The sequence below is a fragment of the Thalia democratica genome, chromosome 4 (genome assembly GCF_965202585.1).
Source record: "Thalia democratica chromosome 4, ktThaDemo2.hap1.1, whole genome shotgun sequence".
In the NCBI taxonomy this organism is placed as follows: domain Eukaryota; kingdom Metazoa; phylum Chordata; class Thaliacea; order Salpida; family Salpidae; genus Thalia; species Thalia democratica.
Genome location: NC_139168.1, coordinates 42622548 through 42694636, shown reverse-complemented (window position 1 = coordinate 42694636; position 72089 = coordinate 42622548). Strand labels below are relative to the sequence as shown.

The 72089-nt window shown below is 24.6% G+C and overlaps 3 protein-coding genes across 5 annotated transcripts; 1 reads left to right on the top strand and 2 right to left on the bottom strand.

The window, feature by feature from the left end:
* The first annotated feature begins 5163 nt into the window (after positions 1-5163).
* On the top strand, positions 5164-11320 carry LOC145834752 (metalloprotease TIKI2-like). Of its 2 annotated transcripts, none has more exons than XM_082942260.1 (8): positions 5164-5284; positions 5743-5883; positions 6740-6950; positions 8495-8727; positions 9310-9450; positions 9969-10140; positions 10279-10372; positions 10971-11320. In XM_082942260.1, the coding sequence occupies exons 1-8, from the start codon at positions 5171-5173 to the stop codon at positions 11170-11172; spliced, it is 1308 nt and encodes a 435-aa protein (XP_082798386.1). In that variant the 5' UTR covers positions 5164-5170; the 3' UTR covers positions 11173-11320. The 2 variants fall into 2 exon arrangements, with proteins under 2 accessions (XP_082798386.1, XP_082798385.1); XM_082942259.1 differs by having other exon boundaries at positions 9969-10172; positions 10248-10372.
* Positions 11321-38514: 27194 nt separating this feature from the next.
* On the bottom strand, positions 38515-58882 carry LOC145835089 (tyrosine-protein kinase HTK16-like). Of its 2 annotated transcripts, XR_014369822.1 has the most exons (18): positions 58740-58882; positions 58396-58467; positions 57513-57685; positions 54431-54610; positions 51539-51665; positions 50840-51015; positions 50482-50620; positions 49857-49997; positions 49461-49618; positions 48652-48889; positions 48298-48447; positions 45026-45156; positions 42907-43062; positions 42021-42147; positions 41513-41592; positions 40771-40954; positions 38745-38895; positions 38515-38684 (listed from the first exon to the last, which is right to left on the bottom strand). XR_014369822.1 is itself a non-coding variant. In XM_082942633.1 (16 exons), exons 1-16 carry the CDS (start codon positions 58851-58853, stop codon positions 40831-40833), a joined length of 2286 nt encoding a protein of 761 aa, XP_082798759.1. In that variant the 5' UTR covers positions 58854-58882; the 3' UTR covers positions 40174-40830. The 2 variants fall into 2 exon arrangements, 1 of the variants encoding a protein (XP_082798759.1); XM_082942633.1 differs by lacking the exons at positions 38515-38684; positions 38745-38895 and having other exon boundaries at positions 40174-40954.
* On the bottom strand, positions 58883-61361 carry LOC145835090 (delta-1-pyrroline-5-carboxylate dehydrogenase, mitochondrial-like). The gene has a single exon (XM_082942634.1). The coding sequence runs from the start codon at positions 61332-61334 to the stop codon at positions 59661-59663; it is 1674 nt and encodes a 557-aa protein (XP_082798760.1). The 5' UTR covers positions 61335-61361; the 3' UTR covers positions 58883-59660.
* Positions 61362-72089: the final 10728 nt, after the last annotated feature.

Here is a 72089-nt window from a genome sequence, read left to right as displayed (position 1 = left end):
ATAAATTAAATAAAAAAATTAAGTTTAGCAATTTGATTAGTAATTTTGGTTTATTAAACTAAAAACATCTAGTTTAGCAACTATGCGAGGTATGAAACGAAACAAGGTCTAGTTTAGAAACTATTATTAGTTTTGTGCTTATTTATTTAATAAAAATATGCTTTGAAATACAATAAAGTAGTTTATGTAAAAATTATTGATATAGATTATAAAACAAAGATATTTTTTAATTCTATAACTTCTAATTTTAAAGATATGTATTGTATGATATGGATCCTAATTAAAAATAACTTATTTAAAGTTTACATTTCATAAAACTCTTTGTACTAAATGCGTAAAAATGCACTGACTTTATATATACAAGTTATTTTTTAAAGCATGAACTTAAATTAATTTTAAACATAGCTTTTTGTTTAACTAAATCTGGCTATATTTAAACAATAAACATTTGAATTTGTTAATCAAACAACAAATTTACGTAACAAAACACAAGAAAATTACTCCTTTGAAATATCTTATTATTATCTTAGATATTTTGAAAGAAGCTTTTTTAGTTTTATGTCCAGTAGTAGATGTATTCTTTTAATCAAATAATGTGATCTCAATTATTATGGCAATTACAAAAACAGTTTTGATCTTAAACAAAGTATTCAACCTTTTGTACAATTATTAAAATGGTTTAGAATAGGTTTTATTAGTCTGATTTTTTTTTGATAACTTATTTTATTATATTTTAATACTTGTATAAACACTATTAGGTACCTTTTCTTTATAGTCCAAATAAGTGTAGATATTAACATGATTGATAATGTTTTGTCAGCATTTTATTTCAGATGTTTTTATTTTTAGGTATACTTTTCTATAGAATAAATGCTTCTTTGAAAATTATTTATTTGGATAAAATATTACAGCTGTTTATGAAAATACTTCGACACCTGCTTCTTATTTAAATTAGTTGAAACTTTTATCAAACCCGCATTCACTTCTTTAAATAAAAAAATATTTCAAATAATTGTATTTTAAATAGAATGATGCTATTTTAAATCTAATTCTGTATTGAAATCTTTAAAAACTTTAGTTTTAAGCTTCTAGTTTAATTCAATATTTATTAACAAAAATTACAAACCTATGTTAAAACTAAAGCAGCTAAGTTAAAATTTATTAATTTAAGCGATTAGAATTATTGTACACTAAAAAATATATTATACTTATAATTAGAATAAGTTAATAAAGCGACAAAAAAATTTGAAAAATTTCTCAAAATTTAGTTTTGTAACTACATGCTTTTAAAATATCAGAAATTATACATTAATTATCCAAATTTTCTTGTTAATTAAATTCGACTCTTAGAGAATGGCTGGTAAATAATTAAACAGTAGTTTTGGTTTTTTTGTTCAATACAAAAACAAGATAATAAACATTAAAACATTGTTTAAAACTAATATATTAGTATTTTACAAAGTATTCAAAAAGTGTTTAATTTTTTTTTTAATACTGAAATAAGGTGACGTTTTATAAGTTATTATAAAAAAATTTTTTGTACGTTTTGAAAAGTTTTTATTTTGTTTCTGCTATTATTATGGCTAAAAAACATAATTTAGTTTCTTGTAAAATTATTTTTAGCGTTTTAAATAGTAACATAATCGAATGTGTAGAAATTATTGATCTAGCCTGAAGATTCATACCGACTTTCTACACTTGAAAAAAAACTTATTTTCAAAATGCTTTATAATTATTAAGATATTTACTCAATAAGCTAAATAAATAGTTTTAAGATGTTTACTTAACAAATAAATAAAATAAACTTTAATAAATTTAAGTTGTATAAATATTTTTTTTGCTGTCAAGCAATGTTATTTTCTTTAAATACTTTGTATAAGAGTTTAACATATAAAAATTTAACAAATAGTAACTAAAGACAATACAAATAGCTCATAAGCAGTACTAACATTTTTTTGATATAACAAATGTATTTATTTTAGTGAAATATTTAAGGTCTTTAAAAAAAATGTTTTTTATACATAAAATTAAATATCTTACAAAATGAGCAAAATATATAAAAACAAAGCATGAACTAAGCTTAAAAAATAATATTATAAAAGTGTTTAATAATAAATGACCGCTAAGAATCTTAAAAGTAAAAATTAAAACTACTAGTTACTTTTAATTGAATTTAGTTAAAAAATAAGAAGATGAAAACAATAAAAAATCTTAAACATTATATTTATTATGAAAAAAAAAAAGCTTTTATCTAGATAACTAATTTAATCAGTACCTCTTAAACTTTTAAAACTATGCACAATAGATAAATAAAAAATACTTTTGATGTAAATTAAACTTTGAAGTTTTTGATAATTTTAAGAAAAACAATTCTTTAATTTTATGATATAATTTAATATTACTAATTATACAATACATTGTATTACTTTTTAAACATAACAAAAAAAATATTTTAAATAAAGTTATGATAGAAATTATACCTGTTTTAAAAACATTTTATAGACAAGTTAATTTTCTTTACTATTAAAAAACTAATCAACATTAAATGAAACACATACACACTTAAAAAAAAAAGAGAACAAAATCGTTTTTTGTCTATATCTAATTTAAACAAAACATTTTTTAAGTTCTTTTTTAATTCTGATTAATAAAAACTTTAAATTATAAATTACCCCAAAAACTAATAGTTTGCTTAAAGTAAAACAACGATTAGTATAGTTTTAAATTATTTAATACGTTTTAGAGTGTAAGTGTTTTTTATAACAACAAAGCAAGCATGATAAGTTCTCAAAACTATTTATTATATTTTTATAAGCGTTTTGTTTGACATCATGTTTTTGTTGACTAATGAAGCTTTTTAGTATCTTTGTTTAATTATAAAAAGAAAATAATGTCAAAATTTTAATGCAAACAAATACCCAGACCTAGTTTGCATTTTTGACTTATAAAAATATTACCCGGATAAGAAGCAAAAAACTACTGTAGTAGCGTAGAATTATGATAAATTAAATGTAATGTCGATTGAGTATGCATTTTGTATAGTTTTCTAATAAAATACTTAAGTAAACTAATTTAGACAAAAATAAATTCATACTTACTCACCAAGAAAATATTCAATATCTAATACACCAAAATCTACTAATTGAAACTTTTTTACTTTTTTCGTCTTAAACTTATTATTCTTATTAAGTTTATACATATTTGTTCTCTATTGTACGCAGTTAAAAAAACATAAAAAACATAAAACTAAACTATCATTTTCACACTAAAAAAACGTCTTTTACTCGATTTTAAATTTGACTTTTTTGTCCAGTGTAAAGTTTTAAAAGTACCTAAACTCAACAAACTATCGTCGTATCAGATGTTGAAAAAGTTTAATTATTTTCTTAGCTACTTTTTTACAGCTATATCAATAGTTACCATTAATTAGACTTGAATTAATATAGTGTAACAATTTTAACCTATAAAAGTACAATACAGAGTAGCTCGATGACCGAAAGGTCTTTTTATAGACAAATTCCTTTGATCAAAACTTTTGAGCGTTGACATTAATTGTGTTTTCTAAACTATTATTACAACTTTTTATTAAAAAATGCATTTTTCTAAAGAGATTTTAGCTCCACATTATTCCACTACTGAGTGTAACTTCTTAAAACAAGACTTTATTATTAATTATCAATCAATACTGTAGTTAAAAAAATATATTTACAAATAACTCATATTTTTAATAGTTTATTTTAAATCCAAACAAAAAACACCATAACCGATTGTTATTCAAAATAGTACTTCAATATTTCTTTTAAAACTCAATAGAACATATTAAGTCGTAATTTGAAAGAATAATGTTATACAATACAAATAATTAAGTGTTTAAAATTTTTTAAATTTCACTGTTGGATACAACTTGTAAATAAGTGTTATTTAAAAACATAAGATTAAAATAACTGTCTTTGTGACTCAAAACTGATAATACTATTTATTTTATTTTTTCTCAGACTCAATTAAGATGTAACTTATAAAGAAGTACTAAAAACTAAGTTGTAAAGTTATCTTGGTACCTGTAAAACATAAAACGAAAACATGTGCTTAAAAACTTTACGTTAAACAAGGATGAAATTGATTTCAAAGTTTTAAGTCAGAAATGGATTAAGTTTATTTTACGGTTGGTTAATTTGTAAAATAAACAAATTTTGATAAAAGCAGGTTTCCCGCATTTTGTTACGCTATAATGACAAAAAACTCGAGTAGGCAAGCCATAAAAACACAAGTTTAACTTTTTTAAACAAGTTCTAGAATATTAGTTTAAAGGCAAACGATTTTTCTAAGTATAAAGAAAAAAGTATGTAGACTTGTAGTTTATATCTAATAACTTAAGTGTATTAGTGTCATTTTTAAAAATCATTTATTACTTATTTTATAGATATATTAAAAAGAATAAAAACCAAAGGTAAAAGTATATTCAAAAAGTAACTATGTTTTATTCGATCCTTAATGAATATTAGTTTTGATAGTTATTCTTACAATTAAAACTTTTATTTTCCAATGAACTACAAAAAAAATGTAAATTTAGATTTTAAACCATCAAAAATAGCTTATATCTATCAAAGGTTTTTTTTTTATCACAAAAACTGTTACTTTTATTATGAAAATACACTTAAAGTTCTATTTGCATAAAACAAGTTGTTTAATTAATAATCATAGGCTATAAACAAAAAATCACTTATGATAATCGACATGTCTGTTTTTAAATATATTCAGAAAAACTTAAATATTTTTAATCGTCAGTATTTATCACTTGTTCTATTTATAAATTTAAAACAGCTGATTTAAGTTAATTCCGTTAGAAGTATAGTAGTTAAACTATTAGAACTTCTTAAAATAGTTTTCGTTTTTTATATAAAAACATGAAAACATTTTTATATGGCAGCATTATTACATTGAGTTGATTAAATTAGTTATCTAATTAGTGTTGTTCTGCGTATATTTAAAAATAAAGTAAATTTAAAGTATAAAGCTTTTGAAACGAGAGTCTGCGAAAAAAGCAAATTGTAAACAAAACTAAAATCGCTTAAAAAAGGAATGTACTTAAACTTTACCAAAGTTTCTATAGGCATTATAATTTAGCGTTATTAAAAGTAAAAATCTTTTTGAGATATGTAACAATTTAAATATGCAAGCCTTATGTTTCTGTTTTTTTAATTTCTTTTTTGTCATAATGAGCTGTTATACCACATTTTGTAAAGGAAAAAGAAACATTTTGTTATCAGACCAAAATAAAAATCACGTAAGTTACATTAATTTATTAATAAGATATGTCATTTTGTGTAGTTCCATTAAATTAAATGAAAACTATTAAGTGTAGAGAATTTTTTTGTAAATTGAAGCTAATAACTTGATAGTATGAAACACTTAAGGAATTCTTAGTTTATTTTAATAATTCAAAGACTAAAAAAAAAAGATTTTATTGTAAATTTAATAGCTAAAATTGAACTTTTAATTTAATATTCTGTTCTGATGATCGAATTAGTATTATCAAATCTGTATAATAACTTGAGTTAATCTTGATAAGTAATATGGAATAGTTTTATATTATTTGAAATTAAATCTTTAAACATGTTTATAAATCGCTGAAAGAAATAAAAACAAAGTTAAAATTTTTAAAAAGTTTCAAAAGCGCATAAGTTATTTTACTTGAATTTTGTTTTTTATAAAGTAATTTAAGCATTTTTAACTGCTTTTAAGAAAACAAAACATCACAACAATGAGCTGGAAGGAAAGCAATCATACTTGTGGAAGATTGAAAAAAATCCACCGGCATATTTGTTCGGCACAATTCACGTTCCTTATACCAAAGTATGGAAGAATATTCCAAGAAACTCAAAGGTTCAGCATAAAAAATTAAAATGCGTAATTAATTATATATTTCTCAATTTCTCAACACATTTTTACTTCAAAGTTACCTAAGGCTATTAAATATTTTTACAAAACAAACTTGTTTAGCTAAGACAGGAGAAAACTTTTTCTAACAAGATTTTTAACAAACTCTTTTTGAACTATTAAGTCTGATATCAGTTAAAACAAGATTTTAAATTGTAAAACGTTTTAAAATCTTTTTTGTAATCTAAAAAAAAAACAAAGAGTGTTGAATTTATTGTTTAATTTTTTAACTTGAATTTTTTAAGCTCTATAACTTTAACACTATAAATAATGTTAAACGTAATCCAAATACATTTTGTTGTTAAAACTTTTTATTTAGGTATATAAGTTAAACAATTTTTTAAATTAAGACAATGAACAATGTATAAAATCAATAAATAAATAACTAACTTTCAAAATTTTTCTAAACAATTAGCTACTATTTTGAAACCAAACTAATTTAATTTATACTTTGACCTTAGTTCAAATTTAAAATAAAGAAAGTTTCGAAAAAAAGTTTTAGTTGAAACGTGTTAATTTAAAATTTTAAAGCACAGTTACTTTAAGTAAACTTTACTTTTTTTTTGCAAAATAATAGTTTACTTAACTTATATATAAGTAAATAAAACTTGAAATGCCTGCGATACTAATATTAAATTTGTTGTTAGGGTTATGTTTTCTACTTTTAAATTTTAAGTTGTTTTGTATACAAATATAACTAGCAAAAAATATTAAGCAAAAAAATAGAAAGTAGAAAAGTAAAAAAGTAAAAAAGTATTAAAGCTAAACATTAAAAGCGTTCTTAAATTATCTATTTTTACAGAAAGTACTCAAATCATCGCAGTTAGTAGTTTTTGAACTAGATTTAAACAAAAAAGAAACAATAAAATCAGTTGAGCGTTGCCAAATGTTGGAAGGGAATAAAACTTTGGAACAAGTGATTCCCTCCGAAATAATGAACAGACTACGAAATCGAATAAAAACTATTAAAAATCAAATATCCGAATGGCTTACTGAAGAGCAGTTGTTTTTAGGTTCTATTTATTAATTTTTTAAATGTCTACATATATCATGTATAAAATTTATATTTGTATTAAGTTAATAATGTTATACATAAAATTATGTTTTTAAATATCATTATTTTGTCATTTAGAACTGAGGTTGGTAAACTATTGGTTTGGTCTGTTAAGAAAATATAAAAACATTAAATACAGTTAAAAACTTAAAGTACTTTATTTTAGCTAATTTAATTAAATGGACAGTAGGAATTGATTCAACTTTGAATATTTTTATATACTTTTTTATATAACCAATTATTTATTCAGTATAGCTTTAAAATTTACGCATACCCACGATAGTATTTTTTAAAAAAATCTTGTCTGTTACTTTCAAAAGGCTGTCAACTTCTTATCTAAAAAAACTTCTTTTGAAATATAATGCTTGCTATACTTAGACATCATATTAGAGAAAGTTAGGTGACAAAGTCTATCAAAAGATAATTGAAACTATAAAAATAGTTTAATGTTATAGAGTAAGGGTGAGCAACTTTTTGCTTGCAAACAGAAGTATCTGGTTCGTGACGTACGTTTTAGCTTCAAAACTTATGTAAATCAAACGAAATTGACCTTTAAAAAAAAAGCTTAGCTTTAAACATAACTTAATGTTTTTAACTAAAAGACTTATTTTTTTAACATAAATGGTAAAAATTTTCGAAATTACGCAACCCTCTTTGAAATATTTTTTAACAAATATGGCCCGTAAAAGGCTTTTTATGGTAACTTTTACTCGCTGAATATAAAAATTACCTACCACTATTATAGAGTAATAAGTTCTATTTACGTAGTTTAACTTTTACAACTTTTATCAACTCAAGAATTTTTCAAAGGTAAAAGTTTTATTTTTTATATTTTTAAACAAACATGCTGAGATTAAAATTGTTTTCATTTAACTTGTATAGATTTACTTACACGAGAAAAAAGCATAAAAAATGTACTTGTGTTGTAGAAAAACCTGCTATAAATGCGTTTTTATAATTACAAATAAGGTAATAATTGTTATCCAAAGTAAAAACTATTTTTAAACATTAAAAAGTTTAAATTGAAATTAGGAACCTCAGTTTAACTTTACTTTATCAACTTAACCAAAAAACAGATGATCATCAATGTAACTATGTACTAAGAATTTAGCCATTAAACTACAAATAATATCATAAAAATAAGTTTAAAATTTAAAAACCATCAAACCTACACTTCTCAAATATAGACAAAAAATAGACTAATACAAGATTTAGGTTAAAAGTTTCGTAACCATATTAGGTAGGCATCTTTTTAAACTTTAGATTTGTGTTTTAAATTTTTTTTACAAACTAAAATTAAAAAAACGTTTCATGAACTACCTCTAGACATGAAAAAAGCTATTCTAATGTCGAAAAAAAAAATTGTTTTTAAAATTGAACTTCTAAGGTTATAATGAAGCAAGTATTTTTCTGACAAGCAAAAATGTTGTATTAATTAAACTGTAGCTAACGAATGTAAATTTAAGCAACTACATAATAACTTAAGCAGTTCTACAATTTTAGGTTACTCTGCGGACAGTGTTTTTGAAACAAAAATAGGAAATTGGATGAAAAAAAGACCAGTTTGGATAAAAATGATGCTCCAATCCGTAAATAAGGAAGACATTCAAAGAAGTTATGCGCCATACTTAGATTTATACTTGACGAAATTAGCTTCAAAAAACTATAAACAGATTTCATCAATTGAGACTGTAGAAGAGCAATGTCAAATAATCAACAAGTTAGATAACAATTTAGTGAGTAAAGCTCGAACATATAATAAATTGTCTTAAATAACGAACTTGAAAATTATCTCTGCAAAAATACTCTATAAAATATCAACTTGTTATTTAATAACTTTTTTTTTAATTTACTTAGATTACTTCTTTAAAGTATGTAAAATGGTTTATAAAAGTTAAGAAATGGTTTGGTTTTTAAATTGTTTTATTTTTATTTAGCTTGACTAACTTAAGCTCGCATTGAAAACTTAAAAAACATGATTATCTGTTTATTTTGAAAGTTTTTTAATGATTTCATCATGTTTATTAAATTATTTGGAGTGGTAAAGTATTTTGTTAACGTACTTAACTAATAAAAATCTAACAAATAAATAAAAATTTCCCCGTATATTAAAACAAATTTCAAATAAATAATTACTTTTACTAAACTATGTTATACTTACAACAAAACCTACTACTATATAACAATAATGATAATTTGAAGTTTTTATTTATTTTGTTAGTACGTTTTCACTTAAAAGTTTTTAATATCTTTTTGATTTTCATAACAACTTTCGTTTTCTTTTGTTTACCTATTTTGATTCGAATGTTATTTTACAGGCTATATTTTCTTTAAATTCTACGTTAACTCAATTGGAAAAAAACCAAGATCTTAACAAGAGAGCGACGAAAATAATAACAAAACTGTACAATTCACTAAAACTAAGTGATATCGATTTGAAGGCCAATTCACAAAGCTTAGTAAGTAGTTTAGAATAACATTTTCAAAACAAATTTCTCAATTGAAGGTTTTTTTTTCCAAACTACAAAATTTAATACAAGTTTTATTCGGTTTTTCAAATTCACAGAAAATCGATGTCGACAATTAAATTGTTTATTTTACTTAAAAAAATGTTTAATAAAAATATAGTAGTTACAAATAGATCACAGTAACCTAGCAAGTTTTACTATTTTTCATACTTATAAAGTATATCATAGTTTCTTAAATCAAACTTTTTTCTTGACTTTATGGTCAAACACGAAAAAATTTTTGTTTTAAGTTTATAAAAATTAGTTTGTAGTAGTAAAAGTGCTTTTACCAAACAATTAATTCATTTTATTTAGTTAGACTTTAAAAAAATACGGGTTGAAATGCCGTCTGTTTATAATTTGATTTGAACACAAACAAAGTGTTTTTTTTTGAACTGCACGAATTTATACCAATAGTAATAAATAAAAACTAATTAAATGTTACTAGCTAATAACAGCGTATTTTTAAGTTGTTTAGAGGAAAGATGAATTTCACTGTGAACGAGTCAACAAAAAACAAAAAAATTGACGAATATTTTAACAAAAACATGAATATTCAAAGAAATAAGAAGATTTTAAATCGACTTCTTAAAATTATCGATGACAACAAAAACAAACAAATAGTTTTCGTGTTTGGAGTAGGTAAAACTTGTTTTACTATCAGTCAACTACAGGTTCATCATTTTATCTTAAAATTTTTAAAAATTAAACCCAGAATACTTTTTGCTTTAATTTAAATAAAGAACTAGTTAATAATATTTCAATCACAACACTCTCGAGGTCATTTTTTGGGCGAGGGATCAATTGTGGAGCTGATTCAATCTTCGGGTTTTAACATTTCGAGACAGCCAGCTGAGTATCACGTAAATTCAAGGTAATTGCTTGATGAGATATAAGAGTTAAATTTTTAGGGATTAGTGTCAATCAGCTTAAACACGAGCTTCTTAAAGTTATCTGGCAAACTAAATACGAGCTTATATACTTGAGAAGAATTTTTATAGCGTTATTTTAAGTACATACTCATTTAGAGAGTTTTCATGTTTTTTTTTAATTTAAACTTTAGTTTTTCAAATGTTTTTTAATTGTCGGCTAAAATATTTATAAAAAAATTAAGAGAAATTTTTTTATATGCAATATAAAAACATCCAGTATTATAAACACACCACTACAAATTATAAAATTAAAAAACCTATTTAATTTGTTGAATTAATCATACACACAGTGATTAATGGTTTGTAAATAAATAATTTTAAAGTAGACTTTAAACTTTTACTTAAATTAAGAAAACTATTCCTGTTCAAAAGATTGTAAAAGTTAAAATGAGTATATTTTAAAAACATATGAACAAAACGATACAACCGAATACAATTTATATCACTAAAAAAGTAATATCTGTTGAAAAAATTTAATTAGTTTAGTTATTAAATTTAAGTTCAAATAATATATTAATTTTTTTTTCTATATATTTACAGTAAAAGAGTTTGTAAGAGTAAAAAAGCTGCAAAACGTCAGCATATATCAGAAAATACGTACCGAACACAAGAAGATTGGTATAAATATTTGTTTCACGAAAACAAGCCAACGTCTTCAGTAGCGAGCAATAATAATTCAAAGTTTTCTATTTCAACACTGTTTATGTATTTACTTTTAAAGTTTACTGTACACAGTTTTTGACGGTATTTGTTTTAACACATTTTTATTTATTTTTTGATTCTATGTTTTTTAAACAAAACTTCAAATAAAACAAACTATTTTTTTTATAGACTTTGTAAAAAACTACGTATAAATTAATTTTTTTTATACTATTTTTTTACAAAATGCATTTCAAAATATTAGCTTATAAAAACTATTTTTTGTTTATTGTTTTTTATTATATATATAAAGTAAATTTAAAATGTTTGTGAGCGTTTACAGATGTCGTTGTTATAATATAAAAGCAATTGACATACAATAGTTTTATTATACCAGAGCTCTTTAGTTAAGAAAATTTAGTAAACTCAAATTTTTGCTAGTTTAATTTCTGCTTTTCAGTATATTTACTCTAATTCTAATCAAGAACGCAATTATTATGATGAAAACTTTTATAGATGTTTTAGAAGTATTTTTCATATATAGTTTTTATTTAAGAATGTTTACTTCTAATTCGTAAACAAGGTTTTAACTTGCAAACTTTTTTAATTATATACAATTTAGCAATCGCTTCAAGAAAAATCCTAACATGTAAAAATTTTTACACACTTAAAACTTTAATTTGTTGTAAGCCTCTTAGCAAATAAATCTTCAGAAAACGCTAATGTGTTTAATTTAAACTTTATTAAAATTTTATTATTTATTTTTTTTGAAACACATAGTCGTAAATTATAGCAAAACAAGTTAGTAATAATTAATTTTTTTCGTGTATATAAAAGCTTTATTATAATTGAAATTATTTTTTATAAATGATACGTCATATCAGTACAAATGTTTGATAATTTAATATTTGAATAGCTTTGATAGGATATTTTGCTCCTGTGTCTTTTGGTAGGAGTCTAATTTGCACGAAGGGACACTTTTGCACGAAGACACTTTTGTACAGCGTCAGTTTTGCACGAGGGTCACTTTTTCACAGGTTTAAAAAATTTTGAATTTATTTTATAATGTTAATTTTTTATTATATTTTCAACTATCACTATTACCCCTAAACCTTACCCTCGGTCGATAATGTTTTTTTTAATTATTATTTAACTTTATTAAGTACATTTTTTATATATATTTTTTTCTATCACTGTTACCCCTAACCCTTTCCCTCGATCGGTAACTTTTTTTTTTCTTTTATATTTTTTATTTGGTTTTTTTTTCTATTTTTTTTTCTTTTACTTTTACTGTAACTGTTACCCCTAACCCTTACCAAAAAAAAAATGTTGTTTTTATTAACTAAACCTTTTTTTTAATTTTTTTTTTTGTTTTTATTAATTAAACTTTTTTTGTTAATTAATTTAACTCTCGAGCAAAAAATGACCATTCGTGCAAAAGTTACTCTCCGTCCAAAAGTGTCTTCGTGCAAAAGTGATTTTTATTTTCCTCCTGAGTCTTTATATGTTTTTGTGAAGCCAAAAAAAATTAAATAAATTAACCAAGCTCTAAAAAATTATAAGCTCATAATTAAACTACTCTTTTTATTGGGTTTATATATACAAAATTAAAACTAAAAAAGTTTAACTAAAAAAATTATTTTACAACATAAAAACTTAAATGTGATAAAATATCTCATATTTAATCAGCAAGATAAGTTGTAAAGATTTCAAACAAGATTGTTTTTATAACTGTAAAAAAATACTATAAAATAGATTTAAACTTTTTAGAAATACATATAAGAAAGCTGTATTTATTTTTTAATGGTTTAAAAACTATTAAAAAAATATCTTTTATCTATGTAAGTATTTTAAACTTTTAGTATTAGTAAATGTTGAAAAATTATAAGGTAGGTATATTTTTTACCAAATAAATAGCTAAACCGAAAGAAAAAACTATCTAAGACCTTCTTACAAAACCAAATCTTAATATTACTGTTTGCTTTTTAGAATACTTGTCCACATAAAATTATTATTTTTAAAAGTTGAATTTAAATTTAATTAATCAAAAGTTAACACCTTAAATCAATACAGTTAAACTACTAAAGTAAAAATACTGATGTATAGCATGTGTGAGTAGTCAAAACAACAAAAGGAACAAATAATCATAAGAGGTTAAATATCACGCTTGCAGAACAAAAGGTGTAGAAACAAAGACCAAAAATGTGATAAAATTATATTTCTAAAACATATGCTATGTATAAACGAGATATTTTAATTTTAATTTGAGTTTACAAATCCACTTTGATTTACATTGTAAAAAAACTTCGAAGTCTAACTAAAAACCTTTTTTGGTATTATTTAAGTAAGGTTTTAGAACAACATACAAAAGTTGTTATTTTTAATACTTAATTCAAACAATATTATAAATGTTTTCATTGTAACAAATGAAGTATTTTTTAAACTTCAAACATATCTTTTGATCAAAATGATAAGACTACAAAAACTTTCAAAAGTTATTATGTACTTGTATTACAAACAAACTTATCACAAAAAACTTTAAATAAAACTATTGAAAAAAAGATATAAAAATCTTAGCATCAAAAGCTACTTTCAAACTTTATACAAGAAGGTTATTTAGCTTATAAAATCTCAAAGTGTTCACAAACAAAGTCAAATTACTAAATAACGTAAAATTGACTAATTACAAGACAAACTTTTTTTAAATACGTTATAATAAAACTTATTCTATTTTTATTCGCTTACTTATAATACAAGTAGCAAAATTCATTCTGATGACCTTTGTCTTAAACACATTTGAAATTTCATTAAGAAAAACTAATCGTAAGGTATTCATTAATTAATAAAAAGTCAAAATTGAACAAAAAACATTAACATTTTTGAAACGTTTTTAACAGATTATAGTTTTATTTTGAGTTAGAACATTATAAAATTACTTTTGTTCTTGCCGTTTTTTAAAGTTTTTGCTACAATAGTAATACTGTAGTTTGTTAAGTTAACAAAGTTTGAACTGATAACTATTAAAAAAACACTTAAGAAAAAAAAACAGTAGTTGGTAGTATAAATCAACTACAAAAGTTTTTTACTAATTTTACTAATTAAGTGATTCAGCATCCTGCTAAATAAATACGTATTTAAAAACAGCGCAAAAATTCGTACCCAACCGGCAGTGCATACCTAGCAAATATTGGTGCTTAATTACTTACATTAAGGCTAATAAAAATATGTTAAAAGCCACTAAAGTTTGCAAACGACTACTAAAGTAAAATAATTTTTAGTTTTTATTTTAATCATAAGTTATAAAAATGTCAATTGCAATGTTCTTTGTTTTCGCTAATTTTGCTTACTTATAATCATTTTACATTTATGTTGCAATCATGGGTATGTAAAAGTTAATTGCACTGTTCATTGTTTTTGTTTATCTAAATTTTATTTTAGGTTGTATTTTGATAAGCTTTTTAGATTTATGTTTCCATCATTGGGTATGTAATTGTTATTGCAGTGTTCATTACTTTCGTTTATCTAAATATTTTTTGTTTCTATATTTTAATCATGGCATAAAAAATCTAAATTGCAAAGTTCTTTGTTGTCATCAAATAAATTAATTGTAGTTTGTTTTTTTCTAAATTTTGGATTTGGTATACAGTTTAAAAGTACATAAATTGGTACCTTTAGTATTAATTTATCTAATTTAAATAAAATACAAACAATGTTATAATATGATAATTTTGTATTAGTACTTTTAGGTTTATTTATAAAGTTTCATAGTAAAAAAGCATTTTGTACATAGTTTTATTTCGGCTAAAAAGTGCGTACCTAGTTGGCAGGTTTTTGTATACATGGGTTGTTTTGTTTTTGTAAATCTTAATTTAAATTATTACAAAACTTTAGTAATGTAAGTTTCGTGAAAAAAACTTTATACGAAATTTTTGGTATAACGATAAGTTTCTATAATTAGAATAGTTTTATACTTTAACAATTAAAAAAAAAATATTTATCATGATAGTCTCACTAATTTTTAAACTGCGTTTTATAACAATTGATACAACTGTATAACATGTAAAAACTAGTACCTATTATTTCACAATTTTTTTGTAGTTAGTTAAGGTATCCGTGTTGTGCGACTCGATAATCGATAACCGAAAGGTTCTTCGTGCTCCTGTCCTAGGACCAAATATTTTGAGCGTCTTTTTTTGTTTTTCAATAAACTATAATAGTATTAAATCTAGCATATTTTTTATTAACAAACAAAAAGTTTATTAAAAAACTTTTATGTTACGTATACTACAAATAGTTTTTTAATAAATCTTTTTTATTAGTTATAGAAATTGAATATTTTTAGTTAGCTAATCAAACAAATCTGAAAATATATAACCAGGTAAAAACTACCAATTGGTAGAAAACTTATCTAAGCTAAATGAGTATATTTTTTTTATTACAAATGTTATATACCTTTGAGGTTACAATTCGTCGCGTAAAGAATGTTAAACAATTGCGTAAATTATGTGGATCAAAAACTTCGAATCTTGCTTTGTTAATCTTTTCGAAGTACTTAATGGTGTATTACACTAGAAATACAATTTTTCAAACTGTTTTTTATTAGGTTATAGCTAATAACTAAATGAACTCAGATAAACAGTTTATTATTTAATTACCATTAGTTTAGTTAATACTTTTGTAGAACATTGAGTAATCTACTGTGCACGGCTTTTGGAATGATGAAGACCATTTCATTACACAGTACGGTACTGATTCTTATAACGAAATCGTAACTTTTCTCATTAAAAACATTGCAATTATCAAGTTACTTTTTTAACAGTACATACAGTTTGAGATATTTTAATATTTAAAACACAGTTATAATCTTTGGATAGTAGATTTCTTTGTAATTTTTTTATGTTAATGTATTCTTCTAACTAACTATAAATTTTTAGCTAGTATTTAATTCGGCCATCATCAACAAAGTTGAGATGTTTTTCGCTATCAATAACAAACAATTAACTTCACCGCACGACCAACAACAACAGTATCCGAGACAACCTACGACCAGTTTCGTCCTTTTTAGGACTCATCAGGCAGGCATAGTCGCAAGAAACCGCTGCTGTGATCTTAACAAAGTAGGCTAAAGTGCAAACTTTTCCGACTTTAAACACAAACGGTCGCTTCAGTGCAGATGGACTTAAGCCCGCCTGGTTAAGTTCACAGCAGCGGTTTCTCGCGACTACTCCTGCCTGATGAGTCCTAAAAAGGACGAAACCGGTTGTAGGTTGTCTCGGATGCTGTTGTTGTTGGTCGTGCGGTGAAGTTCATTGTTTAATATCGATGGCGAAAAACATCTCACTTTTGTTGATGATGGCCGAAATAAATACTGGCTAAAACTGTTAAAAACGAGCGTAGAAACTAAAATCTCAAATTAAGTTGACAATGTCGTAGACGTTGGGCTGTGAACGATTTGGCCGCTTCAATTGTTGTTGGTCGTGCGGTTAAGTTTATTAACTATAACTTATCATGTCAGCTTATCATAATGATATGATCACTTAACACTTAGAGACAAAAAAAAAAGAACTTCAACTAATGTATTTAAAACAACTATATAGTTAATAGAAAAACTAAATACTTAAAGAAGTTCAAAAATTAGCTGTAAAATTACCAGTAGATGTATTATTAAAGTCTTTAAAAAATATATAATTAAAACAAAAAAAAAAAGAGCCATGTGGCAAACATTTGATTAAATATAGTTTACTTCTCTCATCAACAAGTGTTTATTCATCGAACTAAGAATAGTGCATGTTTATTTTCGTATTTCACAATCATTAATACAGTTATTAGTACAACTAATTTAAAACTGTTAGATACATAAAAAACCCTTGAAGTTTAAAGCTTAATAAATCTTGTTCTTTAAAAGAAAAATATACAAAGTTCTAGAATCTTAAATTACTTAAAATAGCTTTCATACTATAAAGACGAAACTGAATGATAATTTTAGCCTAAATTTTTCAACTATTTTCCAGGTATTATTGCTACGCTATAATTTTTAAAAGACTTTCAGATAAACTAACTAATTACCACCTGTTTTTTAACTATTTTCTGGTTCTAATAAAAAACTACAAGTTTAAAAGAAAATTAGTTTAATAAAATGCATTATAAATAAATACTTGAAATATTTTCATGAATGTGAAAAAATAGAATCAACATTATTGACTTTTAAACACTTTTAAAATTTTTGGATCCAATTTTTTTAATCATAAACATATATCTTGAATCAATCTGTTATTTAAAGTTTAAGTTTCATTGATAAACTTTAAAATTCCTTTTAGTTAGTATAAAATACAACTTATTTTATTTAATTAACAAACGGATACCTGTATCTTTCCATCTAATTTTAATTTTTTATAGCTATGAAATTTATATATTTATTGAATTGAATTTGCAACCTTATCATCTATTTAAGTGTTATTATTTGTAATAATTTGTTTGTTTAATAACATTAGTATCTACTTAACGCGTTAAATTTATTATACATGTGTATAAGTTAAGTAAGTAAAATAACTGTTATATATACGTTTAAAATTAAGTTTAATTTTTGTCTAGACGTGTATCTAGAATTTCAGAAATAAATAGTTTTAAAAACTGAATAGAGGTTTTTTGTTTAAATTTAAAATGTTAAACTTGAGTAGTTTTTAGCAATTTGTTCACTATCAATTTAGCAACTTTGATTTCTACAACATAAATTTACATGAATCGAGGGATTTCTGGCTCAAGTGCTTTAAATTTATGTATAACTTGCATAGGTCATATAATAAATTAAAAAAGTTGGAAAAACAAATATTTCCTTGAAATATAACATAGTTAAATAAGAACATTGATAACAAAAATTATATGAAAAGTATTATGTTTTTGCTGTAAGGCCATGATAAATTTGAATATTTTGGAAAACTTTATTTGGGGATATTTGAAGATATCTTAAAATAAAAAAGTTTGAGGAAAAAAAAAATAATATTTCCATCATTAAAAACTTAGCTTATTAAGTAAGTTAAATAAAATCTTTTTTAATATGGAGAAAAGCTAAAATAAGTAAAAATGTTTTAAAAAAATATTAAATTTCTAAAGGGGCCCCACTATTAAATTTAAACCCCAATCCAATGATTTTTTTTATTTGATGCAAAAGAGCGTTCTCTAGAATAAAAAAAGTCTAAGTTAGCTTTAAAGATAAGGAAAATAATTGGATCTAAAGTTTGGACATTTGAAAAAATAGTTCTCTACAATTTATCCTAAATAATTATTTTTTTATCTTTATGTAAGCAGAAAAGGTAAAGAACTTTTTTCTTAAGTTTCCAAAAATATAGTTCACTTCATTTTAAAAGCTGTTCTACAATTAAAATTTTGCTAGTATTTTTAAAAATGGTTATTACTGTAAAAATTTTCTTTTTTAAATTTTGTCTTAAAGTTCTTTTTTTAAATGTCAAAAAATTAAAAAAATATAAAATTTAATAAAAAGATGAAGTATTTAGTTTTTAGTAAAACTAATTTTATTAACCTCAAGTCTAGTATTTTTTTAGTACTTAAATAATTGTCATTTCATCTATTTCAACACGGTTTGACTATAGTTAAACTGTAATGTTTTATTTAAACTTGACACCAGAGTCCAGACTCACAATTAATGTTGATAAATCACTAGAAAGTGCTTTAAAACTACCACGGAAAAAAATCATAAAAATATATATATTTGTATGACCCTATTTATTTCTTTTACTTAAGAAAACACTTAGATTAACGGCTAGAAAAAGTTCATTTATTAAGTTTATATAGAAATAAAGAGTCGAAAATACAATTAGAATTTTAAACTAAAATTTAAGTATGGTATGGTCTATAAATTGTTAGTAGCTAAAACTTGATATTAGACAGTTTTATGTGAACTTAAGGTATAAAATAAAGAAATTGTATTTCATACTTTTTGTATACTATTATTTGAACAATGGGCTATATGATCAGATATTTAATTCTAAAGTAAATATGACAAATAAAACTATTTTGAGCAGTTAGACTTCATTTATGTTTATCAAAAGATGATTTTGTAATTTTAGAAAACACTCCATAAAACAAAGTATGTCTTAGTTGTTCTTTATTACTAATATAGCCTTGTAGCAAATAAAATTTTATCACTCAACTTAAAATAATTTTATTATACCCACTCACTAAAAAAGTTTCGAGCCGCCTATTGTTCAGACTTAGAAAATATATAGACTCTATGTATAATAAAGGCTTGACAGATAAATTTTACTGCGACACTATAAGAAATGTAAAAAAGTCTAAATAGGTGTTTAGGTATGTTCTTCTTATACAATTAAAATAGTATTAATAAAATTTCTTAAATAGTATACGTTTTAACTTTATAAAGTACTAATAAGCTTTTTGTTTCAGATTTTTACTCAATCTAAAGCCAGTTTTTATTTAGTCTACTTTAAACTGTTTATGTCATTTTAATTATTAAGAAATTATAAACACAAATGCAGTGACGGTAAAAGTATGTTTTAACTTTATGTTTGGAATATTTAAATTGTTTAGCTTAAAGTTAAATGTTAATATGGCAGCTATACTTTGTATAGTACTACCATTGCTAAAACAAAAAATTTAAAATGTTTCAAAATGTCACTTATTTAAAAGTTAATAGTATTAGCATTCACGTAATACTAAGCATAGTTGCCACATTTAAATCAGTTAAAAGCCACATAAGTTAAAACAAACGTTTTGCATAGCAACAAAAATGTTCTGGCAAACTTGGTACTAAGTTTGTTTAATGTATAAAACATTGTTTTATACATTAATTGTTCTTTTATTTAATACATAACAACAATAAAAAAAAGTTAAAATAAGATGGTATATATATTATTGAACGAGAACTAAAAGTTGTTAATTTAATAAAATCAAATATGCAAAAAGAAAACAATATGTAAAAAAGGTGCAAGTATCTGCTTTAAAATAATCAAGTTTTGAAAAATTAATTCTGAAATTAGTTAAATTTTCTCCTTTTAAACTAATTTAAATAAAATCAACAATAATCACATGGTAGGTTTAAACAAATTGTAAAACTCAAATGGATCAACAAGTTCCTGATGATGATGACGAAGTTGTTACAACATCCAGATCAACCTCAGGGTATGGTACAACCAGTAAGACAGGATGTAGAAATTTTCAAAATAAATTAGTAGCTGCAGAAGTTTTAGCACATAGAGCTAGGAATAATCCACCATAACCGTTGCAATCTCAAGAAAGAATACGAAACAGATTGCTTCTACTAGCAAATTTAGCAAGAGAACGACAAGCAACACAAGGTCTAACACCTGAAAAAATTAAAATTTTTGAAAATTTTTCTGCAGACGAGTCACTAGTCGGCGAACAACACATTGTTTGTCTTGGAGGTTTGCAAACTGATATAGAAATGGTCCGTCTGGACAATGATATCAGCCATTATTTCTGCAAAAGTTGTACGGATACTTGGTTTAAAGGCCACAATAAACGTTTTATTTGCAATCATGTTTTTTATTAAAAATAGTAGAAACTATTTTAGTGATTTTATAGTTTTCTTATTCGTGTTACGTTTGATAAAAAAAAACTAGTTAGATTTATGTAAAAGTAGTTATTTCCTGTCTAATCTGGCATTCTAAAATATATAAACACTGTTATTAAGCCCTAATTATTTTAACTTTTATTTATTTTTGTAAAGAATTTATATGTGTAGTCATTAACACTAGATATTTCACGGGTTTATTTATTAAAAATTAACACTTGAGTGCATTTTTATATGTACAACAATACAAACCGGTTGAAATATGTACTTGTGTTCAAGAAATTTGTACGAAAACCATTCTTAAAATAATCTTATTATGTCAGACATATTAGTAGATTTTTTATTATAGTTTTTTTAAAGTAAGTATTTGTAGCTTAAAAATAAAATAAGACACCAAAGTTGTTATATAAGACTGATAACAAATTTTAACAAAGATCTCATGACACAAGAAATTTCATGCTTCCTATTTGAAGGCTTTTGCAAATTTTTTTCTTTGAAAGTGGAAAAGTGCATATAAGTATATTTTGTCCTGGACAAGACGTTAAAGTTTTTTCGTGCACCAAGTCATAGGACCAAATATATTGAGCGCTTATTTTTTGTCGTTTAATAAGCAGTATCCCCAAAGGTTGAGTACAAATAGTCAATTTAAAACTACCTCTAATTTAACAACAACAAAAACCGTAAAAAATGATGTAAAAAAATTAAGAAATCCTAAAAAGTAATCAAGTCGAGAATCGAGTGTTTGAATATTAAATTTTAAACAAAACAGGTCTACAGACAACAGTATACTTTTTTACTAATTTCAATAAAGTTAGACCTAATGTTTCATTTTAGTTTCCTGATGTGTTATTATTTATTAATAACAAACATTTTCGTTAACTAGCAAAAAAACTTTTATCATTATACCAATAAAGATGTGCGAATTAAATATTTTACTCACAACCGGGTTTCGGTGACAAAAATTGTGACCTCTTCAAGTTAAATAAAACACTAAACTGCACAAACAATTTTTATCTAAAATAGAAATACTTTCAATTTAAACAAACTGGTAGCTTCAACTACACCTAAAATTTGTGGTCTTCCAAAAATTCATAAGATAGATACACTTATTAGACTCATTTTATCATAGTAAACTTCCATCCAACTTAAGAAAACTTTTGATTAACTACTTTAAATGGTTGTAAAATATTGTTATTTATATTTTTTTAAATGACTGACTTACATTAGTCAATAAACTTAGATAGGTAAAAGCAAATAATACGTTACATTGTTTGATTGGAAGAATTTTATTTTACAAATATGAAGGCTCTAGGCTTTTTTATAAGGGGTCGCATAGATAATATTTATTGATAGAGTATTCTTTTTACTAGATTTTATCAAAACACTTTTTAAAACAAAGCATGTGATTTCTATTATGTTAAAGTTTTTTTTCTGATGTTATCAAAAGTACATAATTGTTTTTCATTATATTGTGTATTATAATATAGTTTTTCATATTTCATAGGAAGTGTTCCACTCAATAAGCTTATCAGTATAAATAAAACATAAATATTATTGATGTCATTGAGAAGCTATTATTAATAGATATTAAACATTAAGTATAGGCTAAAGTTCGAAATAAATTGACAAAATTAAAACAACTAACAAAAATTTATTGCAGTGTTATTAAAACTATACATAAGTCAGGATTTTCAATCTTTTAAGCAGATGGCTAGTTAAGTTTGTCGTTAATTTAAGGTTAAAAAATTCCTACCAGTTTCTAGTAAAAGTTTTTAAAGTTTTACTCTAACATCTACTATAACTTGTGTAAGAAACCTGTTAAGAAGTCATTTGCACTAAAAAAAATAGAGTTGTGTAAATCTGTTGAAATATGCGTAATTTTTTTTTAGAAATTTCATTTATCGATTTTAGTGTATCTATTAAATATTTACTTCAATTTATAAAAAAAAAATTGAGTGGGAGAAACATAAGATAAATTCTAAATATCTAACACTATAGTAATCACGAAACGCAAAAAAAAAATACTAACTAACATAGAATTAAAATAATAAATAAACCAAGAATATTTGTTTTTATATCCTTTAAGATTTAAAATAAAACCACTACACTAAGTAAAGTTGTCTACCTTTACACCTATCTACTATACAACATTATTAGCTAGTAGCTACTAGATATTTCTCAAAAAACTAACTTTTTTTAAAAGCTAATAAAATTGAGTATTTTTTTACTAGAGTTTAACACTTGAAAGCATTTTTTGGTTGATTTTTATTAACTTATAAAACTGTAATATGTCAGAATCATCATAATGTGATGCAATACATAAACTTGAACTACAATATATATAACTTTTTTAACGATAAAAGATAAAGTTGGCCCTAGGACCTGGTGCACGAAGAACCTTTCGGTTATCAAGCCGCCCACCACGGATACCTTTTAACGTCTTGTCCAGAACAAACGTTGAATATTAATTTAACAAACTTTATTTTATTACTGATAATATAGTATGTAACTAAAAATGTAAATAGAAATTTTTAAATATGCCACCTTGCAGTAACAACACAAATATTAGTGTTGTAGTTCATTTTTAACAAAGAGTAGAATCCTTTAAATCATATTGTTTATTGAACAACAAAAATAAAAAGGCGCTCAAAAAGTTTTGTCCAAGGATTTGGTGCAGGAAAAAACCTTAAGCTTATTTAGTCGTACACTACGGATACAGTTTTATGTCTTATCCAGGACAAAATAAACTTTTTTTTCTTTTAATTTAAGTTGTTTCTCAGAATATTTTGATTTTAACTGAATTTTTTATTTAGGAATAGTATCATTATACAAAAGTTTGATAGTAATAATAGTAAAAGTAATTTAAATTCTTTCTTAAAAACATTAGGTTTTTCTTTCTATTTTTTCTTAAAGCCTTTGTTACACTTTTTCCTAAACATTTCCCACATTCTAACCGAAAAATTACTAAACTTAGTAATTTTCCCTTGCTTAAAACTTGTAAATACCTTAGGCTTGTTTAATTTTTTGTAAAATTTACAGTCAGATATAAGCATCAAAACAAGACTTAACAAATTTATTATTTTAATAATTATAATTTTTTGTAATCTTATTTTTTTGTTTATTATACATTTATTGCCCATAAAATATTTACAAATTTTTTTCTGACTATTTAGACATTTATTGTAAACACGGATTTTAATTCTTAGTTTAATTAATATTCTTTTTTTTATAGTAATTTTCAAAGTTTAATTACAAACGGCTAATATTTTACAACTAGGCAAACTTATAGAATTAGTCTTTTTCTCAGAGCAAAGTAACTAAAAAATATGCAGGTGTTAAGTTTAAGGCAGTTCAAGTTTATTACTTTCAAAATACTAACTGCAGGTAAAAAGTTTTTAGTTACATAAATTCAAATAAAAAAGATATTTCAATTTCAGTACTCGAATAAGCCTAAATGATGAACCTTTTTTTCATGCAAATAAAATTTTATTTATTATATATTACGGTTTTTGTTTTTAAGTTTTGTATTATAGAAGTTTTATATTATATAAAAATATATAAAATGGTTTTAAAATTTATAGTTTGTCTAAATTTAGAGCTGTATACCGACTATTATACATAAGCTTAATCTTAATTTTTATTATTTAAAACTTTTTATACATTAGCTTCAACCTTAATCTTGATTATTAAAATGTTATTTTACTAATACATATCAACTTTCTAAAACTTAACACAATTGTTTATTAGTAAAATAATTTTTTCAAACGAAGTACATTACTAATATTTCATAAACAAAGATATAAACTACTAACTCCTAAAAAGTTTACTTACATTTTACTACAAAATAAACGCTGAATTTTACTTATTAATCTTATACTTTTTAAATCTTGTAACAAACTGCAATTATTTACAATATATTAAAAAACTGCTTTAAAGCTATTCCATATAGTAGTACAGCTGTTTTCGTCAATTTTGAAATCAGATTTCCAGTCACGTTTTCTGCTTTTACAAGAAACAACCAACTACCAAAATATACAAATGTTTTGTAAAAACAATGTTGCATCGTTGCGTCATCAAGTTAAGCGGGTTGAAAAAAGTTTTTTTTTGTAAGAAAAAAAAAGTATTTTAAGCGAATAAGTGTTGATTTTTAAAAAATTAAGTAATGCTGTATTTTGTTTTATTTATTACTGTTTATTATAAAAATTATAGGTTTTAGTAGTTTATAGTGTTTTATAATGTTTATTAATCAACACTAATATCCAAACGTTTTCTTGCGTTTTAAATACACTTCTAATGTGTTATTTCAATCGTAAATTTAAAATAAAATTAAACAGTATTTGTATATTTCTATATAATTATAAAGATGAGAACTTCTCTTTATTTGGAATTTTATATTTTCCTACCTTCTTTTATTGTGTTAACTTTGTTGTCTAATTTTTTACTGACGCTTTGTTTATGACATGACAATTATTAACAAACATTTTCCATTAACTATGAATTTTTCTTTGTGTTTGCAAAATCTTACATCCTTTGTTTTTTCCTTAAAATTTTTCCGGTTTTGTTCATCATGTTCAGCATAAACTACAAACATGTTCAATAAATTTAAATTTTAAAGGTTTATGTTACGGTTGTTTCAAGAAAAAGATGCGATTAATAATAAAAACTTATTTAAGTTTTTTTAACAATTTTTTTTGTAAAATATTTAATTTTTTTTTAGAGCAACGTACTTTAAACCTTGTTAGCATTTTCGTTTTACTATTCTCGGTTTATACTTTAACTTACTTCGGTAGAACTTATACATTTAAATAACATTATCAGTTCTAATTGACCTATCTTGAGATTTTAATTCCAATATAAAGATATTAGTTTGTATGAAAATTAGTTTTTCTTACTAATATTATTAAAGTCAAAAGTTCAATGTCTTAAAAGACAGTTTTTATAACATTAGACTACTAAAAAAATCGAGATGAAGTTTTATGACCACTAACGCAGCGACCAAACTTGTTATTTACAAAACTAAACTAATAATATTTTACTGTTTAAATATATATTTTCAGTATATATAGAGAAATATTAGAAAGATGTTTAAATTTTGATAAACTCTAAGTTTGTTCAATAAGACACGTACTAGAAAATAGGTTATACCTTGAAATAATAATTATAAATTTTTGTTTATTAAACGATAAAAAAAGTCGCTAAAAATCTTTGATCTTAAGACCTGGTGCACAAAAAACTTTTCGGTTATTGAGTCGCACACCATGGATACCTTTTAACGTCTTTTCCAGGACAAGTTAAAGCTTTTAGTTTAAACAAAATATAAGTTACTATAATGAGCTTAAACTAGATGTACAGTACATAACATTTTTAACGTAACTATAGCTTATAGAAAGCATTTTTCCAAAGTATCAAATAAACTAAATTTTAATTACCGTGAGAATTTTTTGTTTTTATAATCCATATAATTTTTTTTTGTGTCAGATGAATATACTATTAAAGACTAAGTTTTTAGTTTAAACTAAAAAAATTACAAAAAACAGAAGTTCCGATAATTCTCGTAATATTGCGCGAACTTATTTAAGTATAAAACTTTTATAATTACTTAAACTGTGTCATAGAGCTTATCAATTTTTTTATTTTTAGTTAAGTAGTTAGAAATAAACTTATATAAGAAGTTACTATAACAAGATTTGTTTATAAACTAACTTTAATTTCAGTTCTACGAAATTTATTATGTTTATGGTAGCTTCTTTTTCAAAACTTGTTGAGAAAAATAAAGCAAGAACTAGATTGTTATAACTATATACTAGCAGGAAAAAGTGAACACTTCAAACTCGAATGAAAAAACACAAATAACTAAATGATTTTTAGTTTCACTCAGCTTATTCAAAAAATAGAAAACTTAAATTACTCTTTATAATTTTTTTTAAATACTATTTAACTTAAAAATGCTCTTTTACCCGTTATTTTAAATAAGTAAATATTTTTATGTTATTAATTTTTTTCTTTTCCGCCAATAATATTTTGTTTGCTTTTTTATACGTAAATGTTAAATAGCTCATCCGTTTGTTTACTTACAAAAAAAATTTAGATGCGTAAAAACTACTAAATTAAAATATTAATTCATGTTTTGTATATGTTTTCGTCAACTATATCTATTAAAGTTTACAGCTGGACAAAAATAATAATTAAAAACACTAACTTCTTTTGTTAATAGCCTCCTGTGAAAGTCATAATTTGTTCTACTTGTAAAAAAATTTACTTGAATAAACTTTTTTTTTAATTTAAACATATAGTACAACATTAGTAATACTATATTAGTGATTACAAAAAAAAATATGTATCTATTTAAAATCAGCAAGGTGTCCTTTTTTGGTTGTAAATTTTCTTCCCTTATCTGGATTCATTCCTAAATGTGATGTCATAATGCCCCGCAGCTTTTTTGTTATCTTTTTTTTTCGGAAGAAAGGTTATAAAATATGAAGCCCATTTCCAAATTCAAAATTACTTTTTGTCTGTATCAAGTTTAACAAGGTTAATTATAAACGTTCTTGTTTTTTACAAAAAAAACAATAATAATAAACTTACAGAATTGAATACTGCAACAACTCGGAACCAATGATGAGATTGCTTATTGTGATGTTGTTGGTTTTAAATCTGACAATACCCTTTATCGAAGGTAAGAGAGTCGTACAGCTTGTTTGAAACTAATGTAACTCAAAACTTATTTTAAGGTCTGAGTTGTCTTACATGTACAAATGCGAAATCTGATAACGAGTGCAATGAAAACGGAAAAGTTGTTGAGTGCTTAGACAACGAGGTATTTATACTTTGTAGTAAACTTATATGAAAACGGTTTTGTCAAAACTGATTGCTGCTAGTTTAAGTTTTAGTTATGTGATAAAAGTTACTTTTACTTTTTCGAAAACTACTTCATCAAATATTTTAAATAAGTTTACGATAAATGTTGTTTTAGTTTTTGAACTCTGTTTTGTAAAAATCTGTATAAAACAAAACGTTTTTTTTCATACAAAGCTTAAGTTTATTATGTTTTTGACTAAATATTTTATAAAATACTACGTATTAAAAACACGCAAAGTTTTATAAGCTCTTGATTTTTTATATCATTGTTTATTGAACGAAAAAAAAGGACTCAAAAAGTTTGGTTTAAGAACCTTGTGTATGAAAAAGCTTTTGGTTATCGAGTCATACATCACGGATACAGTTTAATGTCTTGTCCAGGACATGTTTTATTAAAAACTAACACCTTTACAGGAAATGTGTTTTACTGAGACTAGAATGGTCTCCAACAAGTTGAAGTTTATCACTAGAGAATGCAAGCAAGCCGAAGCATGTTTAAATCAGCGTATTCAAGTAACTTTTTTTTAACGTTATGCTGCTAAAGAATAAAAATACCAACTTAAGTTTTTTTTTTATTAATCTGAGAGTTTAGATATTAAATTATGAGCTTAACTAACGTACAATAGCAATTATTGTAATCCTCTTTTTTTTGTGTATACAAAATATTTATAAAATTGACAATCAGAACCCCCGTCCTTCATGGGTAGCTGCACAATGTCATGGTTATCAGGGATCGGTGTGCAGATGTTGCTGTAATTTCCATATGTGTAATAAAAACGAAGAATCACAATGCGTTCTTGGTGGAAAGCCCTTGAGTGTTGAAAGTTTTTACTTTATTAGTTTTTTAACATTACTTAATAATTAAATATAATCATTTTCATGAAATTTCAAAGTTTTTTTTAATTTTTTTTTTGTAATCAAAATCAACTTAAGCTATTTAAATGTAAAAGATGTTATAAGTTTTCGTAAATTAATTTTTTAATTGCTATAATTTAAATTTAATTAGTCGTAAATTGTTTTAAATGAATCTAAAGTGCTTTCTAGTCGTGTTATTATAAAAATATACTTCAAAAAGTTATGCTTTCTTTGTATAAAAAGTTTTCGTCTTTCTTTAATTCAAAATTACCTACGTTGTGTGAAAAATATAATTTATTTAATAATTTTTATATTGACGTGTCTATCTGTTATTAACAACCAGTCTTCTGTTCAAGTTGCTAAGGTTTTAATACCTAAGGTTTAAAGTTGAAATATAAACAGCAATAAATAATAAATAAATAATAACAAAAAAAATTGTTTAAAGCAAGCAGTAATTTTTTTTTAATTAATTACATAAAACAAATTAAGGTGACTACTTATCTGGGAAGAAATGTAGCACAGTCGAAGAACTACCGAATGGTAAATCGACTTGCTACCTAAATCCTGATGAACATCGGGTTATCTGCTCTTTCAGTTGCAATGAAGGTCTTTAAAACATCAATTATTTAACAAATTCTCAAAAGCTATTTAAACAAAAATGCTGTGTAAGCTGCTCCTTTTTCAACAAGAATTTTAAAATCAAGTGTATTTATTGAATATACCTAATTTAGATTAAGTTATTAGTATAAAACTTGGTTAAAAAATTGTAAACATAGTTTTATAGTATATAAAAACTATAATAAGTATTAGTATAACTTTGTTAAAGGGTACGAAATGGTTGGTGAGCCAGTAAGTTTATGTACCAGCTCGTCAACAAAACATCCAAATCCACACAAAACACCTACCTGCTTCTTATCTAAAACTAAAATCAATAATGACCCCGTGATAAGTTAGTTTTTTTAATTATTTTTTTTTGTGCTTGAAGCTAATATGCAACTGTAGCTAAAACATTTTAATTTTTCAGGTTAAGTTCTTTTTTATTATTTAGTTATATCTTTTTCAAAGTTTTAAATTTTCAATGTAATAGCTTGATTAAATTAAATTTACAAAAGAAATTATTTTTTTAGTTCTTTTAATTTTACCGATTTTTTACTACATTCATAATAACACTTCAGGTAAAGTTTTTAAGTTAAATACTTGAGTTTTTTAAATACTTTATTTTAATTAAGGCTTTTATTAACTGTATTTTTAAAGTATTTGTTTTTGTTTTTTTTTCATAGTTTATGTAAAACTACGTGTTTTTCGGATACAAATATTTATACGAAAATTTATATAAAAAGTTTGTTATGATCAATATACTTTTGACTGTTTTTATTCTTTCAATCAAGTTTTTCTTCCTTATTTTGTATATTTTATTTTTTTAAAGTTTATAATTATTTCCAACGACAACTATTTGTTTTTGGCGTACTGGTTGACATGGGTACTAACTTGTATTTTTTACTGTGAGCTACATTTATAATTGAAAACTCTGTCAAATTTGTTTATAAGTTTTTAGTGTTGTTGCAACAAACTATAAGTAAACGTGTCGGTTGATTATAAAAGTTATAATAATCTCGAATACAGTACGGTTATTTGGAATTTTTTTATAATACTTATAAACTTATACAAAATAATGTTTTTATATTAATTTTGAAAAACACATCAAAGAAATTTCATACTTTAAAATTTTTTATTTTTACTTTTACAGTTTAGTTTTTAAATTATTTTGAGTATCAATTTAAACCGTAAACTTAAAATATATGTTGATAAAGTCTACAAAAGTTTTATCCAAAATATTTTTAAATTTCTAATTCAAAAAAGAAAATCAATAGTTTTATCATTCTTGATTAATTTAATACATAAAACATTTTATTTATAGTAAAGCAATGTATTAATTTGGAAATACCAAATTTTGGAAGTAAAACTTGCACGTCAGCTACAAATGAAGAAGATTCAACATGCGAATTTTCATGTAACAAAGGTACTTTTTGAAATTAGTTTTAAATTTGAAGGTATAACATTTCTGAAAAAGAGTTTTTGTTTTTAAAATTAGTAGCATTTTTTGCATTTGATTTAAGATTATTTTTGTTCGAAGGCTATGAGCTTGTTGGAAATCCTATACTAAAGTGTACAGCAAGTGGATACGAAACTGGTTGGAGTCATAAAATGCCGTTTTGTAAGCGTGAGTAATTGCGAATATAAGATAACTTAGAATGAATAACAGTATCAAATAAATTATAATCCTTACCTTTTAAAGTGTTAAAAACATGAGCTGCAAAAAATTTAAAATTTTTTAAGCTTTAAAAGTTTAAGTGTGAATAGTATAAAAGCAATAAAAAAATATATTTTTCAAACAATAAGTAAGAACATTTCTAAGTATAACATTTTTTACTATATTCTAAAAAATTAGAAGGATCATTAACTTAAAAAAAATTAAAGCTAAAATTTTTTGTAGTTCATTTAAATTTTGTTTTTAGTAAAAATTTTACAATACATGAAAAATTATTATTATGACTAAAAACATTATTAAGTAGAAATGTTTACATTACAAGAAAAAGAAAACAACTTGTATATTGCTTGTACCAACTACCTACAGCATATATGTAATTGAACATGTAAACTAAAAAGTTTAGCTGTTTATGCATTTGAGTGTCTGTCTCATTACAATATCTAAAAACAACATTAAAACAACATTAAAACAACAGCCTAATAAATAAACTATAAACATGTATTAAAAACTCTATCGCAGCGGGACCACAATAAAAGTTGTAAAATATATTTCTGATATAAAACGATTTTAATTAAATTAAGTTATTTATGTAATAATCGTTGACAAACATATACAAACAAATGGAAAAAAATAGTTTAAAAGATAATATTTACCAAACTTAATTTTAAAAAAAATCCAGCTATGGAATGTGAAGAAAAACCGCTTAGAAGAGTTTTTAAAAAGTGCACAAACTCAAATAAGATTGGTTCTGTATGTAACTACAATTGTAAAAGAGATACTTATCAGTTGTCTACTACTGCCTCTAATGTTTGTCAGGAAAATGGCAACTGGTCCAAGCCCGCCCCATGTTGTAAATGTTAGTTATGTGGTTAAAAATAAATAATAATTTGAAATACATTATTTAGCAACAAGTTAATAACAAACAAGTGTTATGATTCTCAACTGAATATACGTTTTTATTTTATTTTGTTTACAACATATTAGAATGTTTGTTTAAATAGAAAAATTAAGTAACTTTATAAATTTGATTTATGATTTTTTTAATAGTTTTAGAAATTAAATAAATTAAAATAAATCAAAAAGTTTATTTCAAAATTATTCTGAATGTACTTTTAAGTATTTTAAGTATTTTTTTATTGTAAGTTTTATCATTATTGATGCAATTTTTTAACAAACTTTAAAATTTATAATCTAAAGCTAAACTTTTTGGTAGTTTTTAAAATACTAGTAAATATTTAGTGCCTTGTCCACCTAATGAAATTATGGACTTAATTATACTGCTTGATTCGTCTTCATCTGTGAAAAAGGCCAATTGGAAACTTATGATAAACTTTGTAAAATTGGTAATAAAGTTAGTGAAAATTATTTATTAAGAACTTGTAGTATATTTTTAGATATATGCTTATATAAACTTTGTTTAAAATACAAATTGTAAACGCCAACGAATAATATTTTATTTTTAAAAGTAAAGTGGTTAATTAATAGCGACTAAACTTTTAGAAAACTTAATATGGGGTTGGCTGCCACGCAAGTTAGAGTGATAAGATACAATGAAGACGTTGATCGTGTTAACCAGCACTTGTTTAATACTAACTCTAACGAAACATACTTAGAAACAGCACTTAAATCTATTCCGTACGACGGTTATGGTATATTTTCGTTATATATTTTTAACAAAGCTTCACAAAATGCTTTTCTTAGTAATAGTCTAATTGAATAAACTAGTTTTTTGTATAACTATTTAACTAAAAATATTTTGTTTGTTAAACCCACTAAGTTTTAAATTGTTTATTATTAAGCTTTTCATAACGATTTTATAACGTAGTACTAATTAATATAGCTAATATAACTAAACATAAGTAAGCAATTTAAATATTTTAAACATGTATTTACAATAATACAAAACTTAAGTTATTGTTAATACATTGCATTTTCAATTATTATTGAAAGTTTATAGATTAACTTTGTATCAAATTTATTTGAACGAAACGAAGTTTATGTATTTAAAAAAAAAAGACTTATAAAACTAATTTTATACCTTGTCAAGTTGTATATGATAAATGTTAAAACTTCAAATTTTATTTTCAGACAGAACTATCAAAGTTTAAAATATATTGAAACTCATGTTTTATTCAATTTATCCAATCTAACACTTATTTTCTCTCAAAACTATTTTAAAGCTTACTTTTCTTTTATAGTTACGAATAAACTACACAATATCCTTTTATTATAAAAAATAGCATTTCCAGTGAATAACTATTTTATATACAAAATGTTTAAAACAAAAAAATTATATTAACTTTTAAAAATAAATTATGTTTTCAGATTTTTTCAATGATTACAAATACAATAAAAAAAATATTTTGCACTTGTTAGGTTACGCCTAAATTTAAAAACCTTTAATTTTAATTTTCTTATAACCTGAAAAATTTTTGCCATATCGTTTGCTTAATTAAAAAAAAAAGGTACAAAAACGGGAAAAGCTCTGAAGTTTGTGAATGATGAGTTGCTAAAGAGGGGAAGACCCGATGTTCCGGATGTAGTTCTTCTTCTAACAGACGGAAGAGCAACAGATGACGTCAAATCTCCTGCTGAAGATCTTCGAAAGAAAACCGTTGAGGTTAATTTTCTGTCTAATTTTTACCGTTTATCAGTTATGTTTAATGTTTAAAACAAATATTATATTTTGAAACATGAAAGAAGAGTTTTTTGGTATATACTTATTAGTTGATAAGTTAAAATTTTGTACCCAGTTTTAAATAGCAAAAAGTATTTTATTACTGATGCAAAATTTGCTTTAAAAAAACTAAAGTGTAAAAAAATTGTATTTGACTAAAAAAAAAAATTCTGTGGTATAGTTTTAATTCATTCAGTCTTTTGTTTACATAAAAATTTTAAGCTACTTCTATGTAAAACTTAATTTAATAAGTTTTACAACAAGAATAAAGAAGAAATCTACTTAAATAAAGTCTTTCGATCAAATTTTAGTACATTAAATATGTTTGCTAATATTTTTTTTTTATCTAAATAATTTATTAGCCTGTATAATTTTTTTGATACCCTAATAATTATTATTATAAACTTACAACAAAAGAATTTTATATATAAGCAAATATACTCTTTAGTAATTTTGTATATAAAAAAAAAGATTTTCGCTATTGGGGTAGCAAACGCGAGAAAGAAACAGTTGTTGGAAATAGTGGGCAGCAAAGCAAAGTTATGGCCAGCTATCACCAGATTTGAGCAACTTGATGACAAGGTGGCCACAGATATAGGAAACAATATATGCCGTAATTCTTGTGCTTAAAATTAACTTACAAATATTATTTCGGATATAAGTCAACTTCTTTTGAGCAAAGTTAACTTATTATTTTTCGTTACTTGCTTTCGTAACTCAAAAAGGTCTCGTTTTAAAGTTATAAACGAACAAACTACATTTAGTTTCTGAGTCATAAGTAACATGAATTTTGAAATATATTTGATTTCTTTAGTTAACAATTTTTTTGCAACAGGTTTTTTTATTTAAAAATATAACTATGACATTGATTAAATGATAATTAAAGTTGAATTCAAAATTAAAACAACTTTTATTATTAGTTGTTTTTATTTACTGTAAAGTTTATTGTTATAAAAAATATAATGAACTATTTATTTTATATAAAATTTAATAAAGTTCAATACTTTAAACAAATGTTTACACAAGTGTTAACAACTTTAAGCCTAACACGTTCTCAATTATATTTAAGTTTATAAAATGAATAAAAAACTGATAAACGGTTTTTAAAATATACCCGCGTGTAAAACAAGCTATTTTGAAGTTTAATTTGAAAGTTTAAGTACAAATTAAATACTTTAGAAATTTTTTACGGGGCAAGAGCTTTTAGCAGTACAATTACGATTATTAAGTTTAAAAAACTTTCTTTTGCTCATTATTGTTTATAACAGTTGTATTTTCTTATCCTTTAAGTGATCTTATACATAAAAAATAGCTCGAACTATTTATTATGTTTTTTGATTTAAGAAAACTGTCAATGGTTGTCTACTTATTTTTCAGATTATTTTTATTATTTTATTTTTTTTAGTAAAATTTCTAAATGTTTAAAGTACTTAAATATCTGAGATATTTTAAAAGTTTATTGTAAGTTCATATGTAATTTTGAAAGAATGTTTTGAATATTAAATTACATAACACCCGTACAATTTAAACAAATAACTAAAATTTTTACCTTCAACAACTTTCACGCAAAAAATTACTTTTTCTTATAACTAATATTTAAAATTTTATTTTAAATTAAAAGTTTTTAATTTATTTCAGATTTTTTTATGTGATACTAACCTGGTGTACGTTACCTAAACACGCTATACAAAGAATATTTAGTTGTAGATTAAAATAGTATTAAAACAATTTTTTTTTAATATAAGTAAAAGTTTTAACTTCTTATTTTAAGTAAAAGACGCGGTTAAAATGAGTTTTATTTACTATATAAGAAATATCACTGCAAATTTATTTTATTTCATTTTTTATTACAATTCCTTTTTCAGTTGTCTTAAATATTCCGGTTTAAAAAATTAGGTAGTATATTTAAAGCTTGCAACAATTAAAATAAAGTACTTAAATACTACAAGAAAACACAAATTATATACAAACTTTTTTTTATTTTTAGATAGACCTGTTATAATAATTATCTATTTCAAAGTATTTTTTATAACAACTGCTTATTTCTACCATAATAAACCTAAGAAACCACTTTAAACAGCACTTTAAATTATCTGGACAAAAAATTACTTAAACTACTGTTAATTGTAGCTAAAACAAAACTTGATGTTAAATTTGTATTTTTCTATTCTTTTAGTTTTAAAAATTTTCAACAGATTACTTATTAGGTTAGGCAGTATGAGTGTAGATAGTAGCTACCGACTAAAAAACTACACTGTTAACACTTTTGCAATGAAAACTTTTTTAAAAGGTGTCTTTTTCGGACTAAGTTACTTAGTTTTTTTTTGTTAAAAGTTTAGCCTTAATGTTAAAGAATTAAAAAAAATTAAAATTTTTTTAAAGAAATTAAAAAGAAAATCAGCTCGTGCAAAAGTGTCTTCGTGCAAAAGTAACCCCTCGTGCAAAAGCGTCTTCGTGCAAAAGTTTCTTCGTGCAAAAGTGTCATATTTGACTTCTACCCGTTCTAAATAGATATTAATGCAAAGGACAAAATAATCAAAAATTAATCAACAGCTCAAAGGGTTTCAATTGTACCTCTATTTAACAGAGGTACTAAATTCTTGAAAGTTGTTTGTTACAAAACTTGGTTCTATTTTTTGTGTTAAATGCAACATCGACTCACTTAAAGATTATAAGTAAATATTTTTACCTAGATTTAAAAATGAATAAGAAAGAGATTTAGTTACATTGTGTTGTAAAGCTTTTTTTAGATCGATTAGATTGCTACACAAAAATTAAATAAAAATCAAAATAGTTTTTTTTTAATTTTGTTTAAAACATATGTATATATTTGATAAATGCTACTACTTTGTTTTTAAATTTAATATGTTCATATAGTTTCAATACTTCAACAAGTTTATAGTGATTTTTTTTTGAACTAAAAAAGCATTAAAGATTCAAATTAGATTAATCAAATATCCTTTGTAAAAATCTTAATGTAAATCATAAACAAAGTAAATACTAAATTAAAAAAAAAACAAATTCATGAAAGTTATGATAATTAATAATTTACGAGTTAAAATTTGTTAGCTTCAACGTCAATTTCACATAATTTTTTAGTAGTCATAGCAATCTTTCAGTTTAAATACTTTATTTGGTGGCTGTTAGTATAGTCGTTTTATATTTTCACGTTAACTTGTATTAAAATCAGTTAATAACCGGATCTACAAACTGTGATCCGGCCAAATCAAATCTTTTTTTTTTTCATCTTAGTATTCAGTTTAATATGAGCAAAAAAAGGCCGGATCTGAATCGGTTAATTATTTATTCAATTATGCAAATTAACCAATACCAAATTAAACACTAAACATAAATAAATGTTTTTTGTCGATTATTTAATAATAATAATAAAAAGGAATTAGATACAAATTGTTTGATTTATTAATTTTTAATTGGCTTAATTTTATTATAAATAATGATTTAGTACAAAGATAGACTGATTTAGCAGTAAAAAAACTGTTAAATTTTAAATAAAATTATAAAACAACAAAAAGTGTCATTTCCATAAATAATAAGTGTCCATTAAAAATTATTAAAAATTTCGATAAACATATCATTATGCTTTTATTCATACAGTCAAGAAAAAAATATGCCAATAAGGTGGAAAATAATAACAGTTGTAATACTTTTTATTTTATTTTATAGAATGAAGTTCGTCTCCAAACTGAATTAGTCTTGCACACTACCTTCTTAATTTTATTTAGATTAATAAATTTGTTTTATTTTAAACCATAAGTTCATTTTATTACACATTTTTTAATTTTTAATTGCATATTTTTTAAACAATTTTGAAAAGTGTTCAAAAACTAGTTTAACAAAACCCTATTGTTTTAAAATTTTTCATTCTTATTGGTTTTTTTTTTTGTAAAATTTTGATTTCATGTTTAGTGGGATCCCTATATATCGGGTTTATTGTAGTATACGTTTTCATTACACTACTTAAATTTCAAGTATTATTTAGAGTTTGTTTTAGCATGTTTTAAAAATAAGTTAAACTTACATTGTTCGGATTTAAGTTGTTAAATTTCTATGAAGAAATAAACAAACTTAGAAATTTGTAGTAATTTTGTGTATAAAAATTGACTACGCCCAAAACTCCTTAGAAGTTAGATTTTATTAAAAATATGTTATATTCGATCACATAAGGAAAATATATTAAAAAAAGAACTATTTGGGTAATGCGGTTCTCACTGTAATTAGCCAAACTAAAAAACTATTTGAAACGAATTTTTCTGGCAGTGATGTGAATTCTCAGACTTCGTTTTTATAAAATTATTTTACAAGATAATTCTGTTTTGTATCTGTTGAAAGGTAAAAACGAATTTTACAACTAAGCAAGTAAATCTTAATTTATTGAAAAATGATAGCGCTCAGTGATGGCCGAGGTATTAAGTAGTTTTTGGTCAGGAAAATTTTTACAAGTAAACTAAAAAACAGTAGTTATAAAACTACACCTTGTTTGTTAGAAACATTACGCTTATTTTATTAATATACATATATTTGTATGAATCAGTATGCTGAATTTCTGACGAAATATACGGAAATATAAATATAACAGAATGGTAAAAAAACACTTAACTTGCTTCAATCTTTACATATATTCGTATAAACAGAACTTCATATAAGCAAAAAAAAACATGGTGAAATATTTTAAATTTTGTTTTAGACCTGAAATAATTATATTTACTTTTATAATCATAATTTTTCGTGTGTATAAAATCAACTTGATATCTTAAAAGATTACGACATCTAGTTTTTATTATGGATACTAACAAAAAAACAACTTTTATATAGAAATAACTATAGAAGTTTGAATAAATATTATTTTGTTTTACGCTTTTGATTTTAAAAAACAACTTATACAATACTTTTATTTACTAAAATAAAAGTATATATGTAGTTTATTACAAAGAATGAAAACATGAAAAGCAGTCAGGATTGGTTTTTGGAATGGTTATTTTTCATTGCTTAAAATTTATAAGCTTAACATAAACATATAAAAGATAAGTTCGTAATAAACAACTTATATAAACTTCTTTTATATAAAACAAATGGTTTAAAAAAATATAATTATCAAACAAATTATTTTGTTTTCAAAGAATATATGATAAAAATAATTGTAAATGGATATTTAATCCCACACCACCAAATTAAGTAGCTATCGATTTTCTCATTAGATTTTGACAGTGCCACTACCGACTTATTTCATTCAAACTCAGTAAAATTTTCCATCGAAAGTTGTATAGAGTCTAGGAACATACATGGTTTCGATTTAGAAACATATACTGATTATATATGTTTCTTCTGGTACAAAGATTTGTATTTTGGTATTGAATAAAGGTCGGCAGCCTAAAGTTAAATAAAATGTAAGAAATTTAAATGTTTAATAATTGTAAGCTTGCAACTAACTTCAAACGCTTTTCAGTAAACTCGATGCATTTTTTTAATCTCTTCTTTCTTCTTTTTAGCAACCGTAATCCATAAATCTTCTATTAAAAACTTTAGTTTTAAACTATTCATTCTTTTTACTTCAAGTCCGAGGTTACAAATAAATGGTTTCCTGTAAAAAAACAAACCGATAAAAATCTTTTTAAAGTAAAAGAATACATGCCAGTATATAAGTCAAAATAAAAGATATTTTTTGTAATAAACACTTTTTTTAACTATCTTAGAAATGTTTACCACAAAACCTTATTTGTGCTATCATTATATTTATTAAAAAAAAAGTTTTTTATTTGTTTAGTTATAAACTTCATTTTTTATTTGTCAACAGACAAATAGTTTCTGCAAAAACGGTCTTTGAAGAGACACTTAAAAGTTTCAAACCATACAAAATAATATATTAATTTATTAAAATAATAGCAATAACTATTGTTATATTAGCTCGCTTGTGTTCTATTTTAGGTTTTAAATACATACATACTTGAAAATTGTGTGAATATTTTGCTATCTGTTTTTACACTGAGTTTTAATAGAATATGATCAAAATATATGATCCTATCTCATTATGTATATAAAAATAGCTATAATGTAATGGGTTGAAAGCAGCTAATTAAGAGGTTGGGTAGAAATAAAACTGTATGAGGTCTTTTCATGTTATATAATTGCTGCAAGCTTTTACTTGTACACACTCTTACTTGCTTTAATTACACACTAAACAATGTATTCAATACAGAATCAGTTTAGTAATAGTTTATTTAATTAGGAGTCTATTAAAGTTCTAAAAAACTGTACATGATTATTTACATATGTGTTATGTACGAAAAAAAATTAAGGATCAAACTTAAACAACTAGAAATTTTTACAACTATTTGTTTTAGTTGATTCTTTTTTGGTCCTATCATAATTTAAATTCTATAAGCCCTAATGTCACACATATTTTTATCAAAGTAACTACATAGATATCACCTTTTCTCTACTACAGCCCTAGTTTACTTAACCTTATTAATTCATATGTTAAGAAATGGATTTGATTAATTTAAAGAAAAATGGACAATACTATATCTAATATACAACTACTAGAATGTGTTTAATTCAACAAACTATATTCAAAAATAAAATTTCTATGTTTTTTTCGAAAGGCTACTTAATGAATTCAGTATCAATTCATAAATTAAAATAAAACCACTAAATTTTTTGTACTTAATGTTTTACTTTACATAAACTATTATATGAAAATTAACTTAAGATTTTAAAGTATACTCAGTTATTCTACAACTTACAACCTTAAACTGTATATATTTTAATTGCAATTTAAACAGGTTTTATGATAAATAACTAATTAAGCAACTAAGTATAATAAAAAACGTTCAATGTTTTTGATTTTTAACTTAAACAATCGGTAATATGTAAAGTATACATAAAAACATTAAATAAGCTGTGCGGCTTAAATAAAAAAGCTTGTAAATAAGCCAAAAAAGCTAAATAAAGTGTGACGAAAGCAGCATTAAAGCGGGAAGCAAAAAAGGAACTTCACAATTGGATAAAAACAATTTGAACAAATATAAAGTTAATTCAAATATAAGTAAAATAATTAAAAAACTCAGACATAATTATAATTCAAGTGAACAATATTTTTAAACAGTAAAATCGTTAAAAAGTAATCATACAAGCCGTATTTTTGGTCTAAAAAACTAAGTATTAACACACAGTTATATAATTGTAAGAAGCGTAAGGTACAAGAATGTTAATAAAAAGTTTCAGTTTACTACAAAAGTAAATTCATTTCTGTCATTTTCAAATCTAAGAGTCGTTCGTACAGAGCTTAAAAACTAGTTACAGAGACACTTTGCGAATAACTTTAATAAAAATGAAACGCCTGGAGGCTTTTGTTATATTCATTAAAAAAAATGTTACTTCGAAATGAAAAATGATTGAAAACAAAACGTTAAAATGGACGCAAAAAAAAACAACTGTAATCTTTTGTCATACAAACCATCAAAATAAACTTATAGTTTCATTGCATAATTGTGAAAGAAGGCGGTTGTTGAATCCACTATAAACCGGTTGTAGGCTGCTTGTGTCCAGGCACGTATATGTTGAAGTACTCAGGGTCACTTCTGAACTTCTTGTGCAAGTGAGCGAATGTTGGTCTTTGCTTCGCTTCAGCGTGCCAGCATCTGCGAATTTGCTCGTAATTGAAATTTTATTTACATAAAACAAACTTTGACAATAAAGTTCAAACACAATCATTCTCAAAAGCGACTTACTAGAATTCATTTAACAAAAACTGTCTAATAGTTTATAACTAAAATATTCAAAAGAAAAACAACAATTTTTATTTTAACGTATAAATAATAAAGCAGGATTTTTGTTGGGACTTGACCGACTGTTATGTTAAACAAAAGTTTAAAACATTATGACATAAAAACTTAAAACCTGACCTTTCTACTTAAAAACTATCTTCATGAGTACTACAGAATCACGAAAACAAATAGAAAGTATATGATGTTTGAGTTTAATGTAAAGAAGGATAGGAATAAAAGGTTTAAAAAACTTCGGGTTAAATAAATAAAAAATGCAATTAACAAAAATATTAAAGCCAATTGAGTACATATATTATTGGGTGACCAAAGATAAAACATTTATTTTATGGTTTTACTTTTAAAAGTTTTATAATTTTTGATACTAGGTGTTGCAGTTCGTTTTAATTTTATAAGTTTGTTATAAGAACTCACTGTAACATAATTTTGTATATTTTGTTCGGGCACCCTTCAGGTTGTGCCAAACGATGTCCTTTTTCTATGTAATTGACCACCTGCAAGTTTTAACCAATAAAACACACATTTAAACTGTTAAAACCTTAAAAAACAAATACTTTGCATTAAACCTAAATTTAACTAATTTATTTTATACCTTAATACCTTAAAGTTTAAAAGTATTAAATTGTATATTTTCTTTTAACAACAGAAAAAAAAAACTAATGTAACAGTATATTTAGGTGAGTTTATTTTTTTTTTAATATTGGGTTTGATCTCATAAGATGTTTGTTTGCTAATAAAATAATTTGATGTACTATTCAATCCTTTACTATAACCATGTATAAAACAGTAAACTTGAATATAATCATTAAATATAAAACATGTAAATACCGTGAAGTTATTGTTTGCAATATAATTCTATGGTAATATGTAAATAACAAGTTTCAAACAAAACAAATTTAAATCGTCTTTAAAAGCAACATACATCGGAACCACCCATTTCCGGGTAAGGCTGTTCGCCTTTTGTGAAGATTTCCCACAAAGTCACACCGTAACTCCATACATCTGAGCTCGATGAAAAAGTTCCGTAATAAATTGACTCCAATGCATACCTTATAAATATAATTACTTAAATAGTTTAATGGAAACTTAAATTTTACAAAAAAAAATGTTTTAAAACCAGAATTTCTCAAAGAATCTGTTTAACTTCGATACGTTGGCTTATGTAGTTGATTTAACTTTAGAATATATATTACGCTCACAACAGATCAACGTCGTCTATAAAAACTTGAGAAGAGTTTTAATTTCTTCAAAGTTTAAATTACAAATTATAGTCAAAAGTTTTAATACATTCAGTATTGTGAACACAAAAGTAAATTTTTTTTTTTCAATTTAATACTTACCACAGAAAGTGTTGATTTTTATAATTTTTCAAAATATTTAAATGATAACACTATTTTTTATGAAGGCAACTAAATAGTTTTGATTAACTTTTTAAGTTTACTTTAAAAATCAAAAAATATGAAGTATATAGTTTTTTATATATAGTAATAAAGGTAAAGACAATAAAATCACAAATAACATACCAGAAGGACGATTTGAAAAACTTAAATATTATAATATCATTACTTTTAAACTTTAAACATAAACAATTTTTAGTCAATAATATTGCAAGCAATAAAAATCAACAATAAAACAATTTTATTTTAAATACTATATTTAAATATATTCACAAAACGGCAACCTTGGTTTACTAAATATTTTGATAAGGCTGTAAAAGAATTAAAAACTTAAAAAGTTTCAAAATAATAAACACTAGTTTCAAAACTAAAAAATATTAAGTATGAAATTTTCTAAACAGCTAAACTAACCATTTAACAGGCCACCTGCCACCAGTAGATGCGGTGTACAAATTATCACCATTTTCACTACACTTCACAGCTCTACTGAGGCCGAAGTCTGATATTTTAACTAGCTGTTTGCTAGAAAGTAAAATGTTTCGCAGTGCTAAATCTCTGTGAACAAATCTGAAAATAAAAATTACTTTTTTTTTATTAAAATTTTTACAACCATTTTCAGAAACCAATTAAAGATATAGAGTCTAGTTACTATGAACTATTACATGAAGAAATATATATATATATATATATATCACAGATGCTCTTGTGCTAAAACTTTATTTCAACTAACGGCGTTTCACTGCTCTCAAATAAATTTAAGAACAGATCTACGGAGTCTCAAAAAGCTCTAAGAATAGCTCTATTCTTAGAGCTTTTTGAGACTCCGTAGATCTGTTCTTAAATTTATTTGAGAGCAGTGAAACGCCGTTAGTTGAAATAAAGTTTTAGCACAAGAACATCTGTGATATACATTTCGATAAGCTTAGCTTATCAGGATCTCCAGGATTTAACGCCTTATTACGTTACATCTTATATATATATATATAAAGTCTAACAGCTAATAATATTATAAGATTATTAAGGGCATATGGAAGGAGTAAACCACTTTTTTCACAATTTGATCTTACTTTGTTGAGTTTTAACTAAGCTACAAGTTGCTTTTTTGGATTTTAAAAATTCAAAATAATTTTTGAGATATAGTCGGAGAGAGACGGAAGGTTCAATAGGTTACGGGAGGCACAAACTAAAAAGGCAAAAAAAAAGACTATTTCACTAAAAATCTATCTCCTCCTACATTTTTTTAAATGATAATTACCTCAAACTTTAAGGAAGTTTTCCTCGCAATATTTAAAAATTATGTCGCAGAAAAAAATAAAATATTATACCAAAAATAAACAAAAAAAAAATGTTCGTGTTTTTTTTGTCATTGAATTAATTTATTCAATTTTGTTGTGACAGATATTTCAACCAAGGGAAGATTTGAGATACTTGAAAATATAATATTTTTACTGTAAATATTATAAAGAATATTTCCTGAAATTTTGAGGTAGTTATATCGAAAAACGTAAAAGAAATAGATTTTAAGTGATTTCTAGTTATGCGCCAATTTAGTTTTATTTTCCCATAAGGAACATACTGAACTCTAAAATCAAAAATCTCAAAATCCGGCTGTATCTCAAAAATTATTTTGAATTTTAAATCTGTAAAAAAACAACGTAGCCTAGTTAAATCCAACAAAATAAAATCAAGTCGTGAAAAAAGAGATTTAACATAGCCCTTAACTATACAAGTCTGGTTAAAAACATCTGTGGCTGTATACTGTTTATTGAGAAGCATGCATGAGTTTGGTTAAATTTATGCTTAGGCATACAAGTTGAATCAAATCAGTTAAACGCTATGTCTAAGCATAAATAAGCATGAACTTTATCCTAACTTAATTCAGTTGTAAAATAGAAATAATAAGCAAATATAAAACTATTACAGACATTATTGTTTAGAAAACAAAAAATTGATGCTTTTGGCAAAGATTAGTTGCTTTATGTACTCAAGAGTACCCTGGTGGAAAGCAAGCGAATTTTAGACTAGAAATCGCAAAACGGTTCGCAGAAACATTTGGAAAAAAAAAGCACACATACTAAACAAAAAGAATTATTGGTTATTTAATTGAACTGTATGAAAAAGAGTCCTACTTAAGGATCACTATATTTAGGTATCTTCATATAAATATTTAGTTATTTTTTGTAGTTAAAAATTATAATTAGTAACTTCAGAATTAAAATATATTTAAACTTGTGTGATTTAGTAACTCTTAAAACTTTTTTTTTACATTTTTATATTGTTTTTTACGCAGGATAAATTATTAACGGGGCGCATTTACACAATCTAATAAAATAAAAACTAAATCATAAAACTGAGATATCCTAATACCGTTCAAATAATCAAAGCCAAAAAGAAGTCTGTTAGTGAATTAAAGCTTCAAATATGGTTAACAAGTTGTTAAAAAAAACTTGAAATGATACTTTATACTTCCTTAAGTTTATTCTAACTACATTTATTATTTGATAAATATATATATATAAGTAGTTTTAACCCCTTTTCTTCTAGATAAGTCATTCCACTTGCAATTTGTGCTGCCCACAACTTGAAGTCTGTTTGGTTAACTGCGTTAGGGTAATCAAGTATATAATCCAAAGCTGAGCCCATTGCTACTAATTCTTGAACCTGCAAAATGCATATCATTTTAAACCTAATTACAATTAATCAGGGTTGCTAATGGCTATTTGTAAATTTCTTCCAGGTTTTTAAAAAACAATTTTTTGGTCCAGTTTTAGTAAAAAATTAAATTTAAGTTTAAAAAACTGACTTAAATAGTATAACAACATTGAAAAGATACTGTAGAGCTACTTGTTTTTTAATGAAAATATTTTTATGATACAAGAACTTATTTTATTTTTATGATAGATTTTTTCGTATCTAATAGAAATTTTGTTACTTTACATGTAAACTCAATTTAAAATTCCAGGTATTTCCAGGTTTTCAAATGATTTTTGTTCAAAATTTCAGGATTTTTTTCAAAAATTCTCAAATTCCAAGTTTTTTTTAGCCTAAATTGTCAAATTCCAGGTTATTCAAAAATTTAATGTTTTTTGGCAACCGTGATTAGTATGATAACGTATGTAGAATCATATGTATGTATATGATTAGTATGTGATATGTATGTTAGTATCATGTAGTATATGATTAGTATATGTATTTTAATATTTTTATTCTGTGTTAAATGAAAGATGCACTATATTATTTTATACATTTAATTTATAAGAACAGAAAAAATTAAAGTATTAGTGTAAAAGTAACATTTTAAAAAGACAAAAAAATGAAATTTAAAAAGACTGTAACAGATTTAATAGAAGATTAGTCTAAAAACAACATTTTATTGAGAACATCTATCGAATATCATTTATTGTAATTCAACTTTTAAAGCTACCGATATTTTATTGACAGCTATTACTAGTTTGTACAGGTTAGATAAAAGTTAATATATTTTGGTACTGGTTATAGAAGATTAGATATACAAATCGAAAGATATATTCTATTTACTAACTAAACAACACAGAAAGATAAACGATCACTACTGAACCAACTAGAAAACTAATAACAATAAAAAATGAACACAAATAATAAACTAATGTGCACATACTTAAACCGTGAGAAGAAACGGACTACATATTATAAATAAACGTTTCGAAGTATTTCCAATTGTTAAGCTCAACACCTGACTGCCGAATGCCAATGTTTTCAAAACGTATTATATTTTAAATAGAAAGCAAAGAAAACTCTCTTTTTTTACGTACAGACTTGTTTATTATTTTGACAATTACTTATATTCGTTTACGAAACTTTAAAGACGCAAATAAAAACGTATATTAAACACATTATTTTACTACCGTCTAAAACAAAAGGCGATTTTCTATCATTTTCATATTTCGCTATTAAATTTGTTTTTAATATTTATTTTCTAGAACTAGCATCGTTTATTCGCTACAGAGTGTCATCTAACGGCAACAAAAATGGCTTTTCACGTTCCATTTTGACAGATAAAAAAACTAATGTGAAGTTGTGCATTTTTTATTTTTCTAAAATAGACGTAAGGATAGTTATTAAAACACGATGAAATATTAGTTAAGCAAGATTGTTTAGAGTAATGTTATACATTGTTTAATTTATTCGTATATATAATGCTTTTTAAAGCCGAGGCTATAAGAAAAAGTTCTTAATTAAAAACATTTTTAAATTACAATTACTTTACCTGGTTGTCATTCAGCTAGCTTGAATAGAAGCAGTAACTTATTTTTTTAAATTCAACCAGTAAATAACTAACAATTACTATTAATATTAATACAGTCTTCAAATCAAACTAACTAGTTGATTGCTTGCTTGTGGACGGAAATAACTTACACACAACTATTATGTACAGTTTATGAAATATACTTTATTTTGATTAAAAAAATCTCGGTTATCAAATTACAACAGCATCTGTATATATTTCTTTATATTGTAAACAAAAAACAACAGAAAACATATGTTTGGGAACTAAAGCATAAAGACTTCAATGTTCATCAGACTGTATTTATTAAATAACTAGAATCAGAATTTAACTAATGTGTTCTATATAACCATATTTACAGAGCCACTATAAAACCTAATAAACAACAAAACTTTATATAGGTTCTACTGGAAATATATTTAAACAAAAACAAGAAAACTATAAAACATCTTTAACAAACGAAAACAACAGGCACGCAACAGAAATATCTAATTATATATGGAGCTTAAAAGGTGAAAATATAAACAATAGCATAAAATAGGATATAATAAACAAAACAAAAACAAAATTTAACTAAAAAACAGCTGCAAATTATGCGCGTTTGAAAATGAACTAAAAATATGAAAATCGCGAAAAACTTAGAGCTTTAAATAAAAAACTAGAAAAAGAAAATGTATGCTTGCACTACTAAAAACTATTTTTCAAAAAAAAAAAACAAAGACAGTCTTAAAGTTTAACATAAAAACATACAAAGAACATGAGCAGTTTTTATTAGGTATTCTAAAATATTTACTAAATTTTTATCGAGATTCGTTTTTAAACTTTTCATTAATATTTTTCTACGTTTTTATTGCTAATTTCACCTATTTTTCCAGCCTTAATCAAACATACAGTCTTTGGATTAATTGATTTATAATATTACCAAAAAAATAACAAAGTTTCGAATTGTGCAGTGATTTTTAAATTCGGCTAATAGATCGATAGGTTATTACATAATATCATCAATTTTTTTTGTATAATTAGTATAAACTCCAAATTCAGTTATATAAAAAACACAGTCTGATGAACACTTAAATATTAATGCTTTAGGTGCAAAACGTATGTAATCTGTTGTTTTTTGTTTATACTTCAAATATAACTCGCTCTACTTTTTAAATAAAGTAATACATATAATACAATAAATCAAGTTTTAATATATCAAGAAATATATATACATCTAAATATTCAATCTTTTTATCAGCAAAGGACAATAAAACTCAAATTTCTAGAAAAGCTATCCAGTAATCAAAGTTTTAAAATTACAAATAGTATTATTTTATATGGAAAGCAGAAGCAAAATATTTAAGTTAACAACAAAGTATATCTAAACGGTTATAACTGTCTATTGATTATGCAGCTTATCTTTACTGTTGTGATAAGATACAATTTATATGATAAAACTAGTCAAGAAAAACAGGTTATTAATAAAGCGAGAACGTTTAGCTGCTACAACTTTGCAAGAAAAAGAAAGTTGTAACTCAAAAAAAAAAAAAACATACCATCATGAGGTTGTCTGATTGACAAATTCCGTACAATTTGACGATGCAAGGGTGATCAAGTTTCATCATCACCTCTGCCTCCCGCTGAAATTCTATATTTCCCTTGCTGTTGTGCTGATCACCTCGAAGTGTTTTCAATGCAACTGGTATCTGATGTCGGGAAAATTTTATTTTCGATGTTACTTTGAAAAGTAAATAGTTAACTTGTTATATATAATAAAGAATATCTGTGTAGACTCAATTACCAACGTAGATTTTCTGATTTTTTTTCAAGATTTAGGGTTTTTATTAAAAAAATTAGGTGAATATAAATCTTAAATCAAAATCATTGATCAACTTGATAACAAAACCTACATTATTTCCAACATCGCACATCCACACGCCCATCAGAACCTCGCCGAACTCGCCCTGACCCAGCTCCCTTCCGAGCCTGATCGAATCCCTGGATATCTGGCGAGGTTTTTCCTGGGGAGGCGGTTGGTGCGCGGTGTGGAATAAGTTTGTCGGCTGCTTGGGAGGAAGCGACGGCTTCACAGGAGGCGGGGGTCTTTGCGGGTGCTTTTTCATGCTTGAAACTTGCAAACTTGATCTCCTGTTGTTTGATAAACTTTTATGGATTTTTTATTTTGCTTATTAATAGAAGATGTTTGTAAATTACGCAAATTTTACAATAACCTATTTACCTTATTTGAAAAATTTAACATGCCTCCTACTACTTTTAAAATTTAACTACTAAAACTGTAATTTCAAGCTAATGTCTAGTGACAAAATTATTTGTTTAATCATATAGTAAAGTAGATCATTTAATGTAATTACTACATACAGTTTTATTTTAAAAGCCTTACTCTTATAGTAACTTACATTTATACAAGCTTTTACTTTATATTTACACGATTTGCATAAATTTTACATTACAAAACAACTTAACAAATTTTTTTACATGTAAAAATAAAAGTGTAAAAAGTCATTAAAACAAATTAAAAAAAAAATTGTGAAAAAAAAACATTTCTGACTAGATAAATAATAAAACCTCTTTAACCAATATAACTAAAAATTAAGAAACTAATTTTAAAAATCAAACATAGCATAAATTAAAATCAAATAAATTATTTCCTTTACAAAGGCTATATTAACTTCCGCGTATTGCATATATAGAAAATAACCTTAAAAGTGAATCTGGCGAAACTGGAGTGGTTAATTGTGTAGGAAGTCCGTCTGCAAAAACAAAAAAATAAGCTACAAGTTGTTCCAGTGAAGCGAAAAGTGGACCATCGTCGATAAAATACCAAGACGCTAGCTTGCCACCAACTCCTATGTGACTCTGTTGTGATTAAAAAACATTTTTACAACTTGTTTTTTTTTTCGTTTAGAAAGCAAAAAATTAATGTTTACTATCTCAGTTAAAATATTTACTTACAGCAAATTTTTAAAACTCGTGGTATTTTCATGAATTGAAAAAAAAATTAACACTTTTATTCATCGACAACATTTTAGCTTCAAATTTCAATGCTTAAAATCTACACACACACTTTTTTTAATAAAGCTTTTTAACAACAAACTTTATTTTTGATTTCGTAGTTGAAAACAACATTGTTGTTAGCCATGGTAAGAACTGGCTGGTTGTTGCACCTTTTGCTGATTCTAATTAAAAAGCAGCCATCTTGCAATTTACCATATTTTTCCAAATACTCTACTGCTTGCTGGGTAATATAAAAAAATATTTACATGGTGTTTAAGTAAAAAGAAAATCACAAGCAAGTTAAAAAAGTAGGTGTTTTTTATTAAAGCAAAAAAATATCTTTACATTGATTACCTTAACTAATTGAAATACTTAATAAAGTTCTGCCTTGTGGGTTTCTACGGGTTTAATTAAACATTTTACTTTCTTAACTTTATATTCAAGTATTAAATCAATATATAGTTTTAATTACAGGGTTACCACTCGTTTTTTCAAAAATTGTTCCAGGTTTTCCAAATTTCTTCCAGGTTTTCTAAATTTCTTCCAGGTTTTTGAAAGCACATCTTTTTTGATTAAAGTTGTTTTATATACTTTAGGTAAAAATCTAAAAACAACATTTCTTATTGTATGCTAAAAAAAAAAGGCAATACCAAGCTAACAATTAAAACATGAGTAAATAATGAATAAGTTTCATTATTTTCTATTTTGTGAAAGAATAAACATACATTTCTATCAACTTGCTTATGAAGCCACTGTGCAGGGGGATAAACACATTTAGCAACACTCCAACATTCTAAAGTTTTAACACATTTTTGATGCTTGTATTGACGGGAGATTTCTAACGGAGTTTCTCCTATGCTTGATCTATTGTATGTAAACTAATAAGTAGAAGCAGTAAAAAAATATTTAGTAAACATTATAACTAGTTCTGATTTCATTTTATAAAAATTTTCTTAAGTAAGATAAATGCTTATTTAAATATGTTGTACCAAGCTTTATAAAATTTAAAAATGAGTTAAAATTGTAAAATTTAGTATGACTTTAAACAAAAGTTACAACGCTAACCGCTGGTAAATAACAAACCTGGGATATATTGCTGCTTTGTGTTCTAAAAGCTTGACAACACATTCATTGTTTCCATACCGACAGGCCTCGTGAAGAGGGACCCATCCATTGTTGAAGCATCTCACTTGGGGACTATCCTCAAATTCTTTTAAGAGGATTTCTGCAACAGTTGCTTGATTGAACCTGCAAGCTAGCTGTAAGATATAATCTATAGATAAATTTAAATATGAATTAATAAATTTAACTGTTCTTTTCTTAATTTGCAACTACTTTTTGATAGTCTATATAATTTTTAAAAAAAGTACTTTGCACATGTGTTGTAAAAAAAATCAAAAATTAAATTAATTTCTAGCGAAATGCTAAATAAAGCTGTTATTATTTACACATAAAAGCTTTGTTCTGTTATTTCGTTTGAAATTGATAATATCTAACAATACATCTAAAGATAAATTATCATACCTATCCAAGAGTCCGTATAGCTATACAATACTATTAATTTCATTTTTTAGTAAACTGTTGATTTTAATAAACTAAGTACTTGAGAATTGTTGTTACAATACTCCAACCAATTTTATAAGTTTGGATATTTTATTAGAAAACATAATTAATACTTAATATTCAAACTTTAATAACTAATAAAATAGAGTAATAAATAATTTTGAGTCCAACTTAGAACATGTAAAACAAAAGAATAAAAATTCACTAAATTAAACGTACATGAAGTGCAGAGTTTCCTTCGGCATCTCTTATTCGTGCATCAGCTTTGTATTTTAGAAGTTCAGTAACGTGAGATTGCAACCCTGCAATGCATGCTTCTTGCAAAACAGTTCTGCCTTGTGGGTTTCTACGGGTTTAATTAAACATTTTACTTTCTTAACTTTATATTCAAGTACTAAATCAATATATAGCTTTAATTACAAGGTTGCCCCTCGTTTTTTCCAATTTTTTTCCAGGTTTTCCAAATTTATTCCAGATTTTCTAATTTTCTCCCATGTTTTTGAAAGCACATCTTTTTTTGATAATTTTTAGTAGTAAGCTATTATTTAGTTAAAAAAAACTGCTGTTCAAATAATATAAAAAACTTTAGAGTTACTGTAAGTATTGCAATTTATTTTATTATGCTCCAACCTGTACTAAAATTCTTTTACGATGGTTGTTAAAAGCCGTTATAGTGGTTTATTACAAGTAGCAAAAAATCTACTTATTTTTTTTTAGTTAGAACGTGCTATCTTTTATTAATTCTTGTTAAACTATTTTATTAAATATTTATTTGATATTTTAAAAGTTGCAATAATTAGTTAAAATATTTTTTTTTCAACAAGAACTAAGTCCAAGAAGTAAGTGCTAGAACTGAAATAAAATTTTACAAGTATTCAGACCTAAAACTTTTTATAATTTCTTTGATTTCTACTTGCATCTTTCACAACAATTTTCAATGTATAACTTAAATTTTATTTCGTTAGTAAAACTTAAATGGTTAAAGATAACATAAAAATAAGAAACAAAACTTACCTTAAAAAAATCAAAATTTTTAAATTTAAAAGTTATTTTAAAGACTATTTTAATCCTAGAGAAAGATAGTTAAGAATTTAAACTTTTTAAATTGAAATCAGAAACTAGTTGTGAAAATTAAAATTTGTTTACAAATAAAACTTTACAATAAAAATATAAATAGTAAGAAAATTAATTCTGGAACTACATCTGGAAAGTCTTGACTTTAGGCTTACTGCAATAAAATTGACTTATTCTCAACATACTCATACATACATACTAGTTCTCCCGAGACACGTTCAAAATCCACCCGCGATCAAAATCCACCCGCGTTCAAAATCCACCCAGTCAAATTTGAGAACCATTTACCGATCGAGGAATAAGGGTTAGGGGTTACAGTGATAGTGAAAATAAATAAAATATAATGTAAGAAAAAGTAAGAAAAATATATAAGATAAATTAATAAAAAAAGAAAACATTTTAACAAATCGAGTGGATTTTGAACGCGGGTGGATTTTGATATTATACCAATTCTCCCATCATGATAAATACTTACATGAGTTTTATTTTCTCCTGCTATTTAATTTCTCATTACCTCAATATTTTGCTCCAGTTGAATGATCTTATATTAATCACTTTTAACTAAATAAAACAGCAAGTGAAATTGCTATTTCATTAAAATATACATAGATTGTAACTAATCTAAATGTAACTTTTCAAGTTTTATAAAACATTTTTTTAATTAAAGATAAATTATTTTGTCTGATTATATCAAATTCATTTTGTGCTAAACTAAACGAATGACAACATACAAAATGTGCATTGTTTAGTTTACTATATTTTTGTTAAAAATATGAAGAGTTTTGTGATCACTTCATATTTTTCTGTAGAAAATTTGTAGCATTTTTGTTACAAGTACAAAATAATGATTTTATTTATTTCTTATTGACTTCCACTCACTAAGAATATCAACAAAAAGTTAATATTAAAACATTATTGTTTCCATAACAACAAAGTTAGCTAAAACTACAGATTTATAAGTCAGAAGGACTATAAGTATTTTCATTTTGTCTATTTTATAAAAATTAATAAAAACTCAAAATTAAAAAATTCTAGGTTTTTTGTCCAAAATTCCAGGTTTTTCCAAAAAAAAATGTTTTGTCTAAATTGTCAAATTTCAGATTTTTCCAGGTTTCCAGGTAAAATGGCAAGCCTGTAATTAACTTTTATTTTATCTCAAATAAGTATCGTGTGTTTAAATATAATTTTCAACATAAAAACATTAATGAATAAATAATACTATCCAATATAGAGTAATATACGTTAAGCCCTAGAGATTCAAATAAGCAAAGTCCCTCGGAAAGTCATAACAATTGTTTTTGTTCGCAAATACTTCATAATACTGAAGAAATTCATATTTTATGGACAGCTAAATGCCGTCAGTCTCAAAAATATTAGCGTACAAAAACAGTTGTTTAAAGTAATATTTTATAAAAGCAGCTACAAAAACTATCATTCTAGAAAACTTAATGACCCTATAGGTTTAGTAAAAAATTACCAAAAAAACAAATTTGCATCTATAATATAAGAGAGAAACAAAGTGCTAAATTGAAAAATGTTTGTTTAACAATCTACAATAAAAAATATGCATACTTGTATTTATTTTTTGTAATTTATGATTTATATATCTTACACTTTTATCAGAAATTTAAACAAGAAAAATGTATTTAAACTTTAACATAGTTAAACTAAAGATACTTACTTCCTTTTACATGGCTTCTTACAAATACTTTGTTTTAAACTATTTCGTTTTGAGTAACCTATTTATATACATTGTTTTATGCATAAATATATATTTAATTCCAATAAAAACTATAAAATGTTGTTTTATAAACTTCTAATGAAACATAACAAAATTATAACATAAGCGCTTTCCTTCACTATTCATGAGTTTTGTTAAAATAATAGTTCTAGGTCTACTTTGTATTTTAAAATTAAGTCAATAAGATTAAGAAAATGCTTAACATTTGTTTACTAAACAACTTTTTGGATAATATAACAAAAACTAACACCAAAGAAAAACTAAGAAAAAGTTGAATTAAAAAAATTAAAAACTACCTGACATTGAGATGAGGGCAGCTATCATGTACAAGCACTTTTCTCAAGCTTTCAACACTCACCCTATCTTCAATGCATTTGTGCAAAATTGTCTCTGCACCATATTGTCGCAGTTCCATTTTTAATGGGTTTCCTTTACAAGAAACTTGCAGATTTGTAGGTAGACCATTTGAACTATTCCTTTAGTATTTTGTTAAAATAAGTAATAAGTAGTAAACCATACTTAAATTAAATAGTTATTTTTATTATTTAACTGAAACGATTACAACAAATCCAAAACTTATATATAAGTTAGAATTCTTAAATTTGTAACGTGATTTAAAATTAAAGATTAAAAAGTTTTAAACCATGAAATTGAAATAACTACTTCACAAATAAAATTTTGGTCATAAAATGCTCATTTTTTATCTCTACAAAAAAATATACTCTTTAACCATCAAATAGCTGTGTAAAGTTGACTCAAAAGAAATACTTTTTAGAACATTAGACATTAAACTTATTTTAGATATATAATGATATAATCTTAAATATTGTGTATATAAAATTAAAATCTAACAAATTATAGAAAATATGTCATTAATGCATAATATAAACTTTAAATACTATTATAGGCAGATTTTTGAACGTATTTATATACCATTTGCAACTTAATATCAATAGATTATTCATTTTGTTTTTTATATTTTATTACACAAAGCTTTTCAAAACCATACGAGTTTCAATCTCAAGTGATAAATTTTAAATGAAATTAGAAAAAAAATATGTTAAGTGAACAGCTCAAAAAATAACTTTAAATTATGACGTATGAATAAATTAAAAAATATAAAAACAAGAGATTTAGCACTAAAAAACTAAAGGTACAATTATTAATAGATTGTTAATAATGTTGTTTTTCCATTTAATGCTAAATGTTAATATAATGCTAAATTATATAGCATTAAATGGAAAAACAAAATTACTAACAATCTATTAATAAGCTTACCTTTAGTTTTTAAGTGCTAAATCTCTAGTTTTTGTATTTTTGAATTTATATTGGATTTTTAACAATAAATTTTTAAAGAGCTCCACAATTAAGGAGCCTTTATACCAGGGTTTCCTAAACTTTTTTGCAAATGGCCCCCTTTAAAGAAATTGAAAAAGCAATGGCCGCCTTTAACAATATTACTCATAAACTACGATAAAAAACCCCGAAGACCTTTTTTTTTGCTTTTCATCTGCAACTCAAGAATATCTAGTGTAAGTTTCAGGTTATGGCCTCATGGCCCCCCTGTGGCTCCTTTACTGCTCATGGCCCCCTGAGTAACTGTCATGGCCCCTGCTTTATACAATTATAACAAAAGTTAAATTGTTAAAAAGTTTATTACTTAACAATTGTTTCACGCTAGAGCGATGATCACAAGTAAACAAACTAACAAGCTGCAACGGACAAACATTTTATATAGTTTTAGCCAAGTAATTAGTTGATTAGGTGATTGGTTAATTAATCAAATTTTAGTAATTTTCAGCAAGATAAATTATTATTAATGTAAATACAATTATAACAAAAATCTAACAACAAAACAAAACTACATAATGAAAACAAAGGTAGATTAAACTTAAATTTAGTAAATTAAGACTTTAAATAAAATTTTGTGAAATGTCTACATTTTCTCACCAATTCTGATCTCAAGTTTAAAAGTTTGTTGTTGTCTGTAAATGCAATTTCGAGTCTCTCCAAATTACATAGAGTGCAAATTTTACTAGGCTTATTTTGGTTACTGCGATGAATAATTTCCCATTTTATCATATTTCTCCAATCAGGGTTGCAATTTTTGATTTTGTGAATAAATCTACTTAATCTTGTACTTTCTTTCTTTTTTACATTTTTAAAGGATTGCGTATGTTCGTAAAATCTACTTTTGAATTGTCTTCCAGTTGAACCAATGTAAATATGTTCCTTTTTGTTATGCATAACTGTTGCTTTATAAATGACTCCTTTGGTAAGACATTCACCGTTAACTGGACAATTAGTTTTTGATCTACAATTGCATAATTTGCAGTTTCCTTCAGTTGTTTCATTTGAATTTTGAAGTAATTTCTGGTTGTGATTGGACAATTCTTATTACAAATTAGGCATGCAAGAATATGAAATCTTAATTGTATTTCTATTAAATATAGAACCATAAAAGCCTGATTTAGGGAAATGTCTGGATACTAATTTTAGAAATTTCTTCCCTATATTCGTCTTTATACAATTACTGAAAGGAGGATTGTAGTAAAAAACTTACTTTTTCCTTAATTTTCTTCTACTTTTTCCAAAAGGATTATTTTGAACATATGATAGTGTTATTTTAAAGCCACTATTTTTTAAGGTCTTTTCATACGGATCTTTTATCTTGTCAAATATGTCTTTAGTTTTGGATAGTGATGATAACCTTTTTTGTATCATTGATAGATTTCTTTTTTTATTGGATATGGGTGATTTGAATTTAAGTTCATATAAATATTCTTAGCATTTTCTTTTCTAAATGGATGGTACTTGTCTTTCTCCAGGTCCATAGTTATGTCCAAAAAATCCACCCTTTGTGTGCTGAGTTCGATAGTCACTTTTAACTTATGTTGCTGAAATACTTTTGTTAGAGATTTTCTCAGTTGCTCATATTTTTGAATTTATTCATACGTCATAATTTAAAGTAATTTTTTGAGCTGTTCACTTAACATATTTTTTTTCTAATTTCATTTAAAACTTATCACTTGAGAATGAAACTCGTATGGTTTTGAAAAGCTTTGTGTAATAAAATATAAAAAACAAAATGAATAATCTATTGATATTAAGCTGCAAATGGTATATAAATAAACTTTAAAATTTTCGGAAAATTTAGTTGCTCTTAAAAAAAAGATAATTTGTGGTATAGTTATTTTAATTCAACAATATTTATTTAAACTATCATGTGATTGGTGTAGTATTTAATATATTAACAATAATCAACTATACTTTATATAAAACTAATTAAATTATGATAGAAAAATGTGAACTATTTTTTTAAGCAGATAAACAGTAATACTATACTGTAAAGCTTGATCATACAAATTTATAGAAAACCTGTAATATGATATAAGTTCATCCAGGCCTACAAATGGAGGACCGCCTTCAATACAGAAGCACAGACACTTGTTATATTGTATTTGGAAGTGCTGAGCTTTATTTTTGTGTACCAGGGATAGAACAAAGCCACCCTGAATTGATGAATTGCTTTCTCTGACTAGGAACAAGCCCTGCAATTTATATAAAAATAATTTAAAATATATTGAAATAGTAAATTTAATAAAAATAAAAAGCACTAAATTTTATCTAAGAACATGAATTAGTTAGAACATAAAATTTGTTTGGAGTTTGTATAAAAAAAATCGTTAAAATTTTCGAAATTGTTGTTTAACAACTATTTAGGCACATAAAAGCCAGAAAAGGTAGTTTTTGAATATAAAACTTCATTATTGTCTTCTACAATTTAATAGAATTAACGAAAATATCTATATTAAAATTAAAATTTTTTAATTTTCTATTAGTAATTTGGCAATAAAAAATTTTAACTAAACCCTGATAGATTTTTTTTTAACAATTCATAAATTGAAGTAAACAAACTTATACAGCTACAACTAGGTAAGAATTAAGTATGTAATTTAAGAATTAATTTTTATGAAGAAACAAAGTTGTGAGAAATGCTAAATAACAAGTTTTAAATAAAAAAATACAACTTAACTTTTTTGTTCGATAACATGTTAGTAACTTAAACAAACTAAACATGGTATTTTTAAACAATAATCAAAAAGTAAACCTTGGTAATCTAAATTTATAAAGTGGTATAGATATACATTTTTTTTTTGAATAATATTAATTATGAGCTCTGCTTTTTTGAGTAAAACTTAAACATATAAACTTATTCAAATACTTATATATCTAAAAAATTGATAAATTACCATTATACCTGCTTATTTCCAGCTTTTCTAAGGTTATGTTCAGCGTTTCCTCTTGTTAACTTCTCGTGAAACCAATCCTTCTACAGAATATAGATTAGCAATTACATGCAACATTATTTAAAGTTTAAAAGCAAAAGTTTTAAAAAGTCAACTTATATATGTTTAAAAAATGTATATTTTAATAAATACATTCAACTATAACAAAACATACATGTTTATACTGTTTTTAATGAACATGTTTTTATTGCCATTTTATACTTTGAAACATTTAGAAAACACTTTTTATTAGTATACAATAAACAAGGCTTAAATTGATAAACTTATTCAATTGAAAACATACACCACAACTAACTTTTGTTGCTTGTTTGTTTGAGGCATTGTTAAAATTACTAATAAGTTGTTCCATTTTTTTGCTGTCATTGGCAGCCTCAATGAGTAATTGAGTATTATGCGTTTTAGCATTCATGCTTAATTGAAATTATAAGTTGTTTCATATCTTATAAATGTGTAATATTATTATTAGTAATTTATGGTCAAAAAAATTTAGCTTATAATAAGCAAATTTTTTTTAACGAAATAATGTGCAGTTGCAAAAAATATACAAATCCTTAAAACTATACTAATTCATTTTAACTATTTAAAGTTCACAATTCCATTACAAAGGCAAAAATCTAACTAAAACTATTGATTACACATAAAAATTGTTTGTAATACTTGTAATACTAATATCACCAATGAATGCACATAACCATTAAGGGAAATAAACCTATAATTTATAAGCAAAATGCTAAATTTAGCTTGTAAGAAAAATTGTTTTTTAAACATTGATTTGATACAATCAACTTTTCAATATGAAATTACATACTGAGTATTAAAATCACTTTAACAGTTTATAGTGAATATAAATACATCTGAGTTAAATATTAATGAACAAAAAATTGTGCTATTGAGCCTTTGTAGAGTATATTTTTAATTACTTAAAGACTTACACAACTATAGTTTCAAATATATTTATATATTGGCAAAATAGTTCACATTTATTAAAAATTTTAATTAATCTGTTTTCTTTAAAAAAAATAGCTTTTAGCTAGTGTTGAACTAAAAATTAAAATAATGATAAACTTTTTTTTTCTTCTTATAAAACAAAGATTTAAAATTAAAGTCTAAATATAATGAGCTTAATGTTCAACAATTTGCCTAATAGATTAGAACTTAAAATTTACATTTATTTCATAATTTCAATTACATAACAGTATCTTAATTGACCTAATGTTTACATTTCCATTGAAGGGTACTTCCAACCAGTAAGTGGTACATGAGATCTCTTAATAGCTTGTGGTGATACCCACCTGTTGACATAATGAGGACCACCTGGCTTGTCATTAGTTCCCGACTTACGGGCTCCACCAAACCATTGCTGTCCAACAACTGATCCTGTTGATTTGTCATTTATGTAAAAGTTTCCTGCAGAGTCTCTCAATTTAGACATTGCTTCTTGGACAACTTGTTCATCTTTAGCAAAGACAGCTCCAGTCAAAGCATATGGTGAAGTAGAGTCAATCAGATCAATGATGCTCTTGTAGTCTTCGTCTTCATACACATAAACTGACAACATTGGCCCAAATATTTCCTCTTGCATAAGTTTATCTTGGGGATTTTTGCAAACCATTATAGTTGGCTGAATAAAGTAGCCAGTTGATCCATCTGCTGTTCCACCTGCTATAACTTCGACATCATCACTTTCTCTGGCATAATCCTGGTAAGCTTTTATCCGATCAAATGATGTTTTATCAATTACTGCTGACAAAAACACACCAAAATCTGAAGGCTCTCCTACTCGAATATTCTTGTGTACTTCTAATAAACCTTCCTTTATTTCAGGCCACAAAGATTTAGGCACATAAGCCCTACTACAAGCTGAACATTTTTGACCTCCAAATTCAAAGGCTGACCTAATGGTACCATTGATTACACTTTCTACATCTGCAGAGCTATGAACAAAATGGTAGTTTTTACCACCACACTCTCCATTTACTCTTGGAAACGTTCTATACTTAGGTAAATTTTTTCCAACTTGTTGCCATAGACGTGTAAATGTTGGAACACTTCCAGTGAAGTTTATGCCAGCAAGATGGGGTGATGCTGTTATTGTATCACCAAATACTGGTCCATCTGACGGAAGGAACTGAATTACACCAGGAGGTAAGCCACAATCCCGAAGAACTTCATACACAATATAAGATGCTAACATTGCAGTATCAGATGGTTTCCATAGAACAACATTACCCATCATTGCAGGAGTACCAGCTAAATTACCTCCAATAGCTGTAAAGTTAAATGGAGAAACCGCAGCAACAAATCCTTCTAACCCTCTGTACTCAACTGAATTTGTTATTGAAGGATCAGGATTTATTGGCTGGTCTTTTTGCAAATCCATAGCATAATCAGCATTAAATCTAAAGAAATCAATCAATTCAGGACCAGCATCTATTTCAGCCTGTATAACATTTTTGGCTTGGCCAGCCATAGTAGCAGCAAGTATTTTTGCTCTTTTTTCACCTGCCAATAAATCTGCTGCTTTATAAAATATTTGAGTTCTGTCACTGATAGGCTTTGCTTCCCATTCCTTCCTTGCTTGCAATGAATTTTCAATAGCATTATTGATCATGTCAGAAGAGGCATAAGCAAACTGAGCTATTTTTTGCTCATGTTTGTAAGGAGACACTTGGTACTTAATATCATCTGAAAATACTTCTTCTCCACCAATAACTATTGGAATCAACCTGGTGTTTCCTTCTATTTCCTTAAGAGCTTCTTCAATATCAGCTCTTTCTTTAGACAGCTTTTCAAAGTTAAGAATAGGTTCATTTTTTACTGACAAACTTCTAGTCAATAGCTTGTTGTTCCTTGAGGAAATATTAAAAAGCTTTTTTAAAGAGTGATTCATTGAAACAATGCTTTGAAAAATTATAATAAATCTAACAAAATATAATTATGATCAGTTTATATAACATTTATTATAATGCAAATAGCATATTACTAGGTAACTATAGATAACTAATAATATAATTTTTGCAACCCTGATCAGTTTTGTATATGCGCAAAGAATCTAGTTAAACAAAATTAAAATTAGCTTAAAATTTAAAGACAAAAAACAAAAGTCTTCTATAAGATGATTTTGAAAAGTGTTGAAATAGTTACTAATGTAGAGTTTTAAGAAAAGCAAGGGTGCCTTTCTATGACTCAAAAAAGCCAGCCTAAGATACATTAAGCTAGCCTGAGTTTATAAAAAATATCTAAAAATGTATATCAATCTTAAATACTTAAGACACTTTATTAACAAAAATCTAAAGTCAATAAAACTAGCAAAAATAAAAAGAGTTTTGCAAAAAAATCAAACATACTAGATTTTTTATACAACCTCATAGTAGCTTGAGCTATCCTGAGTAGCCTAAATGTGTGACAATCCAAGAAAATGAGATAAATTAAAATATATGTAAAAATAATAGTGCATACTTAATAAAAACTTATTCATACATGCATATTTAACTTGCTAAAATAACTTTATAGTTACTATTCTAATTATTATATGCTAAGGTAAATCATTTTACCACTATTTAAAGCATGGAACTGGTCTGTGCACATATTTTAACATTATGCTAAAGAATAATTAAAATCAAACAAGCCGCAATCAGTCTATTTTTTTATTATTCTAAACTATTAAAAGAGTTAGCCTGAGTTTTTTTAATTTCAAACTAGTCTGTGTTATTCTGAGTAGCCTGAGTATGTGACAACCCAGTACTGATATTTAAAAACAGATGTGTACAAAAGTATGTAGCACCATCAACTAATCTAGTAATCTAAAAAAAAATTCAGCAGTAGTTCTGTAAAGTTTTATGCAACAGCAACTGAAGTAAACTTTAGTTAAAAAAAAAAGATTTGTATAGAGTGAGTAGTGAGGATGGCATATCATCAGTTTTTTTTAAGTAGGTCCCGTAATTAGTGATTTAAAAAAATAGGTATTTTATGAGTGTAAGACTTAAATATGACTGTAAGTATAAAACATTTTAAAATTGCAAAAATATTATGGCAATAGAGGAGAATGGCATTTTTCTCAATACTGATTTTATTTCAAAGATCTTTAACTTGGCTAGCAGTTGCTTTTTACTAATTTGTAAAATGCAAATTGGTTTTTGAGATATGAGGGTATGAAGTTGTAGAGTTTAATAGATTCCTTATAGAAGGACAAGGTAATGGATAAAAAATACTATTTTATTTAAAAATCTACCTTCTCAAACAGTTTTTTAGCAGTCCTTTTCAAACTTTTTTGGTTTAATTTTAACTTAATAATAAACAATCCTACTATTAGGGTTCTTTTATTTTTGATTTTATTTTTAATTTTATTTTTTTAATTGTTACAACAAGAACTTTTCTACCATTATAAGGAATATTTTTGGTAAATTAGACCTAATTGATTTTAAATAGAGATATTATATTTTAAGTAAATTTTTTGAAATTACAAGAAAATTGAAAACAATTTTTATTTTCCATACATATGTATGGGAAACTTTTTACACAACTGACTATATCTCAAAATTAATTTTATTTTTTAATCCTGTGAAAAGTATCTTATAGTATACAATTTTAAGGGGACATGTTCAAAATCCATCCGTGATCAAAATCTACACGCATTTAAAATTTATTAAGTCAAATTTCAGAACTCCTTACTGATCAAGAGTTAGGGGTAACAGTGAAAGCAAAAAACAAATAAAAAATAAATAAAATGAAAAAATATACAAAATAAATTAATAACTAAAGAATATTAAAAAAAATTGAGTGGATTTTGAATGCAGGTGGATTTTGATAATATACCAATTTTAGGTATCATATATGGGTAAATCTTAATTAAAAAAAAAAACAACGTTGGATTCCCTCCAAATCATAGTCTTAATTATTTTTGATAATTTGAAGCAGTTTTTATTGTTATGGTTGCCACTCTTTGAGGCAAAAAAGTTTACTGAGTGAGCAAAAACTAGTATGACTTGGCCTGAATTTGTAAGAAAACTTAATTAAAAATATATTAAGAGCCAAAATTTGAAAAAAAAGTACTATAAGTTAAGCTTAAATACTTATAAATACCAAAATTGTATAAAATAAAATACTTTAAACAATTTTTTGAGATTAAAAATACTAAAAGTCCTAAACACTAGTCTAAGATTTATAAAAATATCAAAACAAGCCTGAGTTGTTCAAAAAATTCAAAGTTGCCTGAGATTATGTGAAAATTGAAAAAATGGTTATGTGAAAGCTGGAAACAATTACTGTTAATCAAGCTCAAATACCTAAAAATACTAAAAAAAAATAGAAATAATAAGACATATTAGAACATAATTTTTAAGAAAAAAATTAGTCAAAAAAAAAGCTTTGAGTTTAGAAAAAATACACAAACTAGTCTGAGTGATGTAAATAACTCAAACAAGACTGAGTTAACTTAAATTTTTTTAAGTTCAAACAATTTTGAATTATCTTTAGTAGCCTGAATGTGTGTATAAGGTAGAAAACCTGTTAAAAACTCAGACTTAATTGCAGTTTATTGAAAAACTTGACTAACTTTTTTTTTAATCTCAGACTCATCTCCATGACTTTAAATATAAGTATTTTTTTCTCCTTAAATTTTTTTTTTATCTAAATATTAAGTCTTTTTTTTATATTAGCATTTTTTCCAAGTTTTCAACTTGATTAAGGTAGGATGCCTACTCTTTTGGACAAAAAAGCAAGTTTTGAATGACTAAAAACTAACCAGTTACATGAAGCTAGCCTGAGTTTATGAGCAATTGTTTAATAAAACAAACAACTTATGCAAGGAACATTTACTGAAATTTTTAAAAACAATAAAAATTAAAGATTTTGTAATAAAAACTTATAGTTAGGCTTTTAATTCAATAAATACTCTTTATTGGTGCTCTAATATTGCTTAATTTATCATATGTTTAATCTTAAATTATATTTTCCTACTGATTACTAGAACTCTTTTTTAAATAAATGCGGCCCACAAGCAATTTTTCCTAGAAAATTTGGCCGCTTGTTACATAAGGCTGCTGACCCTGAGTTCAGAGACTATCTCTATACTTTTTAAGAAACCAGAATTGTGCAAACAAAAAGAATTTGATTACAGAGTGTCTTTATTTATTAAAGTTATCCATTTTGTTTCCGTTAATAGTATTTTAGTTTAATTAATGATTACTTTACACAAAGCATGTATTGCTCTATTTACTTATTTAGTTTTAACTTTTTGTTTTTAGGAAAAAAACTATTCATAATTTTTTGTTCTGTTCTACTGTAAGTTTCTGATGAAAAGTAGAGAAATACGTATCAAACTGTCACAAAAAACTTTAAAGAGTGTTTTTTACTTGTTATGTATTTAATTAAAAGTTAATAATGTTTGAAATTTAAATTTATATGCCTTATAAAAAAGTGACTTATAGTTTATATTTTTAGCTGTAATATCAAAACCAATATTCAATTTAGAATTTTTTTTTTTTTTAATGTTTAACCCCTTATGTCCTAAAGTGAAAACAATAAAGAAGTAATAAAATTATTATTAACTTATTCTGGACTGAAAACCAAAATGTATACTTGACATGACATGGTGACCTTAGTACAACTAAAGAAATCAAACTGGCTTATATAAAGCAAATTAAGTATTGATGAAATTAATGCTTGGTCTTTTATGTTAAAAAATTTTTTTGAAAAAACACTAACTATGATATCATTTTAGAAACGGTTTTCAAAACTAGCAACAAAATATATATAAAAAAATTATTTTAAAAAAACATAAAAGCTTTTATTTAAGACTCACTGTTATTGCTTGAATACTTTCTAAAACTTTATCAGCAAGTAAAGTCTAATTAGAATTAAATGATCTTGAAAACCAATCTTTAAGAGCAAGAAAATGTGTATTTTTTATATCTAAGAAGGGCAGCAATAAGTTGAAAAAGACTACTACTTTTCAATTAAGTCCGTTTAGTTAAATTTAAGATATTTATTGTTAAATTTACTCACATAGTTAAAAACATTTAAAACTAATGAGTGATGCGTAGCTTGGTGATTAAAAGGTTCATCAACTATAGTTATATCATACAGTCTAGTATATAATATATTTATATATATTATATTAAATATTTTAGTCAATATTTTTTTTTATTTTTTTTTTTTTTTTAAACTTAGTTTCTTTGTTTCTAAGTATGAAATTCTAAAATGTTAGAATACTGCTTGGATCTTGCTTGGTATTGAATTCATCTTGATTACATGAAAACTGTCATTAATAAGGAGTTAGTTTAAGTATATAAATGGTTGCTGGCTAATTTTTTTTTCTATAAGAAAATGTTTGCTTTAAAAACATCTTCAGAAAAAAAAAACAGATTTATTGTAAAGATAAATGGTTGTCTCATTTAGCAGAGTGATAGTATAAAATAATTTGGTGATTTTTTAGATAGTAAGCTGATTAAAGGTAATATTTGAGTTCTCTCAAACCAAGCTAACTGAAAATTGTTACATTTTGTCAAAACTAAGGTACAATTTAGATATATTTATGCTACAAAATATAGTACTAAGTATGTTTTACCCAACTCAATATTGTATATCTGCTTTAGGTGGTGCTGCTGACTGCTACCTCAGCCCAGTTGTTTGTATGCTAATAGAATAATTAGATATCTCTGTTAAAAAGGTTCCTAGACCCAACAAACCCTCTGTTAAAAATAGTGTGCTGTAAGTTGATGTATAATACTTTTACTGAGTTTGGTGTTCAAAACATATTTAAACTTAATAGTTCTTTTCATTAACACAATACTAAGTTTTCAAATTAATAAATTTTTGTAAGTGAAAAACTTAAGTCAAAACTTGGCCTAAACTGCTTAAAGTATTTAGGTTCTAAGTTTATGTAATGCCCTGAAAGTCTTTCAAAATTATCCAAAAAAAACTAAATGAGTTTATTTTAAATGACTACAAGGATTAAGTTGAGCCTATTTCTGATTGTATGTTTTACACGCACTGAATTTAGATACATGTTGTGTACACCAGGTTGTTTAGTTCTCTCTTATTTAGTTTGTGACCAATTAATAATAGGTTACTATTAAATTTTTTAAGATAAATTATATTTATTGATAGTTAGACTTTGTATATTTTTTATTTACATTTTTTTCTACATGGTTGCCACTGATCAAGCTGAGAAAAATTTCCTGACTTTTCCTGACTTTTTACCAAAATTTTCCTGACTTTTTAAATCAAACTCTTAAATTAAACTTATTCTAAAATACATAATCTAACACTTGAAACTATATAAAGCTTTCAATCTAATTTTTATACAGGTTAAAAACAACAGTTTTTTTGCTGAATTCTATAATCAAACTTCCAGTACATCACTTAAACCATCTGTGTATGATTGATGTTTGTTATAAACAGCTCTATAAGCAAAATACTTGTATTATTACCTTATAAACTTAGCTTGTCTGAAAATAAGCACAATTTTTTAGCATTCCTAGCATAAATATATCTAGATAAACAAACAACATATAAGGAACTTCTACAATTAAAACCTTCAATTAATAAGGAACTTTCACAACTAAAATCTTGAAACAACAATAAATTTTTACAGTTGAAACCTTAAAACAATAAAGGACTTAATCAAATAAAGTTTTTTTAAATGTATGTACTAAAATTTGTTTTTTCCGTTTTTTATTAGCACTTCAACCTCTTCATCTAATGAAGATATGGTTTCCTTCAACTAACCTACATTCCGCTTCATTTTCTTGGCAGTTAAAATCATTTGCCTCATTTTATTTAAATCGCTCTCATCTGCTTGTTAAAGAGAATCTTTTCTATAAATCAAACTGCAATTTTTGGGCTTCATTTCTTTTCTTTTAGCACTCATTTATTTTTACTTTCATTAAAATAAAATTTAGTTTAAAATATGTAACAAATAAATCTACTCTTATTTACTTTAAAAACTTAAGTTACTCTACAAAAAATACAAATAGACTTAATCTTGCCATTTACCTCTCTTATAATTTATTTTATAAACTTAAACAACTTTGAAAAAGTTATAAAGAGGTAAAGTATACACATAAACATGTTACATAAAATACTAAACTAACTGCTTAGTTATAAAGAAGTCAATTATTTACTTGAACAAAAAACACTTTGATTCTAAAATTATGCTAGATAAATTGTTTGTATATATCACAGTTTCACTATGGAAGTGTCCTTGCTACAGATCATCAGTACTAAAAAGCTTACAAAATCTGCTTGTTAAGTAGGGTACTTGTTCAATATGTTAATAGAAAATTTTTGCAGTTTTGTAAGGATATTTTACTAATTTATACCAGATGAAGGCATTGGAAATAAAATTAAGTACTTTAGTAAATTTCTAGGAAAATTTTGGAATTTTTTTCTGACTTTAAAGGACTTTTAATTAATTTTTACCATTTGAAGGCTTTGGAAAACAAGAAATTTTGTAAATTTAAACTGACAAAATCTGACTTTTTTTTTTAATTTTATCAAATTTCCTGACTTTTCCTGACTTTTTTTCAAAACCCCCCATTTTTTCCTGACTTTTCCTGACTTTTGTTATTTTTTTAAATTTTTCCTGACTTTTCCTGATTTCCTGACCGAGTGGCAACCCTGTTTCTACCTTATTCTTTTATTTTGCAATTAGTTTTACAAAACTGTATTAGGTTTAAGATAATTAATATATTTAATATTGGTTGAAGGTAGAATTCAAGGTTTTAATATTTATCAAGTGTTATGTTAAGTTGTTAATGATAAGTTTTTAACATTCCTATCTTTTTTAGTTTTTTTATAAATATTGTTATAGAACTTAATGTTTTCAGTTAGGCATTGGTTTATATAAATTTGCAACAGCTGATCATACTTTAGATTTTTTAAGTAGCATTGAGAGATACTTGCTAGGGAATTTGAGTTTCATGATTTTTCCACTTTGTGGTATTTAGTTTTAAAAAATTTAACCTTGTGAGTATTTGCCAATTGATGTATCACCAAGGGATTTTTTTAGTTAAAAAAGTTGTTTTTATTTTTGGTTAACTTAAGGTGTGGTCTTATGATGACTTTTTTTTTCTGAGCTGGACTTTGCAAGATCAAACCCAGTGGTTGACACATACACACAAAAATAGTGAAGTTTTAGTTATAAAATAGGCAGGTAGAATTTCACATGATGTAACTTACACACTTGACTTATAAGAAAGAATTATTGAAAGAAGATAAATAATGTCTTTGTATTATTAAAAATTTAACAGTTTATTACTAACATAACAATGTTTCACTCCTATTCTTGCGTATAGAAGTGAAACATTTTTTTGTTAGTAATAAACTGTTAAAATTAATATTGAATAAAAATCTCTTTAAAGACATTTAAGTCAAAAACAGTTAGTTTATTAAACAAAAACAAAAAAAAATTTGCTCAAAAAATTTTTTGGTTCAATGACCTGGATAGCAAAAAGACCTATTGGTCATCAAGTTGCATACCCAAACTTAATCAAAATTATAATGAGCTAAAGTGAAAAAGAAGAAAAATTTAAACTCTAAAACGAAAAGCTTTATGAAAAAATTAAACTTTACAACATTAAATATTTTTCTAAAAAAAAAAAAATAAATAAATATCCAAAAAATTAAAGAATTTTTATATACACATATATTTAACATTATATACACATAAAATATATATCTAACTTTACGTTAAAAGGTTAAGTTTTTATCTGAAGTTTTAATCTTAAAATTCATCCAGAATTTTGCAAATAAATTAACTTTTTATATGATTTAAAAAAGGAAAAAAATTAAAAATTAAAATATTTGAAAACTTTAAATCTAGAATTAAAGTCTAGAATTTTAAATTGTTTAATTTAAAACAAGTTACAATACTATTATCAAAATATCTATATTGTGCAAATTCATATAAAAACAAGTCCTTTTTGTTCTTTAATCTTTTAAAAAGTTAAGTTTTTTTAAGCTTTTTGTGGTGGTAGTAGTGGGAACCATTATAAAACTCATATGTTTTACAACTTTACTAAAGAAAAGTGTAACTTAACATCCTGCAATATATTTTTTGTATATGTGTTGGCCATGAGTTTTGATCTTGCAATTTGTAACTTTGTGAGTTGAACCATTTAGAAATAATTTAGTAAAAAAAGGAAAAAGTAATTTCAAAACAAAGTTTTTATAAACATATCAAACTAATTAAATAAGATAAAAGCAACAACACAAAAAAATCTTTTTAAAACTTAGTATAAATCAAAATTGATGAAATCTATGTAGCACTTGATGAGTACTTGAATAAATTTTATTTTGTTGTCATTTGGTTTTTGCTTATCCTCACATATTTTGCTTTAGTTTTAGTCTTAAAGTATTTTTTGGCTAATAGCAAACATTTCACTAGTCATAAAGCTAATAAATAAACAAACTTTTTTTTTATTAAGTACTGTAGTTACAAAAAACTTTGTGTTGACCGATTACAGCTATTTATGTAAGTTTGATAAGTATTGAAAAAAAAAACGATTTAAAAGAGATTATTTAGAAATATTTTAGATATGGAAGTTTTGAAAATGAATAAAATATAAAACGTATATGTTTAAAAAGAATTATACCAATAATTACATAAACTCTTATTGCCAACTACGTTCAAATAGGAATTCCATACCCTCTTATTCCACCAATAATCTAAAGCATCGTTGTAAGAAATTTATTGTTTTATCTGGCGCAAATCCATGGTTTATTTATGCTTAGTTTCTTACTTTTTTTTTATCTTCAAGCGGTTTAAGCAAGACTGAATTAAGTTAAAAAATACAGTTTAAAAGACTAGATTAAATTGAACCTAATTTAATACGACTCTGATTTCGAAACAGAGTTTGTAGAAAATCTATAAACGATATAAGAACAAATTTTCTTTTGTGTTTATTAATCAAAAAAAGTTCCGTTTGATACTTAAATTATTTTTTTATAAAACAGTCATAATAAACAAATAATATTTTAAGGCAAAACCAAATAAAGACTGAAATCATTTTTATTTTCTGAAATTAAATATCAACAAAATAAAAGCAAATTTTCACAATACTTTTTCTTTACTTAACTTATAAAGAAATTATATAAGTCTAATAAAAAACAGTCCTGAGAAAATTTGTTATAACATTGCTTCGCTAGGTTCTTTACTGGCAAACGATTAACTTTTATTTTTAAATATTTATCAACAATATATTCATATTCATTTTCAAAGTGTTCCTATAAAACTTCGTTAATTACTCTGAATAACAAGAAACTGAGGTTTTTCAAATTTTTATTGTTTTTAAGTACCATTTGCAACTTTGAATAGTTTTATAAATTTTAATTTTAGTACAATTTTCTTTTTTTTCTTTCTTTATTTTATTTTTAAAAGAAAAAATGTAAAAATTTAAAATAACAGTCAAATACTGACAGTTAAGTTAAGGGTTAAGCTGTATATTATTAAATAAAGTGCAAGAAATGAAGGTTTAAGCTATAAAAAATGCTTGCTTACTTCGCTAAGGACTGGAGTTACTTAATAAAGTTTAGGATTAACAATTCATACTAATTTTCACACGTTAAAAATACAATATATAAAATTTACGATGTGGGTTAAAAATTTGTAAAAATTTTCAGTGTAAGTTTGATTTATACCCTTGATTAATTACATGCTTATTTAAAATACGAAAATTCAAACTATGACAGTTCAAGTTCTTATATTTACTTTTAATGAGAAACATATCTTTAATTTTTTAAACTTTTAATTTTTTTTTATCATTAATTGTTTTTGTAAATTTAAAAAATACTTTTAGTTTATTTATAAAGTATATAACTTGTAGTTGTTAATATTAGCCAAATTTTAGTAAGTTAATATTTTTTTTAGTTATATATAAAAAATTTTTTTTAAAGGTCATTTAGGTCTAATAGTCTAATTAGCAAGATTATGACGAAAAAATAATTAGTAGAGAAGAATAACAGTTTTAAAGACTTTTTTTATTTTTAGTTGTCAAACTTTTGAGTTTTGTTCACCCCCTTTAATAGCGACATGTTTTTATTTTACAAGCTCGTGATTTTATAACTAATTTTTTAAAATTCAAGACTATCAAATATCATTTAAAAATTTTAACAAAACGAGCTATACTGTGTTCTACTTATTGTTTAGATGTTCACTACAAAAAAATTTTAACACTAAATAGCATTATATGTTTACAGGTTAGTTTATAACAGTAAAGAATTTTAAATACAAGGTTAATTTAAAAGTCGGAAGTATAAGATAAAAATATTTTTTTATGAAAATGTTGCTTACCGGTTTAATTTTATAGAAAAATTCTTTTGTGAGCAGCTGCTATTTCAAAAAACTGTGTTAATCAAAGAATAAAGTATTAACTTAAAAATGTGACAAAATATGCAAACAATAATTACATAAACTCTTATTGCCAACTACGTTCAAATAGGAATTCCATACCCTCTTATTCCACCAATAATCTAAAGCATCGTTGTAAGAAATTTATTGTTTTATCTGGCGCAAATCCATGGTTTATTTATGCTTAGTTTCTTACTTTTTTTTTATCTTCAAGCGGTTTAAGCAAGACTGAATTAAGTTAAAAAATACAGTTTAAAAGACTAGATTAAATTGAACCTAATTTAATACGACTCT

What these genes read in the sequence shown, in the direction of transcription:
- LOC145835090 (XM_082942634.1), bottom strand. Translation starts at nt 61,334, where the DNA reads ATGAATCACTCTTTAAAAAAGCTTTTTAATATTTCCTCAAGGAACAAC.
- LOC145835089 (XM_082942633.1), bottom strand. Translation starts at nt 58,853, where the DNA reads ATGAATGCTAAAACGCATAATACTCAATTACTCATTGAGGCTGCCAAT. An exon ending in GAACTTATATCATATTACAG is followed by an intron (nt 54,611 to 57,512) that starts GTTTTCTATAAA and finishes AAAATACTAAAG; the next exon opens with GAATAGTTCAAATGGTCTAC. An exon ending in TCGCCAGATTCACTTTTAAG is followed by an intron (nt 48,890 to 49,460) that starts GTTATTTTCTAT and finishes ATCAAACAACAG; the next exon opens with GAGATCAAGTTTGCAAGTTT.
- LOC145834752 (XM_082942259.1), top strand. Translation starts at nt 5,171, where the DNA reads ATGCAAGCCTTATGTTTCTGTTTTTTTAATTTCTTTTTTGTCATAATG. An exon ending in TGAAGAGCAGTTGTTTTTAG is followed by an intron (nt 6,951 to 8,494) that starts GTTCTATTTATT and finishes CTACAATTTTAG; the next exon opens with GTTACTCTGCGGACAGTGTT. An exon ending in AGGCCAATTCACAAAGCTTA is followed by an intron (nt 9,451 to 9,968) that starts GTAAGTAGTTTA and finishes CGTATTTTTAAG; the next exon opens with TTGTTTAGAGGAAAGATGAA.